The following is a 72,089-nucleotide window of genomic DNA, read 5'->3' as shown; positions in this document are numbered from 1 at the left end:
TTATGAATGAACAAAGGTGTCTGACTTCATAGTAAGTACAGTGTCATATGATTTAAGGCATTTATGTATGTGTTACTCTTCAAGCTTTGTCAAGTTGGTTGTTGTTCATTGCTAGTGTCACGCCCTGACCTTAGAGAGACTTTTTATTTCTCTATTTAGTTAGGTCGGGGTGTAATTTGGGTGGGCATTCTAGTTTTTCTATTTCTTTGTTGGCCGGGTATGGTTCCCAATCAGAGGCAGCTGTCTATCGTTGTCTCTGATTGGGGATCATACTTAGGCAGCCTTTTTTCCACCTTTAGTTTGTGGGATCTTGTTTGTGTGTAGTTGCTTTCTGCACTGAAGTCTTGACATATATTTTCAAGCTGATTTAAGTAAAAACTGTAAATAGGCTACTCAGGAACATACAATGTCATCTTGGTATGCAACTCCAGTGTATATTTGGCCTTGTGTTTTAGATTATTGTTCTGCTTTAAAGACACATTTGTCTCCCAGTGTCTGTTTGAAAGCAGACAGAACCAGGTTTCCTCTAGGATTTTTCCTGTGCTTAACTCTACTCTGTTTATTTTCATCCTAAAAACTCCCTAGTTGTTGCTGATGACAAGCATACACATAACATGATGCAGCCACCACCATGCGTGAAAATATTAAGAGTGGTACTCAGTGATGTGTTGTGTTGGATTTCCCCCAAACATAACGCTTTGTATTCAGGACATAAAGTGAATTTTTTTGCCACCTTTTTTAAAAATTGTTACTTTAGTGCCTTATTGCAAACAGTTGTTGATCCATCCTCAGTTTTCTCCTATCACAGCCATTCAACTCTATAACTGTTTTAAAGTCAACATTGGCCTCATGGTGAAATCTCAGACCGGTTTCCTTCCTCTCCAATAACTGAGTTAGGAAGGGATGCCTGTATCTTTGTAGTGATACACCATCCAAAGTGTAATTGATAACTTCACCACGATCAAAGGGATATTCAATGTGTGCTTTTCATTTTTTAAAAATCTACAATAAGGTGCCCTTCTTTGCGAGGCATTGGAAAAAATTCCTGGTCTTTGTGGTTGAATCAGTGCTTGACTGAGGGACCTTACAGATAATTGTATGTTTTTGGTACAGAGATGAGGTAGTCATTCAACAAGTTATTGCACACAGAGTGAGTCCCTGCAACTTAATTTGTGACTTGTTAAGCAAATAGGTACTCCTGAACTTATCTAGGCATGCCATAACAAAGGGGTTGAATATTTATTGACTGAAGACATTTCAGCTTTTCATTTTTAATGAATTTATAAACATGTCTAAAAACATCATTCCACTTCGACAATATGGATGGTATTGTGTGTAGGCCAGTGACACAAAATCTCTATTTAATCCATTTTCAATTCAGACTGTAACACAACAAAATGTGGAAAAAGTCAAGGGGTGTGACTAGTTTCTGAAGGCACTGTACATTGAATTTGTATTATCTCTTAAATGGGAACACTATGGGCTCTGTTCTGTTTTTGAATTGGAGACATTCTTCTGTTCTCTTCTGCCCCCCTTGAGAGAGGAGACTTTGAATTACTGCAGTCTGAATATCGCAATGGTACGCTGCATTTAATAATGTAGCTGCATGTAAAAAGAATGCGTGTCTACCACATTATTCTACATGGCTAAAACACACCTTTTACTTGTCTGTACCTAAACACCTGTGTTTTACAAAATAAACACAGACAAATATAGAGGCGGTATCCGTTTCATAAAATAACACAACATGTTCTGAGACAAAAAAGCAGCATAACCATTCTGCTTGCCAGCAGTATCTGATAATCTGCTAATGCAACACTGTGGGTTATTGGCCTCTGATCTCAGGTGATTTGGGGCCGGTCCAGCAACACTGTAAGCACTGCACCATTTGTTGCCCTATTTACGAGTTCATTGGGCACTAACGATGGGTTTTGGCCCTCATATGCTGCTCCTTCTCCCCTAGTGCAATAATTCAGACCAGAGTGATGGGGCTGTCCGGGCAGGAGACAGCAGGGGGAGTGGGGGAGGAATGGGGGAGTTGGCCGGGCTCCAGCCCCAGCCCGAGCACTGGAAGAAGAGGCAGAGTAAGGTCGGTCTCAGCACTGAGCCAGGGGGCCGCCTCAGCATGCTCCGATAAAAACAGAAGCCACTGTCCGTATCCTGTTATCTACTGTACTGTGTGTATACTGCCAGTCCTCTGGAATGCCAGTGTACCAGAGCAGAGGTTTCCCCTGATGCCACGCTCACACTCACAGTTCCCAAACGCTGACCTCAACATTATTCTCCAGACAGCGGGGACTGTACTTCCCAAGGTGTGCCTGCTGGGAGAACGCCTGTCCCCCCTTCTCGCCGCATAGGGTATTACCTACTTCTAGGTGACAGATCACACAATGACACCAAGGTCAGCACCACTTCATTTAGGACAGACTGGCATTATTTTACTGTACCTTCTCTTAGGGAGATATGTTTTTTAATTTTTTATTTAACTAGGCAAGTCAGTTAAGAACAAATTCTTATTTATATTGACACCTACTGGGCAACAGCCTTGTTCAGGGGCAGAATGACAGATTTCTTACCTTGTCAGCTCGTGGATTCAATCCAGCAACCTTTCAGTTACTGGCCCAATGCTCTAAACACTAGGTTACCTGCCACCCCAAAATATACTGATAGACAGATGAAATTGACCTTATTCAAGGTGCACAGAACACAAGAAAGTCATAGCATGTCAGATATCTGTGTTGGAGGCTGTTGCTAAGCTGTAATGTTAGGTTGTGCTGTCCTCATTCTGTTGAACACACTCCCTGGCTGACCGCTGAGGGGGGAACAGCCATTCCCCTATCCTGGCTTTAAGTTTAAAAGGGATCCCATGTGGGCATGAGTGCTTCATGCATTTATCTTGTCCCTGTTTGCTGATCAGCTCACCTATCAGTGGGAAGGTACAGCTCTATGAGAACTGTCATGGAAATTTCCTCTATTTACCAAATCATGGGAGCAAACCACACACACAAGTCAGAGTTAGTTATCAAAGTCCATCTTTAATTATATCAGCTCTATCACAATCCTGTGACTCTCAGGTAATTGTGAATTCTCTGAGAGCCCCTTCCACATTTCAAATGAGGTCCTTTATAGCAAAGACACACACAGGATAAGACAGCATCGGCATAATTCATCGTTCAGCTTTGTCTCCTTTCTCAAACCCCAGAACCATAAACCAATCCTCCATATCAACAGGCATATATCAAATTGTCATTTAGATACAACCAATTCTAAATACAACCAATCCTATCTTGACAAGATCACAGAGACACACTGACTGGCACACAGACATTGTGGAGCCAAGAGATATGTTTACACATGATGATACTTTGACCTCTCCCCTCTCTGCGGCCCATGCAACTTAGTCTTGACATAGAACAGATACTGCAACCCTGCCACAGTATTATACAAAAATAACATTGTTGATGAGAAGTAATTTACAAACATATGATGAATATAAAACATCTTACATATGTTACCAACAAATTCTGATTATTCCACGACAGAACCCACTTTGCCCCCTGGGGAACTTAAGCATGAAACAAACTGCTCATCACACACTCAAAAAGACACACACACACATAAATAAATAAACACAGTCACACACACTTACACACCAACACACAAATACATAAACACAGTCACACACACATACTCTCACAATTGCATGCATGTACAGTACGCAGGGACATATAGATGTAGGATCTTAATTTGATCACCCTGTTGCAGGAGAACTGTCATGCAATGCATGAAATTTAAAACTAGTGTAGTTGAGGTTTAATTTTATTTTACTATTTAAAATACGTTTAATAAATTAACTCCCTGCAACAGACACACATAATACAAACTGTTGAGGATAAAAGCACAAAGTGGTAAAAAAAACTTGTTTCCATTCTGGTCCTCTTTGTAGGCAAGGGCTGCAGGGCAAAAACAAGTGACATGGGCATTCAGTGCCATACTGTACATTCAATCACAATGTCAAAATACAGCACCATTCAAAGGTTTGGACAGACCTACTCATTCAATGATTTTTCTTTACTTTGACTATTTTCTACATTGTAGAATAATAGTGAAGACATCAAAACTATGAAATAACAGTTAATTTGTGGAATTTCTTTCCTTCTCTATGGGGTCAGTGTCCCTATACCGGGACGGTTGAGCTAAGGTGTGCTAATGTAATTAGCATGACAGTTGTACGTAACAGCAAACTTTCCAGGATATAGACATGTCTTATATTGGCAGAAAGCTTAAATTCGTGTTAATTGAATTGCACTGTCCAATTTACAGTAGCTATTACAGTGAAAAATACCATGCTATTGTTTGAGGAGAGGGCACATCAACAAAAAATGCATCACTGCAACTGGTTTGATACATTCACCTCTGAAGGTAAATAATGTACTTACATTCAGTAATCTTGCTCTGATTTGTGATCCTGAGGGTCCCAGAGATAAATTGTAGCAAAGTTTTGTTTGATAAAATCCCTTTTTATATTCAAGTGCAGGAACTGGGTTCAGGAACCCCTGCTGTCTCTGGCTCCACACCCATCCCGCCCGGCCATCTAGATGTGTGAAAATTAATGTATAAGCTAATGATCCATCATGTATGACATTCCTGGGAGTGTGTGAACTTACCATATAATGTTGTATGTTCCCTATAGTTATGTACTTCAAAATGTATCAATTGACCAATTCAGCACATTTGGGAAGAATTAATACAAAATATTGCAATGCTTTACTGGATCAATCTGAAACTTTGCACACACACTGCTGTCATCTAGTGGCCAAAATCTAAATGGCGCCTACTAAACTGCAATATTATATTATGGTCTTTCTCTTGCATTTCAAAGATGATGGAACAAAAACAAAATAGAAAACGCATGTTTGTTTGTATTGTCTTTCACCAGATATAAAGTGTTATATTCTCCTACATTAATTTCACATTTCCACAAACTTCACATTTTTTCCATTAAAATGGTATCAAGAAAATGCATATCCTTGCTTCAGGTCCAGAGCTACAGGCAGTTACATTTGGGTATGTTATTTCAAGCAAAAATTGAAAAAAAGGTATGATTCTTAAGAGGTTTTATGCTATTTTTAAAGTTTATTTCAAACTATATTGAGGTAAAAAATCAGAGTATAGTTACTGTACCCCAACACATGTTCACGTCATCATCACCAATCAACTGCATTGCAGTTAAAAACTACTTTGACTACCATCACTGATTTCTGTATGCTAGCTATGCTACCAGCTTATACGAATGGGAGTTACTATTAGCAGTCACTTCTTCTAAACCTGAAAAGAGACAACTTCTATGTAGCATAAAACAGCCAATTATGTACAGTCCCAGTCAAAAGTTTGGACACACCTCCTCATTCAAAGGTTTTTCTTTATTTGTACTATTTTCTACAGTGTAGAATAATAGTGAAGACATCAAAGCTTTGAAATAACACATATGGAATAATGTAGGAACCAAAATAGTGTTAAACAACTCAAAATGCATGTTATATTTGAGATTCTTCAAAGTAGCCACCCTTTGCCTTGATGACAGCTTTGCACATTCTTGGCATTCTCTCAACCAGCTTCTTGAGATATTCACCTGGAATGCATTACAATTAACAGGTGGGCCTTGTTAAAAGTTTATTTGTGGAATTTCTTTCCTTCTTAATGCATTTGAGCCAATCAGTTGTGTTGTGACAAGGTATATGGAAGATAGACCTACTTGGTAAAAGACCAAGTCCATATTATGGCAAGAACAGGTCAAATAAACAAAGAGAAACGACAGTCAATCATTACTTTAAGACATGAAGGTCAGTCAATACGGAAAATTTCAAGAACTCTGAACGTTTCTCAAGTGTAGTCGCAAAAACCATCAAGCGCTATGATGAAACTGACTAACATGAGGACCGCCACAGGAAAGGAAGACCCAGAGTTACCTCTGCTGCAGAGGTTAAAACCTGTTTGGGGTTAGGGGGCAGCATTTTCATTTTTGGATAAATAGCGTGCCCAAACTGAACTGCCTCCTACTCTGTCCCAGATCCTAATATATGCATATTATTAAATACCATAGCTCAGAACGAACGTCACTTCATGTGTACCTTTTGATAGAGGCGCGTAACCAGAAAAGTAGCATCAGTTTGTTTTGCTCCTGTATTGAACACAGATCATCCCGTCTTCAATTTGATCGATTATATACGTTTAGAAATACCTAAAGTTCTATTACAAAAGTAGTTTGAAATGTTTTGGCAAAGTTTACAGGTAACTTTTGAGATATTTTGCAGCGACGTTGCGTAAGTTGGAAGCAGTGTTTTTCTGGATCAAAGAGCCAAATAAATGGATATTTTGGATATATATCGACGGAATTAATCGAACAAAAGGAACATTTGTGATGTTTATGGGACGTATAGGAGTGCCAACAAAAGAAGCTCGTCAAAGGTAAGGCATGATTTACATTTTATTTCTGCGTTTTGTGTCACGTCTGCAGAGTTGAAATATGCTACTCCCCTTGTTTACTGTTGTGCTATCATCAGATAATAGCATCTTATGCTTTTGCCAAAAAGCCTTGTTGAAATCTGACATGTTGGCTGGATTCACAACGAGTGTAGCTTTAATTTGCTATCTTGCATGTGTAATTTAATGAAAGTTTGATTTTTATAGAAATGTATTTGAATTTGGCACTCTGCATTTCCCCTGGCTATTGGCCATGTGGGACGCAAGCGTCCCGCCTATCACAGAGAGGTTAAGTTTATTACAGTTACCAGCCTCAGAAATTGCAGCCCAAATAAATGCTTCAAAAGTTCAAGTAAAACACTCATCTCAACATCAACTTTTCAGAGGAGACTGTGTGAATCAGGCCTTCATGGTCGAATTGCTCCAAAACCCCTTTAGGACACCAATAAGAAGAAGACTTGCTTGGGCCAAGAAACCCGAGCAATGGTCATTAGACCAGTGGAAATCTGTTCTTTGGTCTGATGAGTTCAAATTTGAGATTTTTGGTTCTTTGTGAGACGCAGAGTACGTGAACGGATGATCTCCGTATGTGTGGTCCCCTCCGTGAAGCATGGAGGAGGAGGTGTGATGGTGTGGGGGTGCTTTGCTGGTGACACTGTCTGTGATTTATTTAGAATTTGATGCACACTTAACCAGCATGGCTACCACAGCATTTTGCAGCGATACACCATCCCCATCTGGTTTGCGCTTAGTGGCACTATTATTTTTTTTCCAACAGGACAATGACCCAACACACATCCAGGCTGTGTAAGGGCTATTTGACCAAGAAAGAGAGTGATGGAGTGCTGCATCAGATGATCTGGCCTCCACAATCACCCGACCTGGACCGCAGAGTGAAGGAAAAGCAACCAAGAAGTGCTCAGCTTATGTGGGAACTCCTTCAAGACTCTTCGAAAAGCATTTCAGGTGAAGCTGGTTGAGAGAATGCCAAGAGTGTGCAAAGCTGTCATCAAGGCAAAGGGTGGCTACTTTGTAGAATTTAAAATATAAAATATGTTTTGGTTTGTTCAACACTTGTTTGGTTACTACATTATTCTGTATGTTATTTCATAGTTTTGATGTCTTTACTATTATTCTACAAAGTAGTACAAATAAACAAAAACCCTGGAATTAGCATTTGTATTTTTTTACCCCTTTTTCTCCCCAATTTCATGATATCCAATTGGTAGTTACAGTCTTGTCCCATCGCTGCAACTCCCGTACAGACTCGGGAAAGGCGAAGGTTGAGAGCCATGTGTCCTCCGAAACACGACTCCGCCAAGCCGCACTGCTTCTTGACACAATACTCGCTTAACCCGGAAGCCAGCCACACCAATGTATTAGTGGAAATCTTGCGACCGTGTCGGCGTGCATTGCGCCCTGCCCGCCACAGGAGTCGCTAGAGCTATGGGACAAGGGCAACCCGATCAGCCAAACCCTCCCCTAACCCGGATGACATTGGACCAATTGTGCGCCGACTCACGGGTCTCCCGGTTGCGGCCAGCTGCAACACAGCCTGGGATTGAACCAGGATCTGGTTAGATCAGATTTGTGCCAATCCGGCTTCCTTCTTCTATCCCCCACGGTCTGTATTCCATTGACTTCTTTACCGCATCCATACATCTTCAGTGTTATTCATATCAACTTCCTCCTCTGATAGGGACTTGATTGAGGAAAAGTCCCTCACCCTCTCCCTGTTCCATCCAATCAAAATCCTGGATGTGACCTCTGCTCCGGGACCTTTTATCTAGATACTATAACTTTCCAAAACCCCTTTATTAAAGGCCATTATGCACCATGCACCATTCCAACCTTTCACCCAGGGATGCTTTTTCCCTGACTCCACACACTGGAGCCAGCAACTCACTGCAGAGCAGAGCAACCCGCTCACCACACATGAATAATTAATACAGAAATAATTTAATTCCTTTTTTGCAGGGTCAGCGCATAGCCAATGGGAAAGGTTGAGGTACTGTAGGAGTGGGGGTAGAGGAAGAAATGACAGGATAAGGGGGAGGGGGATGGGGGGTGATGGTGTGTTGTGTGGGTGATGGGACAGAAATTGATCACGATCAAGGCTGAAGTCACGAATAAGAGAAAAGGAGGGGTGGATGTGGTCCCATACTGAGATGTTTATTACATAACTAGGATCCACCTGGGTTCTGAGAGCAGTACTGGGGTAAAAAGGTGAGGATGTGTGTCTACATATGCACAGTACATATTTGTGGATGTATGCCTTAAATGCTTCCCTGTGTATAGCATCTCTGAGAATCCTTAATTGTGTGAATGAAAGTGAGATTGTCAATGTGTGCATGCATGTGAATGAAGGTGAGAAAGACAGCGTGTGTGTATGTTTGTGTGCGGGAATGCATCTGTGTGTGTTTTTCTGCGTGTGTCTGCCTATACGTGTGTGCGTGTGTCCATGTGTGAGTGTGCTTGCATGCATATGCGTTTGTGTGTATGTGTTTGTGCCGTGCGTGTGTATGGGTGTGTGAGTTTCAGTGAGTGGTAACTGCTGTCACTTTGGCGATGGAGAAGCAGTCAGTCATCCTGGGGGGATTAACCCATGCCAGGGCTTTCCTGCTATTTTAGGCTCTTGGGAGAGACTATGCCTGAACAACCCTGTGTAAGACACACACACACCACACACATATGCACCTCATGCGCACATGCACACACACACACACACACACACACACACACACACACACCAAGATCTACTAAAGATGCCCTTTCCAAAATCACTAATTGGCCACATGCATTTATTATAATGTTTTAAAACTCAAATTCCATGTCCAATTCGATAACTTACATGAATGTGACCCTTTCTTTGAAGTGAGTAAATGTCTGAGACAGCAGGTGACTATAGCTAGACGGTGGCACCTGTCCATGTGCCCACTTACATCATCAATGGGCAGCATGAATCTCCAGCGAGTGGCTCCTGTCACAATGAAAATGCTGGTCGGATGAGAGGGGGAGCAGAGCAGGCACACTCACAGCATAAGTCACGTTGCCAGGAAGGCCGGAAAATATGTGTGTTTGAATGCGTGTGTGTTTGGACATGTTTATTAACTATTCTTGTGGGGACCAGAAGGGTAAGAGTATGGGAAAATATGATTTTGAATGGGATTGAATTGTGTGTCCCCACAAGGTTAGCTGGACAAGACTGTGTGTGTGTGTGTGTGTGTGTGTGTGTGTGTGTGTGTGTGTGTGTGTGTGTGTGTGTGTGTGTGTGTGTGTGTGTGTGTGTGTGTGTGTGTGTGTGTGTGTGTGTGTGTGTGTGTGTGAAATGTGTCCAGTGCTAACTAACAGGTCAACCTTTAGGCATAATAGGCCCAGCTCGAGTGTGTCTGTAATCACCCATCTCCCCAACCCCAGCACTGTGTCGAGTGGAGCATCACTGTGCATCAGACTCACCCATAGACGACGTCAACCCCCCAAACACACACTCACCCCTCCCACTTCCCCTTCCCCTCATCCAGTTACAAATAATCACTGTCAATGATCAGTGTGAGGGACTTAAAGGAGCAGGCTGTGAGACGACAGGGTCGGGAAGACGTAGGGTTGACTTAAGCCCATTCTCTGAAGTGCTCTCCCCTCCTCTCTTAATGAGGTCCATTCAGACTGCAGATGGCTGCCTGTATGTGTGAGTCGAGCTCAACCACTGCTCTCTCTAGAAAAATATTCATTTACGCGCAGTGCCTGGTGACACTGGCTTTGATTCAACCCAGGGTTGCTTTAAGGATGGCCTCATGCTTTAAATAGCTCACTTGCCCTGGTGATACGACCATATGTTTGATATACACTGAGTATTCAAAACATGATCTTTCCATCACATAGACTGGCAAGGTGAATCCAGGCGAAAGCTATGATCTCTTATTGATGTCACTTGTTAAATCCACTTAAATCAGTATAGCTGAAGGGGAGGAGACAGGTTGGTGGGTTATGTAAAGCTGGTGGGTTATACACACTCAACATTTTTCCGTGTGTATCAACAATGGTCCACCACCCAAAGGACATCCAGCCAACTTGAAACACATTGGAGTCAATATGGGCCAGTATCCCCTTGGAACGCTTTCGACACCTTGTAGAGTCCATGCCTCAACGAATTGAGGAGAGCTCAATGTTCGGAAGGTGTTCCTAATGTTTGGTAGGTATAGTCAGTGTATGTATGCATGTCATCATATTCATCCCATTTATCCTGTAATGATAAAATAGATGTGAAGTTCTACTTGATTTTGTTTTATGCCAGCAATGTCGTGTCTTTGGCTATGCCGGATTAAGTGATATGACATGCTATTCTATAAAATAATTTCTCCACAATTAATATCACCTGATTGAGCTAATCATGTAAATGTAATTAACTAAAGAGTCGGGCACCACTAAATAATATGAATAGAGCTGTTATCTTCCGAATAAACTCTTAAAGACCTAGTAATATTTTATATCAATAACAGTCAACATTATTCTTCATCTTACTTCAGTCTCATCTGAAAGTTATAAATTCTTGGTTATCTGCAAGAACCCTGGCTAACAATTTAAATCAGCAATATAAAATTGGGTTTAATCATGTATTTACTAAATACCTAACTAATCACACATACACATAATTAAATCAGAACTTGATTACAAATTACGTCATAAAGGAAAACGTCCCTAGCGGGCGGAACAGATATGACAGCTTGTTACACAAAGGAAAAGGGCTGGGTTGAGTGAAAGAGCGGGAAGACTGAGGAACAAAGGGAAAAAGCTGTGCTATCGTAAATACAGTATCTTATGCATTCTACATTACTGCCCATTTGGAAAAGGAAAATGCAATAAGCAAGTAAGCAAGCTGTCATGTGCCTTTTACTAAGGAGTGGCTTCCGTCTGGCAACTCTGCCATAAAGGTCTGCTGGTGGAGTGCTGCAGAGATGGTTGTCCTTCTGGAATGTTCTCCCATATCCACAGAGGAACTCTGGAGCTCTGTCAGTGTGACCTTTGGGTTCTTGGTCACCTCCCTGACCAAGGCCCTTCTCCCCGATTGCTCAGTTTGGCTGGACAGTCAGCTCTAGGAAGAGTCTTGGTGGTTCCAAACATCTTCCATTTAAGAATGATGGAGGCCACTGTGTTCTTGGGGACCTTCAATGCTGCAGACATTTTTTGGTAACCTTCCCCAGATCTGTGCCTCGATACAATCCTGTCTCTGAGCTCTACGGACAATCCCTTCAAGCTCATGGCTTGGTTTTTGCTCTGACATGCACTGTGGGACCTTACAGTGGCTTGCGAAAGTAATCCCCCCTCTTGGCATCTTCCAATTTTGTTATCTTACAACCTGGGGTTTGTATCATTTGATTTACACAACATTCCTACGACTTTGAAGATGCAAGGGGGAGGCTGGTGGGGCTGGCGAAAATATTTTGGGGGCGAAACAAACAATAAATAAGACAAAAAAACTGAAAACTTGAGCGTGCATAACTACTGTTTTCCCTCAAGAATTTCCTTGTATTTAGCGCCAGCCATCATTCCTTCAATCCTGACCAGTTTACCAGTCCCTGTCAATGAAAAACATCCCCACAGCATGATGCTGCCACCACAATACTTCACTGGGATGATGTTCTCGGGGTGATGAAAGGTTCACGCCAGACATTGAGTTTTCCTTGATGGCCATAAAGCTCAATTTTAGTCTCATCTGTCCAGAGTACCTTCTTCGATATTTTTGGGGAGTCTCCCACATGCATGTTGCTTGTTTATTTCTTTAAGCAATGGCTTTTTCTGGCCACTCTTCCGTAACGCCCAGCTCTGTGAAGTGTACAGCTTAAAGTGGTCCTATGGACAGATTCTCCAATCTCTGCTGTGGAGCTTTGCAGCTCCTCCAGGGTTATCTTTGTTCTCTTTGTTGCCTCTCTGATTAATGCCCTCCTTGCCTTGTCCATGAGTTTTGGTGGGCGGCCCTCTCTTGGCGGGTTTGTTGTGGTGACATATTCTTTCCATTTTTTTATAATGGATTTAAAGGTGCTCTGTGGGATGTTCAAAGTTTCAGATATTTTTTATAACCCAACTCTGATCTGTATTTCTCTACAACTTTGCCCCTGACCTGTTTGGAGAGCTCCTTGGTCTTCATGGTGCCGCTTGCTTGGTGGTGTTGCAGAATCTGGGGCCTTTCAGAACAGGTGTATTTATACTGAGATCATGTGACAGATCATGTGACACTTAGATTGCAGACAGGTGGACTTTATTTAACTAATTATGTGATTCTGAAGGTAATTGGTTGCACCAGATCTTATTTAGGGGCTTCATAGTAAAGGGGGTGAATATATATGCACACACCACTTTATTATTTATTATTATTATTTTTTTTAAATGTTTAAAAACAAGTTATTTTTTCCATTTCACTTCACCAATTTGAACTATTTTGTGTATGTCCATTACATGAAATCCAAACAAAAATCCATATAAATTACAGGTTGTAATGCAACAAAATAGGAAAAATACCAAGGGGGATGAATACTTTTGCAATGCACTGTATATAGACAGGTGTGTGCCTTTCCAAATCATGTCCAATCAAATTAATTTACCACAGGTGGAATCCAATCAATGCAAACATGATGCACCTGAGCTAAATTTCGAGTCTCATAGCAAAGAGTCTGAATACTTATGTAAATAAACTATTTCTGTTTTATCATTGTTAATAAATATGCAAAAATGTCTAAAAACCTGTTTTTGCTTTGTTATCAAGGCAAAGGGTGGCTACTTTGAAGAATCTCAAATATAAATATATTTTGATTTGTTTTACACTTTTTTGGTTACTACATGATTCCATATGTGTTATTTCATAGTTTTGATGGCTTCACTATTATTTTACAATGTAGAAAATAGTCAAAATAAAGAAAAACCTTTGAATGAGTAGGTGTGTCCAAACTTTTGACTGGTACTTTATATATAATGATTTTTTCAGTGACAACACATTTTTTGGCGATCCACTCATGGTTCTGTGTGAAAATTTTGATCACAAAAAAATATAGTCCCTTCCTATATAGTGTTCTACTGAGGCTGTGTCTAGATTGGAGGCTGTAGCCTATTCTGCTGATGTGGACCAGAACGAGCTTTTAAATATTTCATGTCTGTGCGTTTAGCCAGCCAGCCATGTGTGCAGTGTCAGGTGTGCTGGAGCATGGTCTGAAATGGCTTCGTGCTTGACAAGGATAACAGGGTGGCTGCTGGATGGAATCTTTCTTTCCAGTCTGTTTCAGTCTGACAGGCAGAATGACAGGCAGACAGGGTCACCCTATTGGAGTTCTGAGCTGACCATCCCCAGAAGAGGTGAATTTATGTTTATGTGACAATCTCAGTTGCAAAACACTCACCAGAGGAGGCTGGTGAGAGGAGCTATAGAAGGTTGGACTCTTTGTAATGGCTGGTCTGGAGTCAATGGAACGGAGTCAAATGTGGTTTCCATGTGTTTGATACGGTTCCATTAATTCCATTCCAGCTATTACAATGAGCCTGTCCTCCTATAACTCCTCCCACCAGCCTCCTCTGACATGCACATATGCTGTAGACGCTGACAGACACACATATACACACACAGGCAGCTTACTGTGTAGCCAAGCACCCACACACATACACACAGGCACCCACACACAGGTACACACAAACACACACACTCCCCAGGCGCATCACACACAGACAGAGACACACAAATCTGCTTGCTGTACTGTAAATGTGAACACAGACATGCTCTCCCCTCCCCCACACACAATAACACAAAGACAGTTTGCACGTGAGCACACACCAGATACCACCCCCTCACACACCCCCACCTCCATAACACGCGATACAAGCTCACACGCTCACATTCACTCCCCACTCACACACACTCTTCCTCTTCCCACACACAGCCCAATTACCCAGTTATGTTCAATCTCTTTATTATCGCCAACATTTTCATCCTGATGAATAAAATTGTGATTACTCGTAAACGCAGATGATTTCTGTAGCCTGTGTATCTAAGTGGGTTGAGGTGCTAGGAGTATTATGTGTGTCAGCAATAATCAGGCTAAAATAAAGTGTGCTCCATCAGTGCTGCTCAACCAGGCTTCAATAATAATTGGGTTAGAATAAATGGGCCATGATTTTAGAGCAGGGGAAAATGAAGGAACGCCAGCCAAAACAGAGCCATGTACAATCCAATAACCAGGCCTCGGCAAGCTGCAGCGCAGACCAGACACACTGGATGGATGCTCCTGTTGTTAGGTGCACGTCCTCTTCGGGAATCTAGATCTATGATCTTATACACACAGTAGAGGGGAGGGGAGGGGAAGAGAGAGAAGAGGAGAAGGGAAGAGGGAAGAGGAGAGGGAAAGGGAGCATTAAGGCAGACGCATAGCGAATGACAGCAGATTTGGAGTTCGGCAGTTAGGCCATAGGCATAGCAATAGTTGTGTTGTCACCACAGTGATGGCCATGTATATAGATATTGATTAGCCCCTCTACCCGCATCCAAAATGGCATGATTGATCAATAAATGAAAAAAAATGTTGTTCACTTAAATATCAATAACAGAAAATGCTATCTGGTGGATGTAGGCGGAAGATTGAAACCTGGGTTAGACATGAAATGGGGCATCCCTGCCTTCCAAGCTTTTACAGAGGAAGATGAAATAGTGAAATATGATCCCTTTCAACATTAGGTATACAAATGAGCTTAAGCTTGGGTATATCTGTTGTGTCTGTCTATCCCTGCCACTCAATTAAAACACTGAGACGAGTCACCATGTGAGGGACTATGTTGTTCTCTGCACATGCAATATGGTGAGTAAAGTCTGGCTTCCTGTGTGTGTGAGACAGGGAGTATGAACAGTGTTTACAGAGCCACAAGCCCAGGGGCATAGCAGGCACAAGGCCTGGGAGAGGAGAGGAGAGGACAGGAAGAGACAGAGAGTGAGATTTTACAGCTCCCCCTCTCCCCTCTGTCACCATCACTCTCTCCCCACTGCTTGGCAGGCTGGCAAAGGAGCAGCCGTTCACAGTGCGGGTCTCAGCATGCGCACATACGAGCACATACACACATACTCACTGCAGTGCCCTCGCTAGCAATATCCCCCAACCTTACACCCACCATGTCTTCAGAGGAGAAGAGAGAGAGAGAAAGAGAGATTCCAGAGCCACCAGGGGACCACCATTCTCTAAGACAATATAGGCAGAACCCACCTTCCTCCATTGGGTTTCAATTGGCACAGAGTTTAGCAGTTATTTCACCTTCCCTTTCTTTTTCAGTCTATCCATCCATTTGCAATATGACAAACCATGACATGTGCCTCTGTAGCATTGCCTAATGCTGGAGCTTGGGAGAGGGATACAGAGATAATCCCACTTGTGAAACAATATGATAGTATACATTTTGATTCCTATTGAGTTAAGCTCCACCACAAATGAAGAGAGCAGATCAAATGTATTTGGGTTTAATCCAACATTGTTTTGCTGCTCTCTTTAACGCCCAACATCTGTGGCTAGTTCATCTATTGTATTGGTTTGTATTGAGAATTACAATCTGCCCCAGTTTAGCAGACTAGTGTTATGGCAAACTAATGCGCTATATGAAAAGCTAACTGTCTCTCTCAGATGATTATCGTAGATACAGTCCCAACCGGCAGTCTGCATATGTTAGCATTTTATCTCGGTTTAATCTGTACATCGCCAATTCTACACAAACTGTCAAGCATGGAGAGTGGACAACAGTGTAGTGTAAATCATTGTGCCGTGAGAGGATTTGATACTATCTTTCTGTCTCTAAGGATGTGTTAGTTCCCTATTTTTAACCTTAAGGGGGATAATTTAAGCATTCAGTGCCACTTCATGACTATTGATGAGGGTTGCAGGAGGAGAGGATTAGCGATAGCTGCCTGTTCTGAAATCTGTGGTTGGACTGGGCTCTATCAGTGGGATGGCGAATAGGAGCCATAAAACTGGTCTTGGATCAGTAGTGCAGAGGAGTTTGTGGTTGTAGAGTGCAATCTGTGGTCATAGAGTGTGGTCATGGATTAACATCTGTTGTTATTCGAGTTGGGTTTATAAGTGTTGAAGTGGCTCTGTGGTCATACAGGCATTTGTACACAGCTGTAGGATCTTAATTTGAGCCAGATTTCTACAGCAGGAAAATAATCCCGCAGCATCAGGAAATGGGAATTATTATGCGGATTATAATTAATGAAATTGTTTTAAAGGGGTTGATACATTTCACTTTAGGGCAAATAAATTCTGGCATTTTGAAGTGGGAATTCCAACCCTTAGAATCCCTTTTACACCTGGAATACACTACAAGTTTCCTGTAGTACAGGAACATTCATTATGATCCACATCTATAGGTGCATACAGTAGGTATATTATAAATAGGTCATGTTTGGAAATATAACTTAACCCTTAACAGGCAGTCTGTATTACAGACTGCATTATAACAAGGACTGCAGTCTGTACTGTACAAATACAGTACAACAGGGATTGCATTTACTCGTTGTTTCACTGTATTCACATTGTACAGGGTTAAATCCAAGGATAATTTAAGGCCAAGGGTTAAAGACAGGGTTAAGTTAAAGGCCAAGGATAGGGTTAAAGCAAGAGTTAATTTAAGGCCAAGGGTTAAAGCAAGAGTTAATTTAAGGCCAAGGGTTAAAGCCAGAGTTAATTTTAAGGCCAAGGATAGGGTTAAAGCAAGAGTTAATTTAAGGCCAAGGATAGGGTTAAAGCAAGAGTTTAAGGCCAATGATAGGGTTAGGTTTAGCTAGGGTTGGGGTTGAGCCGAGTGGTGGACATTTAAAAAAATATATATATATATTTTATTTAACTAGGCAAGTAGTTAAGACCAAATTCTTATTTACAATGACGGCCTACATCGGCCAAACCCAGACGACGCTGGGCCAATTGTGCGCCGCACTATGGAACTCCCAATCACGGACGGTTGTGATATAGACTGGAATCGAACCCGGGTGTCTATAGTAACACCCCCACTGAGATGCAGTGCCTTAGACCGCTGCGCCACTCGGGAGCCCAGCCTAGAGACATGAAGATTAGGGTTAGGTTTGAAGTTGTAAGTGCAATGCTTTCCAATCTAGGGTTATGGTTAGCCATGATAGTACAATGTCCCTATAGCTGTAACCCTAACCCTAACCCTAGAATGATAGTACAGTGTCCCTATAGCTGTAACCCTAACTCTAGAATGACAGTACAATATCCCTATAGCTGTAACCCTAACCCTAGAATGGTAGTACAATGTCCCTATAGCTGTAACCCTAACCCTAGAATGGTAGTACAATGTCCCTATAGTGGTAACCCTAACTCTAGAATGATAGTACAATGTCCCTATAGCGGTAACCCTAACCCTAGAATGATAGTACAATGTCCCTATAGCTGTAACCCTAACCCTAGAAAGATAGTACAATGTCCCTATAGCTGTAACCCTAACCCTAGAATGATAGTACAATGTCCCTATAGCTGTAACCCTAACCCTAGAATGATAGTACAATGTCCCTATAGCGGTAACCCTAACCTTAGAATGATAGTACAATGTCCCTATAGCTGTAACCCTAACCCTAGAATGATAGTACAATGTCCCTATAGCGGTAACCCTAACCCTAGAATGATAGTACAATGTCCCTATAGCTGTAACCCTAACCCTAGAATGATAGTACAATGTCCCTATAGCTGTAACCCTAACCCTAGAATGATAGTACAATGTCCCTATAGCTGTAACCCTAACCCTAGAATGATAGTACAATGTCCCTATAGCTGTAACCCTAACCCTAGAATGATAGTACAATGTCCCTATAGCTGTAACCCTAACCCTAGAATGATAGTACAATGTCCCTATAGCTGTAACCCTAACCCTAACTCTAGAATGATAGTACAATGTCCCTATAGCTGTAACCCTAACCCTAGAATGATAGTACAATGTCCCTATAGCTGTAACCCTAACCCTAGAATGATAGTACAATGTCCCTATAGCTGTAACCCTAACCCTAGAATGATAGTACAATGTCCCTATAGCTGTAACCCTAACCCTAGAATGATAGTACAATGTCCCTATAGCGGTAACCCTAACCCTAGAATGATAGTACAATGTCCCTATAGCTGTAACCCTAACCCTAGAATGATAGTACAATGTCCCTATAGCGGTAACCCTAACCCTAGAATGATAGTACAATGTCCCTATAGCTGTAACCCTAACCCTAGAATGATAGTACAATGTCCCTATAGCGGTAACCCTAACCCTAGAATGATAGTACAATGTCCCTATAGCTGTAACCCTAACCCTAACTCTAGAATGATAGTACAATGTCCCTATATCTGTAACCTTAACCCTAGAATGATAGTACAATATCCCTATAGCGGTAACCCTAACCCTAGAATGATAGTACAATGTCCCTATAGCTCTAACCCTAACCCTAACTCTAGAATGATAGTACAATGTCCCTATAGCGGTAACCCTAACCCTAGAATGATAGTACAATGTCCCTATAGCTCTAACCCTAACCCTAACTCTAGAATGATAGTACAATGTCCCTATAGCTGTAACCCTAACCCTAGAATGATAGTACAATGTCCCTATAGCTGTAACCCTAACCCTAGAATGATAGTACAATGTCCCTATAGTTGTAACCCTATCCCTAGAATGATAGTACAATGTCCCTATAGCGGTAACCCGAACCCTAGAATGATAGTACAATGTCCCTATAGCGGTAACCCTAACCCTAGAATGATAGTACAATGTCCCTATAGCTCTAACCCTAACCCTAACTCTAGAATGATAGTACAATGTCCCTATAGCTGTAACCCTAACCCTAGAATGATAGTACAATGTCCCTATAGCTGTAACCCTAACCCTAGAATGATAGTACAATGTCCCTATAGCTGTAACCCTAACCCTAGAATGATAGTACAATGTCCCTATAGCGGTAACCCCCTAACCCTAGAATGATAGTACAATGTCCCTATAGCTGTAACCCTAACCCTAGAATGATAGTACAATGTCCCTATAGCTGTAACCCTAACCCTAGAATGATAGTACAATGTCCCTATAGCTGTAACCCTAACCCTAGAATGATAGAACAATGTCCCTATAGCGGTAACCCTAACCCTAGAATGATAGTACAAGTCCCTATAGCCCCTAACCCTAGAATGATAGTACAGTGTCCCTATAGCTGTAACCCTAACCCTAGAATGATAGTACAATGTCCCTATAGCGGTAACCCTAACCCTAGAATGATAGTACAATGTCCCTATAGCTGTAACCCTAACCCTAGAATGATAGTACAATGTCCCTATAGCTGTAACCCTAACCCTAGAATGATAGTACAATGTCCCTATAGCTGTAACCCTAACCCTAGAATGATAGTACAATGTCCCTATAGCTGTAACCCTAACCCTAGAATGATAGTACAATGTCCCTAACCCTAGCTGTAACCCTAACCCCTAACCTAGAATGATAGTACAATGTCCCTATAGCTGTAACCCTAACCCTAGAATGATAGTACAATGTCCCTATAGCTGTAACCCTAACCCTAGAATGATAGTACAATGTCCCTATAGCTGTAACCCTAACCCTAGAATGATAGTACAATGTCCCTATAGCTGTAACCCTAACCCTAGAATGATAGTACAATGTCCCTATAGCTGTAACCCTAACCCTAACTGTCCCTAACCCTAACCCTAGAATGATAGTACAATGTCCCTATAGCTGTAACCCTAACCCTAACCCTAGAATGATAGTACAATGTCCCTATAGCTGTAACCCTAACCCTAGAATGATAGTACAATGTCCCTATAGCTGTAACCCTAACCCTAGAATGATAGTACAATGTCCCTATAGCTGTAACCCTAACCCTAGAATGATAGTACAATGTCCCTATAGCTGTAACCCTAACCCTAGAATGATAGTACAATGTCCCTAGAATGATAGTACAATGTCCCTAACCCTAGAATGATAGTACAGTGTCCCTAACCCTAACCCTAGAATGATAGTACAATGTCCCTATAGCTGTAACCCTAACCCTAACTCTAGAATGATAGTACAATGTCCCTATAGCTGTAACCCTAACCCTAACTCTAGAATGATAGTACAATGTCCCTATAGCTGTAACCCTAACCCTAGAATGATAGTACAATGTCCCTATAGCTGTAACCCTAACCCTAGAATGATAGTACAATGTCCCTATAGCTGTAACCCTAACCCTAGAATGATAGTACAATGTCCCTATAGCTGTAACCCTAACCCTAGAATGATAGTACAATGTCCCTATAGCTGTAACCCTAACCCTAACTAGAATGATAGTACAATGTCCCTATAGCTGTAACCCTAACCCTAGAATGATAGTACAATGTCCCTATAGCTGTAACCCTAACCCTAGAATGATAGTACAATGTCCCTATAGCTGTAACCCTAACCCTAGAATGATAGTACAATGTCCCTAACCCTAGAATGATAGTACAATGTCCCTAACCCTAACCCTAACCCTAACCTAGAATGATAGTACAATGTCCCTATAGCTGTAACCCTAACCCTAGAATGATAGTACAATGTCCCTATAGCGGTAACCCTAACCCTAGAATGATAGTACAGTGTCCCTATAGCTGTAACCCTAACCCTAGAATGATAGAACAATGTCCCTATAGTGGTAACCCTATCCCTAGAATGATAATACAATGTCCCTATAGTGGTAACCCTATCCCTAGAATGATAATACAATGTCCCTATAGTTGTAACCCTATCCCTAGAATGATAGTACAATGTCCCTATAGCTGTAACCCTATCCCTAGAATGATAGTGCAATGTCCCTATAGTGGTAACCCTAACCCTAGAATGATAGAACAATGTCCCTATAGCGGTAACCCTAACCCTAGAAGGATAGTACAATGTCCCTATAGCAGTAACCCTAACCCTAGAATGATAGTATAGTGTCCCTATAGCTGTAACCCTAACTCTAGAATGATAGTACAATGTCCCTATAGCTGTAACCCTAACCCTAGAATGATAGTACAATGACCCTATAGTTGTAACCCTATCCCTAGAATGATAGTACAATGTCCCTATAGCTGTAACCCTATCCCTAGAATGATAGTACAATGTCCCTATAGCGGTAACCCTAACCCTAGAATGATAGAACAATGTCCCTATAGCGGTAACCCTAACCCTAGAAGGATAGTACAATGTCCCTATAGCGGTAACCCTAACCCTAGAATGATAGTACAGTGTCCCTATAGCTGTAACCCTAACTCTAGAATGATAGTACAGTGGCCCTATAGCTGTAACCCTAACTCTAGAATGATAGTACAATGTCCCTATAGCTGTAACCCTAACCCTAGAATGATAGTACAATGTCCCTATAGCTGTAACCCTATCCCTAGAATAATAAAACAATGTCCCTATAGCGGTAACCCTAACCCTAGAATAATAGTACAATGTCCCTATAGCTGTAACCCTAACCCTAGAATGATAGTACAATGTCCCTATAGCGGTAACCCTAACCCTAGAATGATAGTGCAATTTCCCTATAGCGGTAACCCTAACCCTAGAATGATAGAACAATGTCCCTATAGCGGTAACCCTAACCCTAGAAGGATAGTACAATGTCCCTATAGCAGTAACCCTAACCCTAGAATGATAGTACAGTGTCCCTATAGCTGTAACCCTAACTCTAGAATGATAGTACAATGTCCCTATAGCTGTAACCCTAACCCTAGAATGATAGTACAATGTCCCTATAGTGGTAACCCTATCCCTAGAATGATAGTACAATGTCCCTATAGTGGTAACCCTATCCCTAGAATGATAGTACAGTGTCCCTATAGCTGTAACCCTAACTCTAGAATGATAGTACAATGTCCCTATAGCTGTAACCCTAACCCTAGAATGATAGTACAATGTCCCTATAGCGGTAACCCTATCCCTAGAATGATAGTACAGTGTCCCTATAGCTGTAACCCTAACTCGGGAATGATAGTTCAATGTCCCTATAGCGGTAACCCTAACCCTAGAATGATAGTACAATGTCCCTATAGCGGTAACCCTAAACCTAGAATGATAGTACAATGTCCCTAAAGCGGTAACCCTAACCCCAGCCTAGTTTGAATAGAGCACAACAACTATGATACTATACGTAGATGAATAATTACAAAGTAATGTCCTACCAAGCCTTTGATCACAGGTATGTTGTGAGGCAATACACATTAGACACTCTCAAGTCTGTGATGATAATGGGAGAATCTTCATTGCTACTTTCACAGGTATGCTGCCATAATAATGAAACCAAAATCAGTGTTTCAAAACAACAACAAAATATCTGTTTCTAAACACCAAAAGAACATCCAAATGTAGGGGTAGAATGTGAAGTGATGGAAAATGTCAATAGTCTAGTTTTTATCAATCCAAAAATCTACTTAACTCAAATCAGTTTATAATAATAATAATTTAATACTACTCATAATAATCATTTTTCATTGACGCAATAAATGTAAAAAAGACACAATAATATGTTTAGAGCAGGGGTGTATAACACACCCAGACAACGCATGTAGGTAAACTAATTAATACAAATATATATATATCAAAATTGTGCTGACGTTTCTTCCAGAGGTAGTGTGGAATGCGCTAGTGAGTGTTGCAACCGAGGACAGACAAGTTTTAAGCACTGCACGCTTCAGCACTTGGCGGTCCTGTTCTGTGAGCTTGTGTGGCTTACCACTTTGTGGCTGAACTGTTGTTGCTCTAAGACGTTTCCACTTCACAATAACAGCACTTACAGTTGACCGGAGCAGCTCTTGCAGGGCAGAAAATTGACGAACTGACTTTTTGGAAAGGTGGCATCCTACAGTACGTAGGTGCCACATTGAAAGTCACTGAGATCTTCAGTACGGGCCATTCTTCTGCCAATGTTTGTCTGTGTATATTGCATGGCTATCAGCAACGGGTGTGGTTGAAATAGTAAAATCCACTAATTTGAAGGGGTACCCACATACTTTTGTATATTTAATGTATGTCACATTTCATCAAATTATAACAATTGATGGCCATATACGTAAGTTCCCACAGTTCCCACAAACCAAGCCATGAGATAGAAGAAATTGTCCGTAGAGCTCCGAGAGAGGATTGTGTCGGGGCACAGATCTGGGGAAGGGTCCAAAAGAAATCTGCAGCACTGAAGGTCCCCAAGAACACAGTGGCCTCCATCATTCTTAAATGGAAGAAGTTTAGAACCACCTGAATGCCTAGCGTCACGTCTGGAGGAAATGTGGCACCATCGCTATGGTGAGGCATGTTGGTGGCAGCATCACGCTGTGGAGATGTTTTTCAGCTGCAGGGACTGGGAGACTAGTCAGGATCAGAGGAAAGATGAACTGAGCAAAGTACAAAGAGATCCTTACTGAAAACCTGATCCAGAGCGCTCAGGACCTCCGACTGGGGCGAAGGTTCACCTTCCAACAGGACAACGACCGTAAGCACACAGCCAAGACAATGCAGGTGTGGCTTTGGGACAAGTCTCTGAATGTCCTTGAGTAGCTCAGCCAGAGCACAGATTTGAACCCCATCTAATATCTCTGGCAAGACATGAAAATAGCTGTGCAGCAACGCTCCCCATCCAACCTGACAAAGCTTGAGAGGATCTGCAGAGAAGAATGGAAGAAACTCCCCAAATACTGGTGTGCCCAGCTTGTTGCATCATACCCAAGAAGACTCTGGTCTGTAATTGCTGCCAGGGGTGCTTCAACAAGTACTGAGAAAAGGGTCTTAAAGATGTCTGTAAAATCTGTTTTTGCTTTGCCATTATCGGGTACTATCTGTAGATTGATGAGGGGGAAAAAACGATTTAATCCATTTTAGAATACAGCTGTAACAAATGTGGAAAAAGTCAAGGGGTCTGAATAATTTCTGAATGCACTGTATGGTGGGTGCAAGCCTGAATAGACACATTGGCCATTTGGGCTCACCTGGGCCTCTGAGAAAGGGGTGGAGAAGGAAGGGGCATGACGAGTGGAGTACAAACAGTACAGAGCTCAACAAATCTATGTTTGCTAATGAAAAGAGCCAGCTTAGAGCCTGGAGGGTTCAAAAGAGTCCTGCTTCATCTGGCCTGCTTTAATCTTCCACAGGTGCACACACACACACACACACACACATGTTTACAATAGGGATTAACAGCTTTTTCCACAGGGGATGGGCATCAAATAAATATCTTATCAATGCAAATGACTTGCATATTCCATGATGCACTTCCATTGATAATCTAATAAATTAGGACTGTTTGTGTGTTTGTGCAAATGAGGATTTTGATTAACCCAATCCTTTGAGAGTACACTTAAACAACATGAATAAATGCTTATGAAGCATGAATAACATTCTTATGAACAGTGTATGACTTTATTATAAGCTGATTTTCAATGTGGCCTGTCACCCACGCCACGCAACTGAAACATGGATAAAACAGTTGGAGCTTAGACTCGTGTCTCTGTTGAATGCCCCCTGGCAGGAGGGAGTAAGGAGATAGCTGTCACGAAACTACGAGAAGAAAAATATTCTGGCCACAGCTGAGCTCAGGCTTTGATGAAGACACAAGTAATCAGAGAGACATGAGAGGGCCTATCCAGAGCTGTGAAAGGCAGCGGGGTCAGGGTGGTATTTTCGCAGGCCCGGTCTCCCCCCGTCATCAACGATACCGTAGAGGAGTGTGCCATCTCACCAGACAGATGTCACAGCGGCTCTGTCACGGTCCAGTCACTCCATCTTGAGTCAGCTAACAAGGCAGTCGATGGCAGTGTGAGGAATGGGGCCATCGGATCCATTATCGCAGTCCCCATTTCCTGTCACACCCAAGCCCTTTCCCTGGGACTGCAGCCAGCTTCAGAGATGATAACCAGCTCAATGTGTATTGGAATGAAATGCGAGGACCTGGTTCAGTTTAATGCACTGGCTTTTTCCTGCTCAGATCTGTCCGTTGTAAATGCTAGGTGTTAAAAGCTTTAGATAATCTGCATGGATGAATAAGGATGGATGAGGATAGTAAACTACAGTCTCCTGACACAGAGAGGCTTGATAGAGAGATGACCGATTGCATTCATATTGCCTATCAAATATATACTGAACAAAAATATAAACGCAACATGTAAAGTTTTGGTCTCGTGAGCTGAAATTAAACATCCCAGCAATGTTCCATACGCACAAAATGTGTATTTCTCTCAAATGGGAGATCACACAATTTTGTTAACATCCCTGTTAAGAGAATTTCTCATTTGCAAACATAATCGATCCCACGTGACAGGTGTGGCATATCAAGAAGCTGATATACGGCATGATCATTACACAGGTGCACCTTGTGCTGGGGACAATAAAAGGCCATTCCAAAATGTGCAGTTTTGTCACACAACACAATGCCACAGATGTCTCAAGTTTTGAGGGAGCGTACAATTGGCATGCTGACTGCATGAATGCCCACCAGAGCTGTTGTAAGAGAATTTCATGTTAATTTATCTACCATTAGCTGCCTCCATCATTGGTTTAGAGAATTTGGCAGTACGTCCAACCGGCCTCACAACCGCAGACCATGTGCAACCCGCATCTACACCCGCAATAACATCTGCTAAAAATGTGTATGTGACCAATAACATCTGCTAAAAATGTGTATGTGACCAATAACATCTGCTAAAAATGTGTATGTGACCAATAACATCTGCTAAAAATGTGTATGTGACCAATAACATTTGATTTTATTTGGCAGCATGATTTATTTCAACTACAATGTCCCATAGGGTTAGCTATGTTGAGGAATGCTATGGCAAGTGTAATGGATGATTATGAGAGAGGGACGATTGAGGAGTGTGTTTGATTGAAGAGGTTTGTGAATCATCTGCCATGGGCCCCAGACAGTGTGTGAGTGTATCCGGGTAGTCGGTTAAAACGTTACACCTTGCCTCACACACCAGAAATAGGCCTCATCTGTCAGGTGTCTTTAACAAAGAATACAACTTTACCGTCCTCAAAATCACTCGATCCTGTTCTTCTTTTCTTTGAACTTTCTTGTTTCTCCACACTAGAGAAAAAAAGTTACTTATGAGAAGGGACTGACTCGAAAGTCTGTTGAAGGGAGCCGTGAGTCCTTTGGGTTCAAATTCAGTGTGGTGACAGAGAAGAGAGTGACAGTGAGGGCTACCTTGTCTGTCATGAGGTATGTGGCTGTGGGAGCCAGAGGGGCCTGGAAGGGGCTATGAAGGGGCCACCAAACTGTGTCAGCAAGGGAGCCTCTGAGGTGAAGAAAGGCATTTTGAGGTGATGGGAAGGGTAAAGGCCAGTTTAAACTTGGTCTAACGACACGTCTATACACAATTAGAATGTGACAAATGTCGCTGGCGACACAACATTTCATTTATACTCCGAAGGAATGTCTGAGACTCTCAGTTTCCTTTGTCGCACAGACATGAAAAAAATTTCAGTCTTTGCAACTCTCACAACATCCGCTGTCGTGGTTACCGGACTGCCACAGTAACCAGTCGAAATCCTCCTGTGACAAGATGATGAGTTCTAAAATTCTCACACTGTGGCAGTAAGCTATTTTCTGTAAGCCTGCCATTCCTTAGTAAATAATGATTTGGGTTTATTTTCCTGAGATGTTGAATAAAAAATAACTACATTTAAGATGTTGTCAGCTATACTCTGGTCATTATTTGAACTGGCTAGCCTGCTAGCTAGTTAGCTAGCTATCAACGAACCAAAACATTGTTTAGAAAATGTTGATAAGTTGAAATAGTTTATTAGTGTTAGAGACAAAATAAATAGAGACAGTATTCTATTTGGAGCACCGGGCTGCTGTCATGCTGAGGCTGTCGTTTAGTGTTTATACTTTTTCTTAACGACAATGAGAAGTTTGATGTCGAACGACAATAGAATGTTCATGAAGTTGCTACGACAATTGTCTACAGACGTGTAAACCAGCCTTAAGTTAAGAGGAACGGCAAGAGGCAGAGACGTGTACACAGGTCCGGCTCCAGGCATAAGCAACTCTACTTACTATTGACAGTAAGAATAGTTGAAAACATGGTGCAATTTCGAAATTAGGTTGTGTATCAGCAGTTTTTGTCTTGTTATGTCAGCCACTCAATTAGCTGACAATGTAAGGTCAGATGCCGTAGATGAGAAGCGGGTATGGGGAGTTGACATTTAATTAGGAACTGACAAAGACGAAGACAGAAACAGTGTCAGCCCACGGATACACAATGACCAACAACAATCAATGCAACAGCGGGGAACAGAGCTGGGGAACTGACAAATATAAGGGAGGTAATTAACAGGTGAGTCCAATAATCGCTGATGCGCATGACGGGAGGCAGGCAGGTGTGTGTAATGATGGTGGCAGGAGTGTGCAATGCAGGGTAGGCTGGCGCCCTAGAGCGCCAGGAGGGAAGAGTGGGAGTAGAAGTGACAGTACCCCCCCTCTACGGGCGCCACCCGACGTCCCACCTGGGCAAGCCTGACGGGCCGGCCGAGGCACAGGCACTAGACAAGCCGGCAGGGCGTGAAATCCTGATGAACCGGCAGAGGCATGAGAGCCAGGCGAGCCGGCTGAGGCATAGGAGCCTGACGATCTGGTTGAGGCATAAAGGCCTGTCGATCCCGCTGAGGCATAAAGGCCTGTCGATCCCGCTGAGGCATGGGAGGCCGATGATCCAGTGGAGGCATAGAGGCCTGTCGATCCCACTGAGGCATGGGCAGCCGATGATCCCACTGAGGCATAGCGGCCTGTCGATCCCGCTGAGGCATGAGAGGCCGATGATCCAGTGGAGGTATAGCGGCCTGACGAGCCAGCTGAGGCATGGGAGGCCGATGATCCAGTGGAGGCATAGAGGCCTGTCGATCCCACTGAGGCATGGGAGGCCGATGATCCAGTGGAGGCATAGAGGCCTGTCGATACCACTGAGGCATGGGAGGCCGATGATCCAGTGGAGGCATAGAGGCCTGTCGATCCCACTGAGGCATGGGAGCCTGCCGATCTGGTTGAGGCATAAAAGCCTGTCGATCCCGCTGAGGCATGGGAGGCCGATGATCCAGTGGAGGCATAGAGGCCTGTCGATCCCACTGAGGCATGGGAGGCCGATGATCCAGTGGAGGCATAGCGGCCTGTCGATCCCGCTGAGGCATGGGAGGCCGATGATCCAGTGGATGCATAGCGGCCTGACGAGCCAGCTGAGGCATGGGAGGCCGATGATCCAGTGGAGACATAGAGGCCTGTCGATCCCACTGAGGCATGGGAGGCCGATGATCCAGTGGAGGCATAGCGGTCTGTCGATCCCACTGAGGCATGGGAGCCCGATGATCCAGTGGAGGCATAGCGGCCTAACGAGCCAGCTGAGGCATGGGAGGCCGATGATCCAGTGGCGGCATAGAGGCCTGTCGATCCCACTGAGGCATGGGAGGCCGATGACCCAGTGGAGGCATAGAGGCCTGATGAGTCAGCTGAGGCATGGGAGGCCGATGATCCAGTGGAGGCATAGCGGCCTGACGAGCCAGCTGAGGCATGGGAGGCCGATGATCCAGTGGAGGCATAGAGGCCTGTCGATCCCACTGAGGCATGGGAGGCCGATGATCCAGTGGAGGCATAGAGGCCTGTCGATCCCACTGAGGCATGGGAGGCCAATGATCCAGTGGAGGCATAGAGGCCTGTCGATCCCACTGAGGCATGGGAGGCCGATGATCCAGTGGAGGCATAGAGGCCTGTCGATCCCACTGAGGCATGGGAGCCTGCCGATCTGGTTGAGGCATTAAGGCCTGTCGATCCCGCTGAGGCATGGGAGGCCGATGATCCAGTGGAGGCATAGAGGCCTGTCGATCCCACTGAGGCATGGGAGGCCGATGATCCAGTGGAGGCATAGCGGCCTGTCGATCCCGCTGAGGCATGGGAGGCCGATGATCCAGTGGATGCATAGCGGCCTGACGAGCCAGCTGAGGCATGGGAGGCCGATGATCCAGTGGAGACATAGAGGCCTGTCGATCCCACTGAGGCATGGGAGGCCGATGACCCAGTGGAGGCATAGAGGCCTGATGAGTCAGCTGAGGCATGGGAGGCCGATGATCCAGTGGAGGTATAGCGGCCTGACGAGCCAGCTGAGGCATGGGAGGCCGATGATCCAGTGGAGGCATAGTGGCCTGGTTCCATCAGTGTCGGGCCCCGGAACCAACGTTCCACCAACTGGAACATCAACACTCCCCGATGCTTCGTATGATGGCTGCTGCATTCTGTAAAGACCGACGTCGGAGACGAGAAGCAGGTACGGGGGGTTTACGTTTAATTAGGAACAATTAGCCAAGTACATTTTTTGATTGGTAGTTAGTCTAGCCAGCTATATAAACTTGTACTAATCATGGCGATTAGTACAAGTGCCCAGGGGCCCTGACCTCGAGGGGGCCCCCATTGATTTTGTTAGTCATTCTCACTCAGATATCATATTAACATGACATAAATCATGGCAAAATGTGTAGAATTGTAGGACATTTGCTTTAAAACTGCAAAGATTTCTCTCTACCCCATGGAAAAATGAATGGAAAAAACACTCAAAATGTGAAATATACCAACATTTATAGCATAAAAGGAATGAAATCCATGCAGTGCTCAAGAACAAAAAAATATGCAGGCTAAACCTAGTACTTCGTAGAGTACATTCAATAATGCATTGGAAGATCATCCAAACGTTTTTGGGATGTGAGTTTCTACTTTCTCTCTGCAGTAGTAAACACTGAATGATTTATCAAAGGCAAGAAACAGCTTGTAAGACTGCTGCAGGTTGGAGGATGTACGGTGAATAAGGCCTCTTTGTAGGTCTTTGTAAAATGACACAGTACACTTGGTGAGGTCATCTCTGAGGAAAAGGTTGGGTAGAAGAATTAACCTCTGGCTGGGAGAGATGTCTGGAGACAGATTCACATGTGATGTACCCTCTCTCTACTTGCTTCCTCTCTCTCTGCTCTCTCTTTCTCTGCTCTCTCTTTCTCTCGCTCTGCTCTTTCACTCTCTGCTCTCTATTTCTCTCTCTAGTCTCTCTTTCTCTCTGCTCTCTCTTTCTCTCTCTCTCTGTTCTCTCTGTTCTCTCTGCTCTTTCTCTATTTGCTCTATTTCTCTCTCTGTTCTCTCTTTCTCTCTCTCTCTGCTCTCTCTTTCTCTCTGCTCTTTCTCTCTCACTACTCTATCTTTCTCTGTGCTCTCTCTTTCTCTCTGCTCGCTCTCTCTGCTCCTGCTCTCTCTCACTTTGTCTCTGATCTCTATTTCCCCCTCTCTGTCTACCATTTTTAGCCTGTCTCTCCACCTTCTCTCCTCCATCTTTCTCTCTAGAGATGGGTAGGAGAGAGATAGGTAGGAGAGAGAGGGGTAAAGAGAGAAATTAGTAAGAGAGAGATGAGTAATGAGAGAGATGAGTAAGAGAGAGATGAGTAAGAGAGAGATGGGTAAAGAGAGAGATGAGTAAGAGGAAGATTAGTAAGAGAGAGATGAGTAAGAGAGATGGGTAAAAGAGAGAAATGGGTAAGGAGAGAGATGAGTAAGAGAGAGATGGGTAAAGAGAGATGAGTAAAGAGAGAGATGAGTAAGAGAGATGGGTAAAGAGAGAAATGGGTAAGGAGAGCGATGAGTAAGAGAGAGATGGGTAAAGAGAGATGAGTAAAGAGAGAGATGAGTAAGAGATAGATGGGAAAAGAGAGAAGAGCTCCAGTAACACAGTCAAGGGTATGTCCAGAGGATTGTGGGCCAATAATAGTTTGTATAAAATAATAATTCAAACATAATTCAAACGTTCCCTCTCACTCGGGCAATTAAAGATTGCGGCAGCGTTGAGTAGGAGCACACCATCCCCATAACCTGCCTTAGCGGCACGATAACACATATATGTTCGCAACAGGGTACAATTGATAGCTCCTGTATCCATTTGAAGTGCATGCCGCTACATCTAATGCCCCGTACCTCATCGTGACGTATTTCATTACGCTGTACGTGACCGTACGTCATCTTCACGGAGTCTTGCTCTGCTACGGACAAGTGTAGTGTTTGTAACGCAAGATGGGGGAGAACCGGTCTCTCGTCACAGATCACATTTATTTTGGGAGATTGCAAAATATGACCATTTCATTCAAAACAGGAGAAACACATTGTTGCAGGTAATAATAAAACATGTTTTGTTTAGTACATTTTTCATCAACCTGTTTCTCTAACTGGACAGCAAGCAGGGCTAAAGATACCACTGTAGCTAGCGACCTCCACCTAATAATTATCATAAAAAAACAAATGTCATCACCAGCACATTCAACTTAAAACAGGAGACAACAATCACATAATATACAGTACCTTCAGAAAGTATTCAGCCCCGTTGATATTTTCCACATTTTGTTAGATCACAGCCTTTTTCTAAAATTGATCCTCATCAAGCTACACAAAATATCCCAAAATGGCAAAGCAAAAACAACTTTTTCCATTTTTTTGTAAACATATTAAAAATGTCAAACTGAAACATTACATTTACATAAGTATTCAGAACCTTTACTAAGTACTTTATTGAAGAACGTTTGGCAGCGATTACAGCCTTCTTCTCAGGTATGACGCTACAAGCTTGGCATGGGGAGTTTCTCCCATTCTTCTCTGAAGCTCTGTCAGGTTGGATGGGGAGCGTTGCTGCACAGCAATTTTCAGGTCTCACCAGCGATGTTCGATCATTTTTAAATCCTAGCTCTGGCTGAGCCACTCAAGGACATGCAAAGACTTGTCCCGAAGCCACTCCTGCGTTGTCTTGGCTGTGTGCTTTGGGTCGTTGTCCTGTTGGAAGGTGAATCATCGCCCCAGTCTGATGTCCTGAGAGCTCTGAAGCAGGTTTTCATCAAGGATCTCTCTGTACTTTGCTCCATTCATCTTTGCCTCGATCCTGACTAGTCTTCCAGTTCCTGACGCTGAAAAACATCCCCACAGCATGATTCTGCTACCACCATGCATCCCCGTAGGGATGGTATCAGGTTTTCCAGACGTAACGCTTGGCATTCAGGACAAAGAGTTCAATCTTGGCTTCATCATACCAGAGAATCTTGTTTCTCATGGTCTGCGTCTTTAGGTACCTTTTGGCAAACTTCTGTCTGGCCACTCTACCATAAAGGCCTGATTGGTGGAATGCTGCAGAGATGGTTGTCCTTCTGGAAGGTTCTCCCATCTCCACAGAGGAACTCTAGAGCTCTGTCAGAGTGATCTTTGGGTTCTTGGTCACCTCCCTGACCAAGGCCCTTCTCCCCCGATTACTTAGTTTGGCCGGACGGACAGCTCTAGGAAGAGTCTTGGTGGTTCCAAACTTCTTCTATTTAAGAATGATGGAGGCCACTGTGTTCTTGGGGACCTTCAATGCTGCTGAAATGTTTTGGTATCTGTGCCTCAACACAATCCTCTCTCGGAGCTCTATGGACAAGTCCTTCGACCTCATGGCTTGCTTTTTGCTCTGACAAGCACTGTCAACAGTGGGACCTTATATAGACAGGTGTGTGCCTTTCCAAATCATGGCAAATCAATTGAATTTGGGAAATTTGGTGGACTCCAATCAAGTTGTAGAAACATCTCAACGATGATCAATGGAAACAGGAGGCACCTGAGCTCAATTTTGATTCTCATAGCGAAGACTCTGAATACTTATGTAAATTAGGTATTTCTGTTTTACATTTTTATACATTTCCTAACATTTCTAAAAACCTGTTTTTGCTTTGTCAATATGGGGTATTGTGTGTGGATTGCTGAGGGCAGTTTTTATTTAATCGATTTTAGAATAATGCTGTAACGGACCAAAATGTGGAAAAAGTCAAGGGGTCTGAATAGTTTCCGAGGGCACTGTAAATGGCTTAACATCCATGTATATTATTTAACATTAATATTAAAATAGTACTCACTTATAGGACTGGGCAATTGTTGCGAGTTATCCCGTAAAACCATCACCGGGAAGCCGATATTTTCATATTCTTCTTTATTTTGGTAACTTCCTGTTCTTCGAGGGACTCTGGCTGGCCTGAAGATGACATTCAGTTGAAACGAACGACATCCGACGCAACGGAGTGCTTATGGTTCATGTGAACAAGTCATTACGGTTGTAGAATCTAGGAGGGGGGGCAGCTTTGTGCTTAATTGGCTCATGAATCACACGTCTAAATGGAATCCGATGGGAAGAGAAGGAGATGATGTCCCATGGGCCATTGCTCCCTTGAGGTATGGAGAGGAGATAGAGACGGCCTCCTGAAAGCAGCTATATTTCCACACTCGTTAATTCAAAATTGGGATGAGGGGGTGGTGGGTGATTAGTTATGACTGAACAAAGGTTGTGTTCTTTTTTCCTCCTAGCCCCAAGGAAGGGAACATGGGGGAACGTGCACAAAAACAGGGTTGGATTTGGACAGCAGCTGAGGTGGGTTCACCAATATCCCTTTCCAATTTTCTCCCAAGAACATCCAGGTCGTCCTGATTGGCTTCCCATGTCCAAGGCCCCATAGGAGGTTAATTACGTACTTATGGCATAGTGTATGACTGTATGACTACACACCACTTCTTGAGAGAAATTACAGTTTTTCTCAATCGCATTCAATCATTTTTTTGGGAACAATGCTGTCGACTTTCACAAAACAGAGTCCACAAGAAACAGAACTCAGGACAGAAATGTGTTTTCAAAATGTAGGTGCCTTTTCAAAACATAAATCAAAACTATATTATCCCTTCAAAATTGCAAATACATTCATAAAAAGAACACGAATGCCTGCAAAGATATTAACATAACCATACTTATCGCTTGAGTCCAAGCACATAAACAATTAGTTAGTTTGTCTTTTAAAAATCCCAGTAGATCAATATATTTTCTTTGCAGTCACTAAATCAGTATGATCGAAACTAGAAGTACAACTATTGAAAGGCACAGAATTATGGGCAATTACTCTCCATTTACGCATATTTCATCCAAACAATTTCCTACACAGAAAAACATATTTTATAATAAGTACATTGTGTGCAGGATTCATTTATCGGTATCATCACAATCCAATTCCATGTACAGTGCATTCGGAAAGTATTCAGACCGCTTGACTTATTCCCAAAACATTTTACATTACAGCCTTATTCTAAAATTGATTAAATGTTTTTTTTCCTCATCAATCTTCACACAATACGCCATAATGACAAAGCCAAAACAGGCTCAACGGACAATTCCTTCAATCCATTGCTTGGTTTTTGCTCTGACATGCACAGCCAACTGTGGAACCTTATATAGACAGGTGTGCCTTTCCAGATCATGTTCAATCAATTGAATTTACCACAGGTGGACTCCAATTAAGTTCTAGAAACATCTCAAGGATGATGAATGGAAACAGGATGCACATGAGCTCAATTCCAAGTCTCATAGCAAAGAGTCTGTCTACTTACTGTATGTAAATAAGGTATTTCTGTTTTTAATTTTTAATAAATTAGCAAAAATGTCTGAAAATATGTTTTTGATTTGGCATTATGGGGTATTATGTCGTCATTGTGGGGTATTGTGTGTAGATTGACGAGGGGGAAAAACAATTTAATCAATTTTAGAATAAAGCTGTAACGTAAACAAAATGTGGAAAAAGTCAAGGGGTCTGAATACTTTCCGGATGCACTGTATTCAATGCATAGGCTAGTTTGTTCATAGTTTTGTAGACTTTCCGTTGGCGCACAGAAACACAATCCCATAATAGAAATAAGGAAACGTGAATACAATGGATGAACACAACTGATATGAACGTATATGCCTCACACACCAAAATGACTTGGAGTAATCCAAAGTTACGTAGAAGTAACCCAACTTCATTCTCTGTATCTCTGCAATGTAAAGAATTATGAAAATTAGACAGTTCCCATTGCCTAGATATTTCCTTATATTTTACATGGTATGACACTGATGGGCTGATTTAGACTTTTGTGCACTACTATTTGCAGATTTTAATTCCAAAACGCTATCAATTTTCAGAAATGTTGGTAAATTAGCTATAATTGCTTAAAGAAATTATGAAAGAGAGTGGTGTGTTTTTTTCACTATCTAATCATGGCACGGGGTTGTTCAATGACAGAAATGCATTTGTTTAAAATCTATTACCTGATGGTTTCATTACAGAGAGACAAATAATCATGTTTTTTTGCAAAATGCTATATATCTGCCTCACTCAGAGAAATAAGTAGTACTGCTACTTGATACATTTGCGACATCAATATTATTTTTTATATATAATTCAATACAGTAATATGAGATCTGTATGTAAAACATTTGCATTTGACATTTTAGTCATTTAGCAGATGCTCTTATCCAGAGTGACTTACCTTATTTTAGAATTTTATTTTTATTACCCCTTTTTCTCCCCAATTTTGTGGTATTGAATTGGTAGTTACAGTCTTGTCCCATCGCTGCAACTCCCGTACGGACTCGGGAGAGGCGAAGGTCGAGAGCCGTGCGTCTTCCGAAACATGACCCAGCCAAGCCGCAATGCTTCTTGACACAATGACCTGCTTAACCCGGAAGCCAGCCGCACCAGTGTGTCGGAGGAAACACCATACACCTGGTGATGTTTTTAGTTTTTATACACATCTAAAATCTACGAATAAAAACATCTGAGAACAGTAATATTTTACACACATATGAAGGTGCCCAGAAGCAATCATGTCTGATGACAAACACAAATTGAAAAATGGAACTAGTGGAAATAAACTCTTAATTTACTGATGGCTGGAAACAGTGAACACACAATTGCAAACAATTCTCTTCTGATGAAAACAACGTGTTCACATTCTGTGAAGGAAAGACTTAACAGTGAATGTTGTATTCACTGATGGCATTTTGTATTTAACGTTTTGCCTAAAGGCTTTAAGATATACAACTCTGGTACAAAGACAAGAACATGAAGGTCTGTATGTATGTGAACATTTGATTATTGCTGTTCTGCTATAGATACACTTCAACACAGATCCCCAGAATGCTTCTACGTGATTGAGGAAAAACTGTGACAAAATAGAACTTGGATTAATTAGCTTGAAACCTTGAGCAGATATTTTGTGGGTGTACATTGTACTGTATGTGATACTGGTAAATGTGCATGTATGCCTGTGTGAGAGAGAGTAAACATTGCTCTTACTATACCTCAAAATCATCCTCGATTTCTTTTAAGTACCAAATTATTACATGTCAAGCACGTCTTGCACATGAAAGCTGAAATGCATAATATGCACACACCGGCATGTCCACAAACACACACCACCACTGCTGATGTTTAGAACATAGGACATCCCCCATTCTGCTTTGGCTGGCTAGGAGAGCACTGCAGCTGTTCCCTGGCTTCATGTGACCACAAAGCCATCTTTGGAGGGAGATCAGCTTGCATCCAGTTGGGCCTTTAAGGTCGGAGAGAATTCCCAAATTCCCAAGCCTGAATACATTTAAAAAAATCCTCATCGTAATATTACACTGCTCATCCACTTTAGTGGATGAACTGAGGTTCAGGGACTGTCAAGGTGTTGTGAGGATAACAGCCATAATGCCCATAATAATTATACTGTTTCATCTCAATATATTGTGACCTTTCAGGACCTGATATTTGTCATTATTTTTGTTGTAGCTGTATGACAGTTGAAATTGGCAAGGCCCAGTGCACTAAATGTTGTTAATAATGTTATAATGCATGTGTTAAAGATACATTCTGATTGATTAACATTTTGGGTTGCAATTTTGTGGCCTGCTATTTGAGACAGAGAGAATATAAATCAAGTGTTGTCTAAAGAAGTGGCTATTCAGCAGTTATAGGCCATCTGTTGTGTTTGCCGCTGGCTGCCTGGTGTATTGATCCCAGCAGAATACCATTAAGACATTTTTTAAAGGATTCTACTGTCAGCAGCATTCACCTGGGCTAGGCTGGGGCGCTCCCTTCCTCCGGCTCCTCATCCTCCCATAGGCTATCCCTTCTTCCATGATGCACTGTGTGTGACCTCCAACCCGCAGAGTTCTGTAAATTACAATGTAATTGGTGTCTCTGTCACGAGAATATTATATTTTACGGTCATAAGAGCTGATGTCAGTGTCTGCAGAAAATAGCTTCGTGGGGGTCCGTGGAGGTCCAAACATAGTTAACGTTGCGTCACGTGACAGAGAAGGAAACGTCAACAGGAAGTATAGGATACAGACATTAACACAATCAACGCTCCCCAAGTAGGCTAGTGTGTGTGTCTGTGTGGTAAGCTTGACTGACTCTCAACAAATGTACACTGCCATAATCTTTGAGCCTGAGGATGTTGGATGACACAGGCGGATAGATGTGAATCTTTTCCGATCAACTGGAATTCCATGCACATTTCAAGAGGCTTATTGCACCAACGCGTCTTCTGGCAGACTGGGTGTGGGTGTGGGTGTGTGTGTGTGCATGTGGGTGTGTGTGTGTGTGCGTGCGTGTGCATGTCTGTCTGATGTGCTAATGCTAACAGAACATTTCTCACTCTAATTAACACCTCCTGTCCAACCTCAGCATAAGGTCCTACAGTAGTCTCTCAACAAGGCAGACTGTACTGTCTGAGACACTGGAGACGGAGGGATGGATCCGTGAGTGTCTCACTCAGTCTATGTTAATCCAGCTAGGGAGAATGTGGCAGTCACACTGTGAGTTGTTGGAGTATCTGAGGTCTTTTACAGTTAGTGCTACCATCTGCATCATCTGGCTTTGCTGCAAAAACATCCTAATGCTACATCATACATTTTAATACTAAATGTATTTTAAAGTTTGGTAAATATCTTATCTCTTGTTGTTTTTACATTACATAAACAGTAGTATTTTACATTAATGTATTCCTATTCTTGTAGATGGCAGATTTTCAAGATGACCATTATTATGTCACATATTCAAGAGGAAAATACATACCTATAGGTTATACATGATAAAGCATTTTACAGGGACCATGTTTCCTTTTCATTCTCAATGACAATGATCTCCTGTGAATGGAAGAAAAATGTCATACGTTTTCTATAATAGAGTCTGCATCCAATGGAGTAGCTGTTTGCTGCTGGGTTTTCATTTCTAATCCTCAGCAAGCGGTGAGATTGTAGAACATGTTGTAGCTGGCAATCAAAGCCCTGATTGAAAAGTATATTTCATCACTGTGATATTGGGCTACACGAGACGGCACATGATTTATACCAAAGGAGTGTCACATCAAAGAGAGAGAAAGAGAACGAGGGAAGGAGAATGAAGGAGAGGGTGAGAGAGAAGTACAGAAGGAAAACAGAGAGAGAGGATACAGCTACCCAGTTCAAATAGAGTCCAGACGTAAATCGGAGTGAACTAGACCAACTTACTCAGTGGGCTATGCAGCGTAGCAGGTACAGTAAATCCCCAGGATGATATTTCCTCCAGGGAGTCTCCGGCTGTGAGTCTAATGTAGAATGACCATGTTGTGAAACGTGAAGTTCCATCTGAGTTATATAACTGTATAAATACTGTATTTTCTGGACTGTATTTCATTACTGAGCTAATTAGTACCATCTCACAGCTCATGTGAACCTGTGGAAAAACTGCACTGTAGGCTAGCCTCTCTTATCTAATGAAGGCTATAAGCAATGTATTCCTTGCTCCGTGTAAAAGTGATAGCTAAATAATGTGTCCCTTACAAAAAAAGATTGCCGTTTTGAAACTGCAGTAAAAAGTGTAGTAACTGCAGTCAACTATGATATTTTGGAAGCAGTAATTGCAGAATAACTCTAACTGCAGTTACACTGAAAATTTACTGCAGTAAAGAAAACGGTGTTATTTTGGACAAAGTATTTGCTCCATACTGCAGTTATACTGCACTCTAACTGCAATCTTTTTTCTTAAGGGGTGTACCCTCGCTACCCCATGTCACCCTGTGATGAAGTCAGGGGTTTTAGCAATCTTTTCCTCGTTCAATTCATGAATTAGTGGAGTAGAAATTGAATTGGTGCCAAGCTTGAGTGAGACAAGTGCCTCATTGTAAACCTTGTAAGGGCCATGTTAGGGCAATCTGTAGTGTGTTGGTGGTCTTGGCTGGCGATTAGATCCTTAGCATACTCTTCTTGCTCTCTTTCTCTCCTCTCTCTCTCTCTCTCCCTGCTCCAGCACTAATCCCATTAGACAGGGAGCACCTTTGTAGCTGATTAAGCCTCGGCTGCCACTGATTTTTATTGGCTACCAAATTGTGCGTAACTTAAACATTTATCAGGGTCGATCGGCTATGCAGCGGGTGGTGTCTGCTTTCCCTGCCGCCAGGGAGAAACTGGGAAGTGGAGGGGGGGGAGAGGACAGGAGGGGCAGAGGGAATTATTTACAAGTAGCAGGATGAGTGTCAGCACGGATGGGGCTTTCAGGGCCCAAAATGAAAGATGGCACAAAAGGGAAATCGTTAAAGGGTTTGCTACCGTAGTGTGGTCTCTAGCCTAGTGCTACCCGCTCTCTATAAATGACTAACTGCTCTCTGAGGCAAAGTTGGTGTATTGCAGTATAACAGCCTGGCATTTACAGTGCATTTGGAAAGAATTCAAATGTAACTTTTTCCACATTTTGTTACATTACAGCCTTATTCTAAAATGGATTAAATACATTTTTCCCTCATCATTCTACACACAATACCCCATAATGACAAAGCAAAAACAGGTTTAAAGAATATTTTGCTAATTTATAAAACAGAAAAAACAGAAAAACGCTATTTAGATAAGTATTCAGACCCTTTGCTATGAGACTCGAAATTGAGCTCAGGTGTATCCTGTTTCCATTGATAATCGTTGAGATGTTTCTACAACTTGATTGGAGTCCACTTGTGGTAAATTCAATTTATTGGACATGATTTGGAAAGACACACAACTGTATATACAAGGTCCCACAGTTGCCAGTGCATGTCAGAGCAAAAACCAAGTCATTAGGCAGGATTGTGGAGCGCAGAGCCCCTAGAGCCCAGAGGCAGGATTGTGTCGATGCACAGATCTGGGGAATCGTACCAATAAATGTATGCAGTATTGAAGGTCCCCAAGAACACAGTGGCCTCCATACTTCTTAAACGGAAGAAGTCTTGAACCACCAAGACTCTTCCTAGAGCTGGCCGCTCTGCCGAAATTAGCAATCGGGGCTGAAGGCTCTTGGTCGGGAAGATGGCCAAGAACCTGATGGTCACTCTGACAGAGCTCCAGAGTTCCTCTATGGAGATGGGAGAATGTTCCAGAAGAACAAGCAATCTCTGCAGCACTCCACCAACCAGGCCTTTATGGTAGAGTGGCCAGATGGAAGCCACTCCTCAGTAAAAGGCACATGACAGCCCGCTTGGTGTTTACCAAAAGTTACCCAAAGGACACTCATACCATGAGAAATAAGATTCTCTGGTCTGATGCTCCCCATCCAACCTGACAGAGCTTGAGAGGATCTGCAGAGAGGAATTGGAGAAACAATACCCAAATACAGGTGTGCCAAGCTTATAGCCTTATACCCAAGAAGAATCAAGGCTGTAATGACTGCCAAAGGTGCTTCAACAAAGTACAGAGTAAAAGGTCTGAATACTTATGTAAATGTGATATTTTAGTTTTGTATTTTTAATACATTTGCAAAAACGTCTAAAAACCTGTTTTTGCATAGTCATTATTGGGTATTGTGTGTAGATTGACGACGAAAAAAAACTATTTAATACATTTTAGAATAATGCTATAACTTAAAACAAAATGTGGAAAAGGTTTGAATAATTTCTGAATGCACTGTGCATGCTGTGTATTAGTTCACTGAGACTTGAGGGCATTACTGGAGAATAATATCATGTGAATTTCTCTTCATTCTCCCGAATATAACCTGCAATGACAATGTTATCTGATCAAGACAATGTGGTAGCATAGGATGACTGCATCAGTTTTGTGTTGTAATGTTGGTCTGCGTGGTGAAGGAACAGCCTGTCCCCTAGTGAGCCAACCTCAGGGTGGCAAATCTATTCAGTGTTCATAATCCAAAAGTGATATTAAAAATTTGATTCAGAAATGAATCTGGCAGCACCTTGCGTCGTGCTGTCCTGTCAGTGCTGATTGTTACTGTAGCCATGTCAGCATGGTGCACTTAACCAAATCCATCTGAATGGGATCTGGTTGTCACATGTCCCGCCACCATGTCCCTTTGTCTCCATGTCTGGACGTTTCATTAGGCAGGGGGAAGTTGTCTGAGGAAAGGCTGGCTACACTTAGATCACACTGGCCCTGTCCGCCTGCATGGTGTTAAACATACCCCTCACATATCTCTGTAAATGCATATTCACATCCTCCTCTACTGAACACAAAATCCCATTTTTTTGTTCAAATGGATGCCATATCTCCCTATGTCATATGCCTTTCACATATGTGCTAACCAGGTTCATTTCATAGCTTCTGGCTCACTGGATTAAAAGACCCGCTTTCAGTGTTTTCTTCTGTTTGCTTTCCCCCTTTCACTCAGTAATCTGTGCAAAAAGCAGAATTAAAGGGCTATACTACCCTGAAGCGAGCCTTCTCCTTTCAGGTTGTTAAACGAAGGGAGAATGAGTGGACGTGGTTCCCGGGGCAGAGGGGGTGTGGGATAGTGGGGTTCGCTTTCAGGTCAAAGTACTGCTGTTGTGAGCTAACATGTTTTTTCTATTCATAAACCAGTCATAGCAAAGTGCTCTTATTGACTAACATAATGGTGGGAATTACTGTTGTTTAGTCTTTACCTACAAAGCACATATTCATATATTTTTTTCTAAGTGCATAGATAATTAAAAAATACCATATATTCTAGAGTTTATCTACTTGTAGATTTATACTTATGTAAGTAAAAGACAAAGAAAGAGATGAATACAGCTGTATCGTAGATTCTGACCTGGTATGATTTTCTCCGATTTTGAGTCAGAGTCTCAGTATTATTTCAGACTGTTCTGTGTTAAGCCTCGTCCAACTTCTTGACAGAGAAAAGAGTGTGTTTCTGTTTGATGTAAGGTTGCAGGCAGCCATGGAAGCTCATAAATAAACAAGTTACAGCCCAGCAACATTCATCGCGGCTGCCAATTTGGGCTTGTCCTTCACTTGTCAATCAATTGGCCAGGAATTAACCTAATTTAAAGCCAGGTTTATTGCATTAGGAAGCCCACGACAACCAATAGATTTTGATAACACAACAGCAAAAGACGAGGAAGTCAGTAATTCCCAACTCTGTTTAAATCCGGTTTGGAATTCTTCTTTGGCATTGATAAGGATTCCCATGTTGACTTGCTCGATAATAAGTAAATTGATACTGAATATCCCTTTATCAAAGTCCAGATCTGTGATTACAGTATATTGTGTCTGTAAGAGTTATTCTATTTTGAGAGCGCACCAGGGTTACGTTACTTCATGTAGAAACATCTATGGTTGCACAGTGCATCCAGTATAGCTGATAAATAGTTTTCTCTCATGGGCCTTGCTCATTAACCAGAAAAAAATAAACTTCTAGCATCCCACTCTGTAAACCACCGTATGTATCCCAGTGGTCTTGTCAATGGACTATGACCTGGAACTAAACTGTCATTGGATTAAGCCAGGGTGAAGGAGGAATGCTTTCTTTAGTAATGGGTTTATGAATGCATAATGCATGAATGCATTAGTGAATTAGTGGTAATTAAATCATGTATTAAATTATAATTAAATGTAATTATACGTGATTGTCTTGGACCATCTTATCCTTTTCAATTTGAAGTACATAATTATGCACACACACTATTCATAGTAAAAAGCTATGTTTTATTTGACTTCAATGTCTTGGCCTTTCCCACTGTTCTAGTGTATAGGAGAATGTAGAGCTCTGTGCCTGGCGATAGGATGTGAGGGGGCTTTTTCAGAACATCAGTACTGAGACAGTGTACTACACTGTTGAGGTTTTGGGGATTTTCTTCCACAGAAAATCTTCTATGGATGTAGCACCTGTCAAAATAAATAAATAAAGACTCAGCATTTGAGAAAAGAAGCAGCTCTGAGTTTTTTCTACGACACAAATCTTAAAGATTTACTCCTCCTGTAGACGACAGACGGATAGGAAGGAGTCAAAACACAACAGAAAAAAAGACAGCACACCTTTAACAAATATATTCCCATCTTGGTGAGAAAGTGGATTTAATTCACAGTATGTCTTTCAAAGTCATTCCACTAACAGTACATATACTGAACCAGCTCATGTTAAATAAAAAACATCCAGGGTTGGAGACTTAGTTTGGCTTGTTGAGAAAAATAGTATTGGTGATTTTTATGGTAAACAGTGCATATTTTTTCATCAGCAAGGCCCTTGTTAAAGTGTTGAACAGGAAGGAAGAATTACACTGAAGCAGTGGTGGATGGTAATAACATTTGCTTTTCTTTAATGAGGACAGGACACCGCCCACCTCTCATCTCTCCCTGACCATAACAGTCCCAGGGAGAAGATTTTCTCTAATTGAGAGGTGTTTCTCCAGACAGAGAGATTAAGGGCTAAAATGATCCTGTAAAACTCACTCCCTGTATCTTTAAGCACCTGCAATCAGCTGAAATTAGTTGTTTTCCTGAGCATTTGTCTTGGATCCTTGGAATAGCTGCAGTCCTTGCTCAGATGTATCTACTGTTGTCAAGAGTGGGGGCCAAAGCGAGCACAAGATAAATGCCAGAGAACTCAAATTAATGTGATCTTTCTTTCGTTCTGGTTTAACTTGCTTGGGAGGCTGTAAACCAGAACTGGGAGAGTTGCTTACATCTATCGCTACTTCCAGCTATCTCTCTGGTCAATAGTCAAAAGCCCTCTTTCTTTTTAGCCCGGCTGTCATGAGCTGAGCACAAAGGAAATAAAGAGCAGCACAGGTACCATGTAATATTAAACCAAGCCTTCCAACACTCACATGATGGAAAATGCAACACAGCATGCATAATTGCATTCATACATAACCCAATAATTTTGGCATTTAGAAGTAGCCGTGAAAATACCAGGATGAATATTGCAGGGAAACCACTAGCACAGCATTAGAGCATCTGGCCCTTCAGTAAATGTACAGTAAATATACAGTAATGTACAGTGAAAATATAGTCTTTGTAGGATCCCTTACACAACAGCCTTGTATAACTAGTAGTTCTCAGTGAAAGAACACCCATGACATTTCAAGCGTTGAAGACAACTGTGTGGAATTGAACACTTCAATCTTATAGAACAGGATGGCCTGTACAGTAATTTGGTCAGTAAAAAAATGTAATCGAGAGAGGGACGGGATAGACAAATAGAGAGAGCGAGAGATGAAGATGGAGAGAAAAAGAAAAAAGATAATGTGAGCCACTGCATTGCATCAGGCCAAGTAGACAAATTGCACTTCTCCTGTTTTTTTCCCCAGAGTTCTCGAGTTAGGGAGAATTTTCACATCCCTGCTGAGTTTGAGATAGATGTGTCAGTGTGCACTTCTCTGGGCTTTGCCGAATCATCCTAGCCTCCTAACCCCCCTCGGATCCTCCTTGATGGTCATCCCGGAATCCTCCTCTCGCTCTTTTTCTCTCCCCCTCTCTCTCTCTCTCTCTCTCTCTCTCTCTCGCTCTCCCTCTCGTGTTGGTGTACAGTTAACACCTTTTTTCTCTTTCCATTCTTCTAAGTGACCTTCCCTTTGTCCGGAGCCGCTCCCTTGCTCTCTTCCTATAAATGACTGAAGAAGGGATGTGTGAAGGACAAAAAAGGCCAAGTCCTCTATCAATAAAGATCAGGTCTTAATCATCCTATGTTTTGTGCAGTGTGTCTGTCTAATAGCTTCCTGGTCAAGGTTACAAGGTCATTAACAGTATAGCAGCCATGTGAACAGTCACGGTCAGGTCAGCTAAGACTGGGAAGGAACAGTACATGCATGTTAGAATGCATTTCACATTAGGGCTTCCCAGGGCACACTGTAATGGGACATGCAGTATTCATGTTTGTCATGGAAGCATCATACCCATTTAAATGAATTACAGCACACCCACATGGTAACAGATACTGATAGCATCAAAGGAAGCTCTCATAGGGGTTTTCTCATTGGATGGAACAATATAGACTCGTGGGTGTGGCAAACATTGTCATTTTCACTGAACCAAGCCATGGTCTAGACAAGGCAGCTATAGGATCTAACATTCTAACATTCCAGTTCAGCTTTCAGACAGAAAAGTACTGCACCTCACACGTTTCTGGTGTACATGATTCCCACTTTTATTTTCGACAGAAAGGGATGTTTCTTCTGGTTTATTTTGGTTACATTGAAAACCATTCTGTGAAAAACTGTAGCACCAGAGCAGATACTTATTGCCCATCCTTAGTTTGATAAAAAGGTCAATTTGTGCTATTTTGAGTTGAGATCAATTGTGATTGTGGAGAAACGTTTTCTTCCAGTATATAAAAAAGACTAGCACATTATTTATTTTCCAGTCATTTTCTAAATAAAAAGAGAGATGTAAATGTAATATATCCTTTCCATTTAAATCACAACAAATACACTTAAAGCAAAAAAATTGGGCAGCATTTAGCATAATTCAAGCAGGGAATTATCTTTCATGTTGAATAATATTATATATTTATATATATATATATATTTATATATATATATGTTTATGTACAAGTATGGCACTTGATTACACGAAAGCAAGAAAACACTTTTCACAAATAAAAGCAGTGGGCGCTTTGGTGTATTGTAAATTAAGGAAGTCACAGACGTTAGCGTTTGCAGCAAATCCACTAGATACTGTTTTGCAAGTCAGCCATATAGCAATGGAATGATTACATACGTTAAGGTCAGTGGTGCGAACACAGGCAACAAAAAACACGAATGAAGCTAATGTATTTCAACTAGGTCAATCTAGCCAAAATTGATTTATATATTTATCCCATATGCCTATATAAATATGGATAATAGATTTTCCTTCGAACACATAGTCAACCGGTGTATTGTGTTTCTTAAATAGGTTGTTGTCAAAAATCGGTTTGAAACTGTTTTTGAAACACTGTCAATAGCACGTATCGGGTTAGGTTTGGCTCCCCGGTGTTCACCTCTTAGTGCAATTTGCATTTACACTCTTCATGTACAGTAGAGTAAATGCGTGAACACGTCGACATGATCTAAATGTAGCGCTTTACATAGTATAAACGTCACTACAAAGTTGAATCAGTGCAATGTAATAAGTCAACAAACGTGGAATCCAGGCTTGCCATTGGAGTCCATAAAAGACAAACAAATAAAAAAATCTGCCCACTCGTTTAAGTCAAGAAACGGATGAGGTGTGAGGAGCTGTACATCCCGGGTTCATCTTGGTTTAATCTTTACACATCGCACATTGTCCCTTCGGTAACTCTCTCCATGTGCTACACATAAGCAGAGTCACTGGATTGAGTACGGCCGAAATTAGGCACACTCATTCGGGGCAAGTCCTTATTTCTGATTTCATAAATGGACTTCCGCCTCGCCTGCACTCCTCGCACCGCCGTTTTGATTTTCTTCCACCCCAAATGATTGAGTTCTGCCAGATTCAGCAACACACAAAAGCCACTGACCGCGAACATGAAGACTAGAAACACGGTCTTCTCTGTTGGTCTGGAAACATAGCACTCGACATCTTTTATGCATGGATATCGATCACATTCGTACACCGACGGGACGTTGAATCCATACAAGAAATATTGACCCACTAAAAACCCTATTTCCAGCGCGTTTCTGAAAACCACTTGAATTATGTAAAATCTCGAGATACCCTCTTGCCGACTCTTTTTAGACTTCCCAGTAGTTCTCATGGCTGAATTTGGGATCTCTTTGACTTCCAAACAGTCGGGTTCGGCTTCTTTGGTGGAGTTCTCTGTGTTCTGAAGTACTCCATTCACAATGGTGTTTTTAATCTTTTTGCTGTCGTCTCGTTTCATTGAATCTTGATCCTTATCCAGGGACAGAAAGACAGTGGAGTACCGTCGCTCCTTCTGTTTCGCTGACTGATGCACCGAGTATGTGATAAAACAAAGACTCGGGGTGCAAACCATTATGATCTGGAAAACCCAAAATCGAATGTGTGAAATTGGGAATGCCTTGTCGTAGCAAGCCTGGTTGCAGCCAGGTTGTAAGGTATTACAAACAAACATGGTTTGCTCATCATCATAGACCGTCTCTCCAACTATTGCTACGATTAGAATCCGGAAGATCACCACCACAGTTAGTAGGATCCTAAAAAACAAACAAAGTATTAATATAAGTCCGTAAATGATTTACAATAGCGCTCTAAACAGGCGTGTGTTTGGGAGCTGTCCAGTGCTGAAACCGAACGCTATTCGCTCTCAGCATGGAGTTTGGGATGCTATGTGTATTATGCGTTGTTGTCATTTGTGTTATATACTTTGTGTACTCTGAAGTATTTACTAATTGGCATTCATCTGTATTTGTGTTTTAAAATGTTTTGCCAGTGTTGGTTTGGTAATGTAAGCGGAGCAGGCAATAGTGCACGGTCTCTGCCTCTCAGTTAGTGCATGGCACAGGAACCCATCTATCCTCAACAACAGCCATTAAAACAGGCAACTCTGTATATACTGCAAATACAGTTGACATTTTGCTCTTACCTTCCTATCATAGTAGAGTGCTGCTGGACAGCAGCCTCCAGAAGCCTCTCTAGTATGGTCCATTCCCCCATTGTTGTTCATCCGGAGCAGGCGAGAGTCTACGGCACACTGCACGAACTTCTGCCGAATATGTGGAAAATATTTCCTTGGGTTTTTGGTCGTCGTCACTCTCCAGAGGCTCGGAGGTTATCTGACAAATGCATTGATCATGAGCCCGCAGCTGTCCTGCACTCCTCTCTCGCGCGTCGTGCAATAGGGTTCTGTGCGTCTGCCCGAGCGCTCGCGTGACGCTGTCACTTTCTCGTTGTCTTGGGGAGTCCGAAAGGCTGATTACAATAAACCCTCCTATTGTCGATCTTAAGATCAGACTGATGAGTCGCGGGCTGTGTCTGGATGCAGGGAGGTTGGATTTAATGTATTGCCAGCGTTAATCCGCCTTTAAGTAGTCCCCTCTCTGCGTCATGTGCAGACAGGTTGGCGGAACGCGGCCAAACGCTGCCAGGATTTCTCATTTTCAATATTCGACGAATGGAACCCGGGGCCGGCGTGAAAGATTAATCTGTGATAAAATGATTGGCGATAAGCTCAGTGCACCCGGGGTGTTTCAAGTTTACAACACATACAAATGACTGAGCCAGACCGAATTGTCTCTGGTGCGCGTGCTCAGGGTCATAGAGGTAGAGGGAGAGGGATAAAGGGAGAGAGGTAAATGCGCTGTGTACTGAGCCCTCGGGTCAAGGTTTGGCGCCCAGATATTTTTTCGGATCCCTTTAAGGCAAACACTTGTTGATTTGTAACTATAATCGTGACAATGCCTGCAATAAAGCAGGTTTTCTTGAGTGCACGTGGAATACCCCCGATTTCAGTACTCGTAGTAACGCCATAGTAAAGCAGGGAAAATAATAATGCTGTGGATACACTGTGACTAAGTGAAAGTACCATCCGAGTTGCTAATCGCTTTACAAGTTTGCCTGCCTGTGTGTGTGTGTGTCGATATGATCAACTCAACTACGGAGCAAGGGGCGTGACCTCATTCATTAATATTACTGGTTTTAAGACCAAAGACTACACACAAATATTAGTAAATGTTAAGTGGTAGCCTTAATACATCGAGAAGCCTATATTGTATCTTTACATGAAAATTAGATAATATAAAAACAAATATTATTTTCCCCCCAAAATGTAATGAAATTACAAGTGAAGGATTGGCCTTTGTTTGATGAGGCTACTATGTAATATCAATATGTAAAATATTGATATTTCTGACCATTGTGTGGAAGAGAACATATATTTACATATAGTAGACTATATGCAAAGGTACCTTCTACTACCTGATCTCAGGTGCATGGATTAGAGTGAGTGATCATGTGACTTCATTTTTATTGAATGAAGGGGCGTGGTACAAGGGCTTATCTCTCCCTGCTGTAATCTTCCATAAACTCAAATCTTTTATAACCTTCCTATGAATCATCACGTGATGTGATAGATAAGGTGTGTATGAGAGAGAAAGATGGGAGGATGCTCTCTAAACTACAGCACATGATCTTGAATAATATAATACATGGATGGCTTTGAGGTCATCAGGAATGCAAACACTTCGTACCAACACAATTCATAAGACCCATGAAACATGGCATAAACACACCAATCCAAGTCCATAAGTTATGCCGCATCAATTGTGTTTTCCTACATACATCCACATATGAAAATTAAAAATATCAGAGGGGTATGCTCCCTGCACAGTCTTAACAGAACAAGGTATTTGAAAGTGCCATTCCTGTCACCTTTGTCATTGACATGAGTCATATTGGCTTATAGGTTTAAGCTATCAGCTGTTGTGATTAAGGAACTTGTACAGATGCACCGTCGAGAGCATTCTGTTGGGCTGTATATCACTGCATCTTCACCACTGGGTTCTCCAGAGGGTGGTGCGGTCAGCACAGCAACGGGGACACACTGCCTGCCCTCCAGCACATCTACAGCACCCGGTGTCATAGGAACACCTAGAAGACCATGAAGGACCTTAGCCACCCGAGCCAGGGCCTGTTCACCCCGCTGCCATCTAGAAGGTGGAGACTGTACAGGCGCATCCAAGCTGGGACCGAAAAACAGCTTCCATCTCCAGGCCATCAGACAGTTAAACAGTCATCACTAGCTGACCTCCAGGGTTAGGGAGTAATGGATCACATGTAGTCCTTTACATGTAAGGGATTACAAAAAACTAACCCATTACCAGCAAAAACATTGTAATAAGATACTTTTGATAAACTAGATGATTACTTCGAGGATTACTTTTAAATTCAGAAAGGATGTTCAGAAAATATCTTTAACGCTTCTGTTCTCAAGGACATTCAAATCAGCATTGAAAAAAGGAGCAAAAGTCATTTGTTCAACGTGAGTGAGTCTGACCACAAGTCAGAGACCACTACGATGACATCAAATGTGTTTGCGGGATCACGGGAAAATAGCAGGAATAGGCTTTTGTAGGCTACAGTCTAAGCTATGTCAGCATTGTCACAACCTGGCTCTTCGATGGTGACCAACAAGGGAGTCCACACATTGGCAGTTAAGGAGTAACAAAAACATTAGATAACTAACAAAGTATAAAACTACAGAGGAAAACTAACCTGTGAAGTGTGAAAGTAGGCATGTGAAGGGTGTAATGGAGATGCATGGATGAAGGTCAAATGTGTGTAAGTGTTGACGCGTGCATATAATCCCAAAACAGAACAATGGAGGGAGAGTGAGGCGGGCGTAACAACCCCTTACATAAAAATCAGGGCCTAACAAGGACCCGAAAACAAAACCCACAACCATACAAATAACTGATAGCTGTTAAACTTTCAGGAGAAATAGCTAACAGGATGTTCCACACCGTCATCTGCTTGAAGCAACACGGCACCTGTCCCACATTACTGGCATCCACATATAGGCTGAAAGGCTGTTCCAATCGTGGGGCAGCCAACACAGGGTCAGAGCTAAGAAGCCATTTCATATTTTTAAAAGCACTTTGACAGCAGGAAGACCAGATTAAATCAGCCCTCTTCAACAGATCAATCAGAGGTGCTACAACCGTGGAGAACGTGCAGCAAAACCCCTGATAATACCCAACCATACCTAGGAAGCTTTGCAGCTCCTTCTTGGTGGTGGGCGGTGGCCACTTTAGCCCGCACTGGGAGAACATGACCCTGCCCAACCACTCTGCCGATGTAGAGAATACCTCCGGGAATCTCTGTACATTTTCATTGATAATCCCTACATGGGATTGGGTATGAGAAATGACCAGAGGAGATGCATCACGCCAGACACGACTACTGGCTAAGTTACCCAAAATCGCATGAACATCGTCAATGGGCTGAAAGGGACATACCACAAGGGAAACCTCACCTTGCACTAGGTCAGATTACAGTTTGACTTTGTGCAAGGGTAGAGCCAATGTATTCATCCCTTGAGTCAGGACACTGGTTCCTGTATCTGTCTCCAGAGAAGGCAGAACAGACTCCAAAACATATGATTCAGTCTCACTGGATCTTTACTGGCACATCACTTCCCAATAGTGAAACATATCCTGTGACAAACGGCGAATAATCAGTACTAAAAGTTTTGGACAATTCTTGCGTTTGCACAACAGGATTAACATGAGGAACAGGCCCAGCTAACGCAACAGGTTTTACATTTGTGCTGGCCAAGCTGCTGCCCTTTTACCAAGGACAGGACATTCATTCTTCTAGTGGCCTTTACCGTGACAATAATTGCAGATTTGACTTACATCATTCTGTCCACATGAACCATGTTTGGATCTAGATGGAAATGTGTCATTACCAGAACCAAAGGAATGTACTGACTGAAATCCACTTGAACTATTACTCTGCCCCCAATCTCACATACAGGACCCTCAAACTGTTTGTTGGTCAGTACATACTCATCTGCCAAAACAGCAGCTTCAGATGCAGTCCATCCTTTATGTTCATTTATATAGGTAGCAAGACGATCAGGGACAGATTCTTTAAATTGTTCCAAGGAACACTAGGTTGCACAAATCTTCAAAACTAGTGACTGCTGAAACAGTACACCAACGATTGAATTGAGTTTCCAAATCCTGTGAAACCTCAATGTGGGACTGTTTTTCACCTTTAACGTTCTGAAACGCTGTCGATACAAGTTGGTCCCTGAAGTGTAAGCATATCACAGTTCTAACCTTTACGTAATCATTGCTATCTGTAGCGCTAAAAGATAAGCCTCCTGAGCCCTACCGGTCAAAACACTCTGTAGCATCAAAGTACAGTCTGCATCAGGCAAAGCCTGAGAGTCTGCTACACTTTCAAATAACGTTTAAAATAGATCAGGATCCTTTTCAGTACATTTAGGCACCAACCAGAGATTACCAGCAACAGAAGGTGGAGAACGACCAAGAGAAGAACATTCCATTGGGGAGCTTGAGTAGTCGATTGCAAAAGCAAATTCACCTGAAAGCTTGCCTTCTCTGACACGTTCTAACCGCTGATGTTGCAACCACAGTTTAGCTTGTTCGTATCCTGCTTCAACCTTTACAGATCTTGGTCATGATTTAGCTGCAATAAAAGTGACTCATTTTTATGCTCAAATGTCAAACCAGCACTAGACACAACTGGTACATCCAATACAGCTGGACTACGTTCACTCAATTCTGCCTTCAAAATATCAGCTGAAAGCAAATTCGCTGACAGAATAGACCTCAGTATCCTTGAGACTTACTAATCTCAACATGATACGCAACTTCAAAAACTGTTCCTTCATAAACTGCATAAGCAACTCATCAGGGGCACGGACAAAATCCTCAATAGAAGCTATAATGCTACTACCAAGTGAACAGAATAGTAGCCCAAACTTTGAACTGCCGAATGTGCACATCGACTACAGAACAAGTACATAGCTGACTTAAGTGCAAAAACAGATGAGTATTACGAGATACCCCAAATCCTATTGTTAAACTTAACCCTAGTCTTCAGTGGCTTTGCGGTGGGTAATGATGCACTAGAGCCTGCTGGTACGAGGTAACCAAACCCGGATGTGCTCCCGAGACAACTGCTCTGACCACCATCACAAAAATAACGTTGCTATACCTAACAGGGGGAAAGACCATAACTCTGGGCAATGAGTTGTCTGCCTCAACTTCACTGTCATACATTGCAAAGACAACTCACCTCCATAATCAGATGACCCAACAGGGAACATAGGTGTCTAGACAGTACAGGAAAAGAGACTGGTCATCTCTCCACCAAGTCATCAAATCGATACCTTAGAAGGCAATTTCTCTAAACCAATTGAAGTGTGATTAAACACAACTACAAAAAATCAACATGTAACTCCCAATGTACAATAGCACATACAAATGGTGAAAAAGCCATACAGGCTTCTGGGACAATACCAGAACTAAGCGAACCACAAGACCAACAAATTAGTGCTAACCAATTACCATATATACTAGGGATAACATCAAAATAGCCAAGGCAAGATCCTGGATGAGACCCCATTTGTCACAACCTGGCTCTTACATGGTGACAAACAAGGGAGTCCACACATTGGCAGTTAAGGATTAACACAAATATTTATTAAATAACTAGCAAACTAGAAAGGAAAACTAACCTGTGAAGTGTGAAAGTAGGCATGTGAGGGGTGTAATGGAGATGCATGCATGGATGAATGTAAAATGTGTGTAAGTGTTGAATGAAGGGTGCACCTATTCCAAAACCATGATCAACCAGATCACAAAACAAAATGGTGCTTGTGAAGAAAAAGAGCTATGACTAGGCACCAGGAACTTTTATCTCCTAGTTGAACCCAAACCCAGGTGCAACTTGTCACCTTAACGACCCAATCAGCTCCACCTATCCCCAATCTGCAAATAAAAGCACAAACACAGAGAAGGAGGCAGGGAGAGTTTAACAGCATCCAAAGATTATCCAACGTCACTAAATGCTTGAATGTAAGAGTGACAGCAGTGGTGTAGTCTATGGCGATATGGATATCACGTGTTATTGATCTCTACATAGTGCATTGATGTGAATCACACTACTGCTCTCTCCTTTAGATATTTTCACCTTACAGAATGTGGGTTTTGTGGATGGCTGTTCACACATCTAAATGTGTATTTGAACCCAATAGTGGTTGAATTCTAGAAGTTTAAGCTGCCTATCAATCATTGTTTTTGAAACCAGTGGACAGACAGTGAAATATGTGCTCTTGAAACAGCTGCATTATTTTGTTGTATTTTTTATTTAACCTTTAATTAGCCATTTAACAGTGAGGATCCCAGCCTATGGAATAAAAGTGAGGCTTTTATTGCTCATTCTAATTCATGCTGATAAATGAATATATAGGCCTAGTGGACACATGCTCAAACTTGCACACTTTTGATAGACTTAAAGGGGAAATCTGTCGTTGCTATCTTAATTAATTAACATCTTAATTGATGTCCTGATGCTGCATGTTTCCCGAACACTGCTATATTGATAATATTCTGGGGAAAATGTAGCAAATTATAGCATTGATTAATTGATTTGTTAATTGATTATATGAATGGAGAAACGTTTAATTACAGCTGATTAATGGACGTGCTACAATTTCTATTGTGCATGGGATTTACAAAGAGGCCTACCAAAAGGATCATCTTCATGTTTTGACAAGAAGCTTGTTATAGTAGTAACATTCTCAGACAATATCCGCTGGGCACACCATCTCATTTCAACATGGATAATTGGGTAATATTTGTTTGAGACTTTGATCAATGACAACCTATATTCACCCACTCTAAAAGACAGCCACAAGTTAATTGAATTTCCAATGTGTTCACTGTGCTTTCAACCATCTAGAAGCACAACCAAATTACAATGGAAAAACTATGTCAGATTTTTGGTTTAGTTGTCACACAAATATCACTACGCGTTCAACCATTCAAAAGCAGCACATTTCAAATGGGAATACAAGGATTTTTATTTTTGTTTCACCTTTATTAAACCAGGTAGGCCAGTTGAGAACAAGTCCTCATATACAACTGCGACCTGGTCAAGATTAAGCAAAGCAGTGTGACAAAAACAACAACACAGAGTTACACATGGAATAAACAAGCATACTGTCAATAACAAAATCAAAAAAATCTATATACAGTGCAAATGTAGTAAGATTAGGGAGGGAAGGCAATAAATAGGCCATAGTGGTGAAATAAATACAATTTAGCATTAACACAAGTGATAGATGTGCAGATGATGATGTGCAAGTAGAAATAATGAGGTGTAAATGAGCAAAAATAAATAACAATACAGGGATGAGGTAGTTGGGTGGGCTATTTACAGATGGGCTGTGTGCAGGTGCAGTGATCGGTAAGCTGCTTTGACAGCTTATGCTTAAAGTTAGTGAGGGAGATATAAGTCTCCAGCTTCAGTGATACAACAGATGAATGTGTTATCACTATGCTTCATCTAATAGCGCAATTAAATGACCTGGATTGCAGTTGAGATTACATTAAAAGTACATGGTGCAAATGAGAAATGCTGTTCGAGATTTTGCACAGAGAATTACAGCAATTGTGAAGATCTCCACAGACCTGATACGACCTATGCATGTTATTATGAACATGCAGTCTTTGGGATGACATAAGAATACATTTATAGTTACAGTAATTTCAAAATGTGTCTATGGATGTGTTACTCATTTTAAGTTTGCAGTTTGTAAGATAGCCTTAACTTTAGGCTATTTATTGTATTTCAAAAGTAATATTTAATTGTGTTTGGTCGACAGTGCAACCAAATATCCACCTATGAAGGAGATGAAATTACTGCTTGGATAGTTCCAGCTGTGCCACTGACTTAGTCTGGCTTTAATTCCAGTTTGTTTACTAATTAATAATTGATACAGTATATATTATGTAAATGTGATGTAACTTACAATGTATGTAATGAATCCAGTTTTAAAATAATAAGAGCCTAATTACTTTTTTAAAAAATACAAAAAAAGTCACAAAACAAGAAATGATGCAAACAACTAAATGTATCTCATGAAAGAGAGAAAATAAACGGAGAAATATGTTTTTATAGCTTATCTTGTTTTAAACAACAACAGCAAAAAATGTCAAATCCTGGATGGGAGACCAAAGGGTAGCTGTAGATAGATCAGTTCTCCAGTAGATAGATCAGTAATCCTACTGGAGAATTGTCATGATGACATATCTTGTGGTTGAAATTTCACCCTCAAAACAACAGTTTATGTTGATGACTTCAAATCCGATGTGTTTTCCACGTAAATGACTTTAAAACAACGTTGATACAGCCAGTTTCTGCCCGGTTGGTAGCGATTCAGACGGCGATGGGATGAAACAGTGGAGCAGCAAATGGGGAGACAACTTGTGCCACACAGCTGGCAATAGCAGCTGCTTGTCACTATTAGTTGTAGAAATTCCAAACCTGACCATTCTGGATTCTCTTTAAGCAGAGGAGTCAGGTCATTGAGGCATTTTGAAGCAACGGCAAGAAATTGTTGTGAAATATATGATTCAGTTGAATCTGTTTTCTTTGTATAGGCCTACATAGCCTGTGTAGTTTAAGGCAAAAGGTGGCTACTTTGAAGAATCTGGAATATAAAATCTATTTTGATTTATTTAACACTTTTTTTGGTTACTACTTTATTCCATGTGTTATTTCATAGTTTTGATGTCCTCACTATTATTCTACAATGTAGAAAATAGTGAAAATAAAGAAAAACCCTTGAATGAGTAGGTATGTCCAAACTTTTTTTAGGAACTCAGTCAATCTCAGTCAGTCTCGACTTACTATTGAGAGCAAGAATAGCAGAATACACCAGCTGCAATTTTGAAATTTGGTTGCATATGAGCTATTTTTCGCTTTTTATGTATGTCAGTCACTGACAGTCACTCAGTTAGTCATGTCAGCTAAAAATTTGTAGATTGGTTGTTAGTCTAGCCAGCCATCTAAACTTGTAGCAAACATGGCCAAATAGTGACCGGGAACACAGGGGCCCTGACCCCATTGATTTTCATAGTCATTCTCACCCAGATATCATATTAGCATGGCGTAACTCATTACAACATGTGTAGAATTGCAGGAAAATAGCTGTAAACTGGAGAAAAAAAGATCTCTCTACCCCATGGCAAAATGAGTAGAATTGCGTAAAATTTGTTATAAAATTGCAGTATGTGTAGAATTGCAAAAAAATAGCTTTAAAATGGTCCAATGCAGACATTTTTATCTCAATATCAAATAATTTCTCGTAACTATTTATTCCCTTATTGTGATTGTTTTCAATGTTTTCAAGAATAAAACATAGCTTATAAGCAAAGATCATTTACTCAATATAGAATTTATCTAGGACTGTCTGGGAGTGGTCTGAGTCGGGAGGGGAAAACTGAAAAATAGCTGTTATTGGCAGAGAGGTTTGGTCTATCAACTAATTTACCACATGGTGATGTCACCATGGAAGGCCAAAACTCCATCCCACTATCCCATCTTTTTAAACAGCCCTTACACTAAAAGGGCGTTATCATCATGTTTATAATTTCACAGTATTATTCAAACCTCTTAGTGTGGAAATATATATAAAACAGAGTAAAATCACATTTTTTACTGCACTGGGGCTTAAAAACTGCAATATTTTCCATACTCCTCATGGCAAAATGTGTAGAATTGCAGGAAATGAACTTTAAAACTAAAATGTTCTATGAAATTGCTAAATTCTCTCTGAGTGGGGCCACTGAAATATTTTCCTGTGAGGTGGAGGGTCCCCCAACCAAATCTCGCTTAGGGCCTCCAAAAGGCAAGGGAACTCATACATTTGGGTGATTCATTTAGCATAAATCAATATCCATGGCCATAACCGTAATGCATTATTTACTGTTATTGAGTAAAAAAATCTAAAATAGGCATTTGGATTATTATTGATAGCTATGATATAATGGCTATATGCCAACATGGACTATAACATTTGCATTATGTTGTACTTATTCAGTCAGCAATTTCAATGCATATTTGAGGGAGATGTATTGATAATTCAGTTACCTTGGCAGCACGTTTGTGGTGCCTTTGAATTTCCAAATGAGAATTAAACATAGAAGAATAGAAGAACAGATCATTTCATGACCAGTTCCTGTGTGTGCGTGTGCTGAAATAGCATTGATTTCTCAATGATAAAAGGACAAGACATTACAGATGATACTGCCGGTGCTCTTGAAACAGAGAAAGAGCAAGTTGGTCTAAAATAACACAGGCTAAGAGCATTGGACGGGTCAACCACAAGCAAGAAAGACAAAAGGCCACAATGAGCCATGAATCATATGCTGCTGTCACCCGACCCCAAGCCATAACCGCATCCTTGTGACTCTTTGTTTTTACATTATGTAATGACTGCTAGCCTAGGCCTGCTTTCGTCATCATTCTGCCCCCATTTTCAAACATGGTTGTCTTCTAAAATATTTTCTGAGCAGAGAAGGGTATAACAACACACAAAATGTTGGGAGGATCGTACAAGCGGAGCACCCAAGGGTGTGCAAGATTCATGGCGGTGCCAGGGTGAGTGGAAGAGACACTTTGGAAGGAGCTCAAATATTCACATACTGAGATTTCCACATTAGCAGTAGTCATTGAGGCTAAATAAACATGACACTATCATATTTCCTGCGTCATCTCCTTAATCACACGCCCCAAAGAAGAAACAATAAAACATTTTAGGACTGAAACCACAATCACAGCAGCAAAGCTGTCAGGCAAAAGTGAGTTGATTTGATTTTCATTGGGAATTAGAAATCATTTAAAACAAATGTAAAGGCCCCTATTCACACCCCTGAGGGACACCGTTCGTTTAATGCTTTACATGTGCATTTTCAGTAGATTGAGCAGGACTGTTTTCATAAGATGCAGCTCACTGTGTTTCAGTGCTTTAACGTTTCATCAAAACTGGTTGAATACAAATGATATTAGAGCATTTTGTCCTTTCCCACACTATGTCCTGTGGCGAACGTTAGGGGCCATTTTGAGTTCACATCAGAAAGGGGTCAAAAGCATTTAAACACATTGCACAGTGACATTTCTGTTGAATGCTTGCACATCAACTCTTAACTGAGGAACAACTGGATTGTCTTGAACATGTTTGTGCTTCAGGCCTTTTAACTTGGAGAAGCTATTGGGTGCACCATGGTTTTAGGGGTTCAGTGAACAACAAACTCTGGATGATTTCAGTACACGTTTATGTGGAAATGAAATCAATGACTTTGCATACATAGGCAGAGCACTGACTACAATTAGTAACTGATTAGCTTGTGTTGCAAAGTTCACATTTGTATATAACAAAGAAAAGACATGTTTTGTTGTTGTTGTTGTTGTTGTTGTTGTTGTTGTTGTTGTTGTTGTTGTTGCTTTGATCTCGGATCGATAGAAGGATATCCAGATTAGCAGGGCCGCAGGTAGCCCAGTGGTTAGAGCATTTCTACAGGGTGATAATGGCAGACCCTGGCCATGACCCCACTCTCCAAGGGTGTCTAAGGAGAGTTGGGATATACAAAATCCACGTTACCAATTCCCACGTGCATATTAATACATGTGTGAAATAGGACAAATATAAACTCCCACCAAATGATTATTAGATCCTCATCCCAATGCAGTCCACCAAAACAAGGACTATTTATTAATTATGAAAGAACTGACATGCCTACAACAGCATCCATATTAATCAAGTAAGAGAAAAGCAGGTTGTCAAGTTTGTCAAGGGAAATAAAATCAGACCAATAATGCATTGTATAATTCTTCACTCATTTCCATAAAGCATTTTTTATGCTCACACAGCTTGATGTGCTTCATACTTTGTAAACCTGCACCATCGGTCATTACACCTATAGTTTACATACAGTTCTGCATGTATTATAATGGACAGTGACATGTGAGTCAGTTGCCCAAAGCTTCAGCAGAAGTCAGAGGCAGATTTAGCCCTTTGGTTAAAGAGACTGACAGAATGGCAAGATGTGGGACAGCACACATAGGAAGGGAAAGAAGGGAAAAAATCATCCTGCCTGGGAAGAACTGTATTAATGCCAAGCAAAACACCCTTTGGGTTGGAAACACACACACACACACCAGTGGAGGCTGCTGAGGGGAGGGCGGCTCACAATAATGGCTGCAACGGAGAAAATGGAATCGCATCAAACACATGGAAAACATGTGTTCAATGTATTTGATACCATTCCACTGATTCCTCTCCAGCCATTACCAGAAGCCCGTTCTCCTCAATAGAGGTGCCACCAACCTCCTGTGACCCACAGCCACCCACTCTGTCTTCACACAGACACCAACACAAATCCTCAAACAAACATACTGTACACAATACAACACAGGTTCCCAACACACATAATTAAAGTTTAAAGACAGCCATCAGCACAAGCAAACCCCATACATACTTTTTGGTGCACTGTGTTTGTATGATCTTGTTGGTTTAATGCACATACACAGGTTACCATACCAACCACCCTCTCCCTTTGAAAGACACAGACACAGGTTACCATACCAACCACCCTCTCCCTTTGAAAGACACAGACACAGGTTACCATACCAACCACTCTCTCCCTTTGAAAGACACAGACACAGGTTACCATACCAACCACTCTCTCCCTTTGAAAGACACAGATACAGGTTACCATACCAACTTATATCTCCCTTTGAAAGACACAGACACAGGTTACCATACCACCCACTCTCCTCTCCCTTTGAAAGACACAGACACAAGTTACCATACCACCCACTCTCCTCTCCCTTTGAAAGACACAGACACAGGTTACCATACCAACCACCCTCTCCCTTTGAAAGACACAGACACAGGTTACCATACCACCCACACTCCTCTCCCTTTGAAAGACAGACACAGGTTACCATACCAACCACTCTCTCCCTTTGAAAGACACAGACACAGGTTACCATACCACCCACTCTCCTCTCCCTTTGAAAGACAGACACAGGTTACCATAACACCCACTCTGCTCTCCCTTTGAAATACACAGGTTACCATACCACCCACTCTCCTCTCCCTTTGAAAGACACAGGTTCCCATACCAACCACTCTCCTCTCCCTTTGAAAGACACAGACACAGGTTACCATACCAACCACTCTCCTCTCCCTTTGAAAGACACAGACACAGGTTACCATACCAACCACTCTCCTCTCCCTTTGAAAGACACAGACACAGGTTACCATACCACCCACTCTCCTCTCCCTTTGAAAGACACAGGTTACCATACCAACCACTCTCCTCTCCCTTTGAAAGACACAGACACAGGTTACCATACCACCCACTCTCCTCTCCCTTTGAAAGACAGACACAAGTTACCATACCAACCACTCTCCTCCCTTTGAAAGACACAGACACAGGTTACCATACCAACCACTCTCTCCCTTTGAAAGACACAGACACAGGTTACCATACCACCCACTCTCCTCTCCCTTTGAAAGACACAGACACGGGTTACCATACCAACCACTCTCCTCTCCCGTTGAAAGACACAGACACAGGTTACCATACCAACCACTCTCCTCTCCCTTTGAAAGACAGACACAGGTTACCATACCAACCACTCTCCTCTCCCTTTGAAAGACACAGACACAGGTTACCATACCACCCACTCTCCTCTCCCTTTGAAAGACACAGACACGGGTTACCATACCAACCACTCTCCTCTCCCTTTGAAAGACACAGACACAGGTTACCATACCAACCACTCTCCTCTCCCTTTGAAAGACACAGACACAGGTTACCATACCAACCACTCTCTCCCTTTGAAAGACACAGACACAGGTTACCATACCAACCACTCTCTCCCTTTTTTAAGACACATACACAGGTTACCATACCAACCAATCTCCTCTCCCTTTTAAAGGTGGCAAACTTTAACATTCCCTGAGTTAGCAGTACAGTAGTATACTCCTCACCATATATGTGTGCACAGCGTTTGTGTGTGTGTACAGTGTGTGTACTGTGTGTGTGAGGGTGAAATTACAAAGCAGTATGGGGTTAATTAGATGTTGAGCCCCACATATATTTTCTCTGAGCCCCCCAGGGTGAGGCACGTCTGCCTTTTTCCATCCCCGATCTCATACCCAAATAAAATGCTCTCCAGCCCTGCCGAATCTCTTCCCTCTCATGCTTTCCCTTCTCTCACCATCTCACCCTCTCTCCTCTCACTCCCTCTCTTTCCCTCTTCCACTTTCCTATATATATCTTTCTCCCTTGCACTCTCTCTCACTTGCAGCCTCTCAGATGTTGGCTTAGATGCCTAGGCTGCTCCAGCCAACCAACAACTTTCAAATTTAAATCAGGCAATTTTTGGCAGAGATGTTTTCTGCCCCAGGATCAGAGTTGAGAGCAGAGTTGGAGAGACAAAAAAAGCTAACTAACTAGGTCTTATATGGCACTCACTACGATTTTGGGATGCATCCATCTTTTCTCAATTTAAAAAAAAGTATTTACATTTAAAAAGCATGAGAGGTTTATTTTCACAGTGTGTATCAGTAAATAGTGAGAACTAGAAAAATGAGATTAAATAGTGCTTTGGAATGAATATGAAATATTCATGAATCAAATTTGTTTAATCTTCAAATGCATAGCTCCCCTGAATGTGGTAATGGCATAGGCTACACAGCAGTATTTTGGATAAATCTTAATAGGGATTTTAAACTATTGAAACCTGGGCTATATTTTGATGTTGTTGACAAGGCATTGTGTCAATCAAAACAAGACAGGAAGTACTTTATAGGAGACAAAGTATGCAAGCACCTCATCTAGCACAACAGAAGAACTTTCGGAATGTACCAAGCATTTGTAGTACTCATGCCTGCATAGCCCACTCTGTTTCAATTGGACTTTTACAGCACTGCAATACATTTGAATTCTTCTTCCTTCAGTGCGGATTTACACTTACTATTATTCTCAAAGGGGAACATTTCCATGATGAATGGTTTGAACATAACTCAAGTCTCCCCACAAGTTAACTTTCTGCTAGATATGCTTGGGAAATTGGAATATTCCACTATCTATTCCCTCTGACCTTGTGTTTTTCTTTGAACTGGAATTATATTTCAAGTTTCACCTCTTCCATGTCTCAACCACTGTTCTGTGCCACAAGGAAAGTTGCATATCACATAGTGTAAGAAGAATGATCATTGAAAGGTGACAAGGTCATTTGGAACTGCCAATGTTCAATTGGAAGTGGCTGTCACACCCTGATCTGTTTCACCTGTCTTTGTGCTCGTCTCCACCCGCTCCCGGTGTCGCCCATCTTCCCTATTATCCCCAGTGTATTTATATCAGTGTTCTCTGTTGCCAGTTAGTTTTGTTCGTCAAGCCTACCAGCATTTTTCCCCTTGCTCCTGTTTGTTTCTAGTTCCTGTTTTCTAGTTTTGACAATTCTGCCTGTCCTGAGACTGCCTGCCGTTCTGTACCTTTTGGACTCTGATCAGGATTACTGACCTCTGCCTGCCCTTGAGCTGTTGTTTTGCCTGCCCCTTTCTAGTAATACACTTTTGTTACTTTAACACTGTCTGCATCTGGGTCTTCCCTAAAAAGTGATAGCGGCAACCTGTCATATTTTTGAGTGGGTTATGCTCATTCTGACATATGATCAGAGTACTGTACCTGAAATGCACATTACCTTGTCATTCTCAATTTCTGCGTTAGACGGTAAGAGTCAAAGTTTTACTTTTATGATTGCTGATGAAGCCATAAATCTCAGCACTTTGAGGGAGAGCCTAGAAGAGGATTTCACATTCACTGTGCATCAAAACGTGTTAAGAACTTCAAGATTTCCACCTGTTCTCATCAGAATTTAATTTTTTTAAATGACACTAAAGCATTCCTTATAAGCAAGGAAACACTGATGATTTCCCAATTACTGCATATGGTATCTCTACAGTCTCCTCCTGTAAAGTAAAACACAGAGGTAGGTATCCTTCAGGTTAGAGAAGCAGCCAGGTCGTCTGTATTCCACAATAGATCTATTTTCTCTGTGGAGAAATAGAAAGCTTGCAAAGTTGCAAGAGCGCAACTTAAATCTTCCACTTCATTCAAAAGTTCTCTGAGGAATGATAATGCATGGAGATATGCATGGAGATATAACTAGAAATGATTTGGTTGATTGTTTTATCTGTGGATTAATTGTCAGAGTTTAATTTAATTGTGCATTTCAGGTAAAATAACAACACAATGTTTATATCCCAGGACAAATTAGCTAGCAACAGCAAGCTAACTAGCTAAATTGCCATAAGTGTTTAATGCTTTTTGACTTGCCCCCAAATTAATATCATTGGGTTAGAGTTTGTTTGATGTTTCAACCTGCGTGTCCTGATCGCGTCTGATGTGGGGGGACAAAATCAGCACGTGCCTGTGTGGTCTGGTCAGCACGTCATGACAATTCAATCAGTGAACACATATGTTAGGCAAGTTCAAAAATAATTGAATTGCATTAAGTTTAAATCATAAAAAATGAAGTCATAACTGCTCTATTGTTAAAGTTAAGCTGTTGAACATTCTTATCTGCCCTGTGCAGGGGGTCATTCTGAATTAAAGACAGCTAATACAGGTTATGAATACAGAGTATTTGTATTTCAAGTTGTAGAGTAGACAAACCCAAACAAAAAATAAGATCTATTGTTAATGACACATTGATAGAGTGAGCATAATTATTTTGTTAAAAGTTTGGTAAGTGCAAGTTTTCCTAGTGTCTGGCTGACTTTGGAGTGTGAGATATTAACACCTCAATAACGTGACAAGACAAACAATAACACAATGGCCTTTGGCGTGAACAGTAACTGTTACACTGACTATTCCTCTTGCGACAGGATGAGGACCGGCAGTCACTTCCAGGACCAGCATCTGGTCCAGTCTGGTCTCAACACACTGCCTTGCTGTGTCTCATGTTCTGGGCGCAGGTCCGACCCAGGTTGGCCCCCTCCAGAAGCAAGTCTGACAGGCGGTCCAGGCCCACACAGGTTGTGAGGGGGGTGATGAGGCCGTAGAGCCCCCCCAGCAAAATACTGACTGGCCAGGCTATGATCAGCAAAATCACCAGCCACACGATGCTCCAGAAACACGACCCACAACTGGCCATCCTAGTCTGGGAGAAAGAGAGAAGGGGGAAAAGTATTTCAATGTTTCAGTCAGTTAACAAATCAATCATGAATGTAGACCATGTGCATTACACAAAGATAGAATTTGCAGAGTTGACAGAAATAATACATATTGTTAGGCAAACATATGTCTATTGTATTGATCTCTCATCAAAAATAATAAACAGTAGTATTTATACTGCCAAAGCTCTTCCACTCCCCATGTGATAAGAACAGATTAATATTACTTCAGGTTCTGTTTTAGGACCACTATTGTTTTCACTATATATTTTACCTCTTGGGGATGTTATTCGAAAACATAATGTTAACTTTCACTGCTATGCGGATGACACACAGCTGTACATTTCAATGAAACATGGTGAAGCCCCAAAATTGCCCTCGCTAGAAGCATGTGTTTCAGACATAAGGAAGTGGATGGCTGCAAACTTTCTACTTTTAAACTCGGACAAAACAGAGATGCTTGTTCTAGGTCCCAAGAAACAAAGAGATTTTCTGTTGAATCTGACAATTAATCTTAATAGTTGTACAGTCGTCTCAAATAAAACTGTGAAGGACCTCGGCGTTACTCTTGACCCTGATCTCTCTTTTGAAGAACATATCAAGACCATTTCAAGGACAGCTTTTTTCCATCTACGTAACATTGCAAAAATCAGAAACTTTCTGTCCAAAAATGATGCAGAAAAATTAATCCATGCTTTTGTCACTTCTAGGTTAGACTACTGCAATGCTTTACTTTCCGGCTACCCGGATAAAGCACTAAATAAACTTCAGTTGGTGCTAAATACGGCTGCTAGAATCCTGACTAGAACCAAATTTTTTTATCATATTACTCCAGTGCTAGCCTCTCTACACTGGCTTCCTGTCAAAGCAAGGGCTGATTTCAAGGTTTTACTGCTAACCTACAAAGCATTACATGGGCTTGCTCCTACCTATCTCTCTGATTTGGTCCTGCCGTACATACCTACACGTACGCTACGGTCACAAGACGCAGGCCTCCTAATTGTCCCTAGAATTTCTAAGCAAACAGCTGGAGGCAGGGCTTTCTCCTATAGAGCTCCATTTTTATGGAACGGTCTGCCTACCCATGTCAGAGACGCAAACTCAGTCTCAACCTTTAAGTCTTTACTGAAGACTTATCTCTTCAGTGGGTCATATGATTGAGTGTAGTCTGGCCAGGAGTGGGAAGGTGAACGGAACGGCTCTGGAGCAACGAACCGCCCTTGCTGTCTCTGCCTGGCCGGTTCCCCTCTTTCCACTGGGATTGTCTGCCTCTAACCCTATTACAGGGGCTGAGTCACTGGCTTACTGGGGCTCTCTCATGCCGTCCCTGGAAGGGGTGCGTCACCTGAGTGGGTTGATTCACTGTTGTGGTCATCCTGTCTGGGTTGGCGCCCTCCCTTGGGTTGTGCCATGGCGGAGATCTTTGTGGGCTATACTCGGCCTTGTCTCAGGATGGTAAGTTGGTGGTTGAAGATATCCCTCTAGTGGTGTGGGGGCTGTGCTTTGGCAGAGTGGGCGGGGTTATATCCTTCCTGTTTGGCCCTGTCCGGGGGTGTCCTCGGATGGGGCCACAGTGTTTCCTGACCCCTCCTGTCTCAGCCTCCAGTATTTATGCTGCAGTAGTTTATGTGTCGGGGGGCTAGGGTCAGTTTGTTATATCTGGAGTACCTCTCCTGTCCTATTCGGTGTCCTGTGTGAATCTAAGTGTGCGTTCTCTAATTCTCTCTCTCTCTCTTTCTCACTCTCTCTCGGAGGACCTGAGCCCTAGGACCATGTCCCAGGACTACCTGACATGATGACTCCTTGCTGTCCCCAGTCCACCTGGCCGTGCTGCTGCTCCAGTTTCAACTGACCTGAGCCCTAGGACCATGCCCCAGGACTACCTGACATGATGACTCCTTGCTGTCCCCAGTCCACCTGGCCGTGCTGCTGCTCCAGTTTCAACTGACCTGAGCCCTAGGACCATGCCCCAGGACTACCTGACATGATGACTCCTTGCTGTCCCCAGTCCACCTGGCCGTGCTGCTGCTCCAGTTTCAACTGTTCTGCCTTATTATTATTTGACCATGCTGGTCATTTATGAACATTTGAACATCTTGGCCATGCTCTGTTATAATCTCCACCTGGCACAGCCAGAAGAGGACTGGCCACCCCACATATGCTCTCTCTAATTCTCTCTTTCTTTCTCTCTCTCGGAGGACCTGAGCCCTAGGACCATGCCCCAGGACTACCTGACATGATGACTCCTTGCTGTCCCCAGTCCACCTGACCGTGCTGCTGCTCCAGTTTCAACTGTTCTGCCTTATTATTACACGACCATGCTGGTCATTTATGAACATTTGAACATCTTGGCCATGTTCTGTTATAATCTCCACCCGGCACAGCCAGAAGAGGACTGGCCACCCCACATAGCCTGGTTCCTCTCTAGGTTTCTTCCTAGGTTTTGGCCTTTCTAGGGAGCTTTTCCTAGCCACCGTGCTTCTACACCTGCATTGCTTGCTGTTTGGGGTTTTGGCTGGGTTTCTGTACAGCACTTTGAGATATCAGCTGATGTACGAAGGGCTATATAAATAAATTTGATTTGATTTGATCATTAGTCACAAAATCCTACCATCTATACAGTACCAGTCAAAAGTTTGGTTTTTCTTTATTTTTTACTATTTTCTACATTGTATAATAATAGTGAATACATCTCAACTATGAAATAACACATATGGAATCATGTAGTAACCAAAAAAGTGTTAAATATATATTTTATATTTGAGATTCTTCAAAGTAGCCACCGTTTTCCTTGATGACAGCTTTGCACACACTTGGCATTCTCTCAACCAGCTTCATGAGGTAGTCACCTGGAAGGCATTTCAATTAACAGGTGTGCCTTGTTAAAAGTTAATTTGTGGAATTTCATTCTTAATACATTTGAGCTAATCAGTTGTGTTGTGACAAGGTAGGTTGGTATACAGAAGTCCATATTAAGGCAAGAACAGCTCAAATAAGCAAAGAGAAATGACAGGCCATCATTACTTTAAGACATGAAGGAAAGGTCCATTCTGAAAGTATAAAGAACTTTGAAAGTTTCTTTAAGTGCAGTTGCAAAAAACATCAAGCTCCATGATGAAAATGGCTCTCATGAGGACTGCCACAGGAAAGGAAGACCCAGAGTTACCTCTGCTGCAATGATAAGTTCATTAGAGTTACCAGCCTCAGAAATTGCAGCTCAAATAAATGCTTCACAGAGTTCAAGTACATTTCAACATCAACTGTTCATAGGAGACTGCTTGAAATCAGGCCTTCATGGTCGAATTGCTGCAAAGAAACCACTACTAAAGGACACCAATAAGAAGGAAAATATTGCTTTGGCCAAGAAACACGAGCAATGGAAATTAGGAAATCCGTCCTTTGGTCTGATGAGTCCAAATTTGAGCTTTTTGGTTCCAACCGTCGTGTGTTTGTGGGACGCAGAGTAGGTGAACGGATGAGCTCTGCATGTGTGGTTCCCACCGTGAAGCATGGAGGAGGTGGTGTGATGGTGCTTTGCTGGTGACACTGTGATTCGAAATGAGTTATTTAATAGTTTTGATGTCTTCTGTATTATTCTACAATGTAGGTAATAGTAATAATATAGAAAAACCCATGAATGAGTAGGTGTGTCCAAACTTTTGACTGGTACTGTAAATCACCCATACAAATATCAATGGAGGTAAATCATCCAAAGATATTGACTCCATGGTCAGCATTGCCTCCCAGCCATCAGATCAGATGCCCAGTGTAGTGTGCTATTTATGGTGACTCAATCAGAGGATATAAACTCTCTAGCTGCGTTTACACAGGCAGCCCAATTCTGATCAAATGTTTTACACTAATTGTTTTTTTGACCAATCAGACCAGCTCTGAAAAAGATCTGATGTGAAAAGACCTTGATGTAATTGGTCAAAATAGCAATTGGTAGAAAAAATATCAGAATTGGGCTCTGACACTCCCATCTGTAGTTGAAGCGTGTCAGATTGAGCACGCCCAGTTGATGATCTGGATGTACTTGTCTGGATTTACTGAAGCATATTAAGATAACCAACCCCTGTCCCTACCCAACCCCTGTCCCTACCCAACCCCCGTCCCTAACCAACCCCCATCCCTATCCCTACCCAACCCCGTCCCTAACCCCCCCGTCCCTCCCAACCCCCCCTATCCCTACCCAACCCCTGTCCCTAACCTCTGTCCCTGTCCCTAAACCCCAACTCCTGTCCCTACCCAACCCCTGTTCCTACCCAACCCCTGTTCCTGTCTCTACCAACCCCTCCCTGTCCCTACCCAACCCCCCCTGTCCCTACCCCCCTGTCCCTAACCCCAACCCCTGTCTCTACCCAACCCATCCCTGTCCCTACCCAACCCCCCTAACTCCCCTGTCCCTACCCAACCCCAACTTCCCTACCCAACCCCTGTTCCCCTGTCTCCTGTCTCTACCCAACCCCTGTCCCTGTCCCTCCAACCCCTACCCAACCCCTGTCCCTACCCAACCCCTGTCCCTACACAACCCCTGTCCCTACCCAACCCCAACCCCTGTCTCTACCCAACCCATCTCTGTCCCTACCCAACCTCTGTCCCTACCCAACCCCTGTCCACTCCTACACTACAGAAGAGTTAGTGGACCTGACACCTTGTTCACTCTCCTAATGCATTTTTTAGGAGTGGAGGTGAACAGCAAGAACTAAGCACTCATTTGAGTTCAGTGTATCAGACTCATTGATCTGTAACTGCAGATGCAAATAGTATAAACTTTATTCAATTCCATGGTGTTACCTAAAATAAATCCTTCCAAGAGCTCAGTAGCTGAAGTACAAACTGTCAGACTGGTGAGTGTAAAAGCCAACAACCAGATATACTAGTATGACCGTTTAACCTTTATGAGGTGGGTTGTTCCACCAATTTGGTGCCTTTTGAGAAGTATAACTTGGAGAATGTTTTTTTTTTAAATATTCCATCCAATTTTAACATTCATAAAGAGCACATGTATGTTCAACTTCATAAAGAAACATATTTTCCCACCTCAAGAGGTTCCGTAAAGAAAATACTGTAGTAAGTGCCAAATAAAGATACAGGGGGAATCAGTAATAAATCTCCTTGGGACAGGGTCTGTGTAATATCCTGTTGTGATGGGGCAAACTGTGTGATGAGATCAGCTGCACTCGAGGTTCTCTCGTGCTTCAGGGAACGCCCCTTACATGAGACAATACTAGCATTCAGAAATACTCTACTACTTTTCCCCTGGATCCATTAAATATTTGGATTTAAAAGAGAAAAGTACGCAATAAAAAAATATACTTTCACACATTGAAGCAACATAATTTGTTTGACATATGTGGAAAAAAACAACATCCAGAGGATAAAACAAGAGAGAGAACAGCTTCTTACAAAGACCTTTAAAATATGTGGAGATAAAATGCAGTTATAATACTGCCTTTGCACATGATATACGAAAAGGAAAACAGTTATAGTTATACTGCATGTAGTTAGAGCTAGTGACACATCAACAAATGTAACAGTTAGGAGGAAGTTAAAGCCATGCAAACTAGAGAGCTATGTAAACCCATATTGGGGAGAGTACCTGCCGAGTGAGTATAAAAGACATGTTCACCTTCAGATGTAGCAAGTTTGAATTATTTGAGAAAGTGAGAGCCTGTTTCTCCTCTTCGCCCGTGGAATGGATATCCCCCTCAGTCTCAGTTTAGTTCCTGCTTGGAGCTGCCAAAGCCAAGTCAGACTGTATGAGTGGCCTCCTCCTCCCAGTTAACGCTAATTTGCTGCAACAAGGCAGTCTCTACTAGGGTAAACTGCATGCCAGGGAGGACAGCTGAACATACAGATAGTTGGTCATTTGTGGAGGGTTTTCTAGAGGGAGGATATTACACAATGTGTACCGGTTGCTCAATAAAAAAGAAACATGGTTGTTGTAGGTTTAACAACAGTTTGTTGAACATGCAGAAGCATTGTAGAGAAGAATCTGGGGATTTACAATCCAAGTCTTCAGTTTTAAGGGATTATTTGTAATATGCATTACTTCCTGGGTTATGACTCATAACTGACACAAAACATACATACAGTATCTACTTTAAGCTGAGTAGAGTACATCTGCTTTAGCTTTGATGTCGCAGAGGCTTTGAAAACAAACAAAACATTTTTACAGATTAAAACCAACCACTTCCAGTGGATTGACAATGGATCCCTGTTTAAAGTATACTCCTTTTTAAAAGAGTTGGTTACAATTTCAATTTTGTCCTCCAGAAGAGGCAGAAGAAATAGTACAGCAAATAATATGTCAAAAATACTGATAGAGGAAAGACCCATTTTCTTGGAGGAAATGTATAAGGAAGGTAAAATGCAAATAAGGTAAAATTACAATAGGTATACAAAAGTATGTGGACACTCCTTCAAATTAGTGGATTTGGCTATTTCAGCCACACCCGTTGCTGACAGGTGTATACAATTGAGCACACAACCATGCAATCTCCATAGTCCCGACATTGGCAGTAGAATGGCCTTACTGAAGAGCTCAGTGACTTTCAATATGGCACAGTCATAGGATGCCACCTTTCCAACAAGTCAGTTCATCTATTATCCCCTGCTAGAGCTGCCTCGGTGAACACTAAGTGCTGTTATTGTATAGTGGAAACGTCTAGGAGCATCAACGGCTCAGCCGCGAAGTGGTAGGCCACACAAGCTCACATTACAGGACCGCCAAGTGCTGAAGCGTGTAAAAGGTGTCTTCGGTTGCAACACTCACCACCGAGTTCCAAGCGGCACCTGGAAGCAACGCCAGCACAAGA

General features: G+C 42.1%; 1 protein-coding gene and 1 long non-coding RNA gene across 2 annotated transcripts; both read right to left on the bottom strand.

The window, feature by feature from the left end:
• Nucleotides 1–43,639: 43,639 nt before the first annotated feature.
• LOC112256775 (gap junction delta-2 protein) lies at nt 43,640–48,746 on the bottom strand. The gene is made up of 2 exons (XM_024430272.2): nt 48,121–48,746; nt 43,640–47,731 (listed from the first exon to the last, which is right to left on the bottom strand). The coding sequence occupies exons 1-2, from the start codon at nt 48,189–48,191 to the stop codon at nt 46,885–46,887; spliced, it is 918 nt and encodes a 305-aa protein (XP_024286040.1). The 5' UTR covers nt 48,192–48,746; the 3' UTR covers nt 43,640–46,884.
• A 15,976-nt stretch (nt 48,747–64,722) lies between these two features.
• On the bottom strand, nt 64,723–71,110 carry LOC112257162. The gene is made up of 2 exons (XR_002954526.2): nt 70,901–71,110; nt 64,723–65,255 (listed from the first exon to the last, which is right to left on the bottom strand). It is a non-coding gene; the product is annotated as an uncharacterized LOC112257162 (long non-coding RNA).
• Nucleotides 71,111–72,089: the final 979 nt, after the last annotated feature.

This window comes from Oncorhynchus tshawytscha, linkage group LG08, assembly GCF_018296145.1.
Source record: "Oncorhynchus tshawytscha isolate Ot180627B linkage group LG08, Otsh_v2.0, whole genome shotgun sequence".
Taxonomy (NCBI): domain Eukaryota; kingdom Metazoa; phylum Chordata; class Actinopteri; order Salmoniformes; family Salmonidae; genus Oncorhynchus; species Oncorhynchus tshawytscha.
Note: the sequence above shows the minus strand (reverse complement) of the source record. Positions and strands in the feature narration are given on the sequence as shown.

What these genes read in the sequence shown, in the direction of transcription:
- LOC112256775 (XM_024430272.2), bottom strand. Translation starts at nt 48,191, where the DNA reads ATGGGGGAATGGACCATACTAGAGAGGCTTCTGGAGGCTGCTGTCCAG. An exon ending in CACTCTACTATGATAGGAAG is followed by an intron (nt 47,732 to 48,120) that starts GTAAGAGCAAAA and finishes TTTGTTTTTTAG; the next exon opens with GATCCTACTAACTGTGGTGG.